Source organism: Rhinatrema bivittatum, chromosome 1 (assembly GCF_901001135.1).
Source record: "Rhinatrema bivittatum chromosome 1, aRhiBiv1.1, whole genome shotgun sequence".
NCBI lineage: Eukaryota > Metazoa > Chordata > Amphibia > Gymnophiona > Rhinatrematidae > Rhinatrema > Rhinatrema bivittatum.
This window is the reverse complement of record NC_042615.1, coordinates 828,237,700-828,309,788: the sequence shown is the minus strand read 5'-3', so window position 1 is coordinate 828,309,788 and position 72,089 is coordinate 828,237,700. Positions and strand designations below refer to the sequence as shown.

General features: G+C 45.2%; 1 long non-coding RNA gene across 1 annotated transcript; it reads left to right on the top strand.

The window, feature by feature from the left end:
• Positions 1-15,901: 15,901 nt before the first annotated feature.
• Positions 15,902-56,303, top strand: LOC115079311. The gene is made up of 5 exons (XR_003853252.1): positions 15,902-16,003; positions 36,221-36,306; positions 49,852-49,883; positions 55,053-55,083; positions 56,015-56,303. It is a non-coding gene; the product is annotated as an uncharacterized LOC115079311 (long non-coding RNA).
• The last annotated feature ends 15,786 nt before the right edge of the window (positions 56,304-72,089 follow it).

Sequence of the window (72,089 nt, the reverse complement as noted above, 5' to 3'; positions counted from 1 at the left end):
ACCCCAGGAACAAATCATGGGGTTCTCTTATCGGGAGCCCCCCGATTTCTGACGATTTTGAAAATATCGTCCAATATTTTCAATCGTCCAAAGCCCAATTCACATCCCTACCAGCTAGCTGACTTGGCAACAAGTTCCGTACGTGGCTGCAACTCCTACCTTCATGTTCCTGAGACTATGCTGCCTAGCCTTGCTCCTGGACCCTGTCTGGCACCCGCTCCTCGGGGGTCAGTGTGCACTCCTATGGGGACTCGCTCCCCTGTCCTACCCCGCTCCTAGGGCTGGTTCTGTGCCTCCTGGATCCTATCCTGCAAGACTGTCTATTGCATGGAATTCTCCCTGGAACACTGCTGCAACCTGTGAGTTCCACAACAGGGCTTCCCATTCCTCGGGGCTGCGCCTCTGTTCTACATTGGATTGTCTGCACCTCCCCGCTCCTCGGGGCCACACCTGCAAGTATTAAGAGGCTCTCAGAGCTTCCCTCGCTCCTCGGGGTGGTGATCTCAGCCCTGCTCCTCGGGGTTATGTCTACTCTAGACTGCTGTACCTCAGGCAGGGCACTAGGTCCCTGGTGGACTCCATGATTGAGTTCCGAACCTTGGCCTCGGAACTACACTGGGACCTGGATTGCCTTAGAGCCATCTTCCTTGAGGGGTTGAGCCTTCGTATCAAGTATGAGCTGGCGGCCCTTGAACTACCTTCATCCCTGGATTCCCTTATTGATCTCACCAGCCGGACTAATCGGAGAAAATTGTTTTTAACTCAATGCACAATAAAGCTCTGGAATTTGTTGCCAGAGGATATGGTTAGTGCAGTTAGTGTAGCTGGGTTCAAAAAAGGTTTGGATAAGTTCTTGGAGGAGAAGTCCATTAACTGCTATTAATCAAGTTTACTTAGGAAATAGCCACTTCTATTAATTGCATCAGTAGCATGAGATCTTCTTGGTGTTTGGGTAATTGACAGGAACTTGTAGCCTGGTTTGGCCTCTGTTGGAAACAAGATGCTGGGCTTGATGGACCCTTGGCTGACGCAGCATGGCAATTTCTTATGTTCTTATGTTACTGATAAGGGTAGTAACTGCCACTCCCTGCAGGTTATCCCAGATTCCTGATAAGCAAAGTAACTGCCACTTCCTGCAGGTTAACCCCATGTTACTGATAAGGATAATAACTACCACTTCCTGAGGTAATGATTGGAGAGAGAAAGCCGGAGCCAGTTTGTGAGTCATAAGATTTATGCTCATGTAATCAAAGTGGAAGAAAATCAGAGAAGTAAATATTGTAAGGAATACAAGCTTTTTAATCAGTAATTTCAATTAGTTGGTTTTATCTGCCATTTTTCAGTGAAATTGTCAACAGACAGGAGAGAAAGAAACAGAAATTTAAATCTCGGTCAAATTAATGCTCAGATACAGAAGATGTATTGGTGGCCTACCATCAAAAAGGATACCTATTCCTACGTGGCATCCTGTAACAATTATGCTAAGAATAAACCCGCTTCTGGACAACCATGGGGGTCAGATGCAACCACTGCCAGTTCCGGAACGACCCTGGTTGCACATCGCAACCGACTTTGTAGTCGATTTACCTACCTCCGGAGGAATGAATACCATCTGGGTGACAGTGGATAGATTCAGCAAGATGGCACAATTCGTGGTGCTCTCTGGCATACCTTCAGCCTTGAAGCTTGAAAAGCTCTTCATAAAGTACATATTCCACCTCCACGGACTACCTTCTCACATTGTATCCGACGTGGGTCCCAATTCACAGCATGATTCTGGAGGGCCTTGTGCAAATTATTTGACATCTCTCTAGACTACACCTCAGCCTATCATCTGCAGTCGAATGGCCAGCCGGAATGGATTTCGAACAATGAAGCAGTTTATTCACGCTTATGTCACATCACATTAACACATTAACACATTAACACCTTGCACTTAATTACATATATGTACTTGCTTATTCGTTATGTTGATTTAACAGTCATTATTTACATACTATATAACAGTACATTATTTACAAACTATATAACAGTACATTTGCAGATTATCTTCACTACTAAAGTTCCTTGTAAAAAGTTGTACACACACATTCCATTCCAAAACACTAATAATGTTAATTGCCATTTGCTAAATGTTATTTTTACCTTCAATGTTCCTTGTAATAATGTTTAATGGTTGATTGTTATTGTTCAATGTTTAATGTTCTATGTACAAAACCCCGGTCTAACCTCCCAGACCAGGGCAACCTTTTCGTTACTTGTAAACCGGAATGATTTGTATTGCATACAGGAATTCCGGTATATAAAAATTAAAAATAAATAAATAAATCACGACAGAATAACTGGGCTGAATTGCTTCTATGGGCTGAATTTGCCATCAACTCTCATCCAGCAACATCTACTGGATTGACACCATTTGAAATGGTTTTTGGACGTTCCCCAACACCGCCATTTCCACTGAAGCTCTTAGTGACGTTCCCAGCAGCTCAATCCACTGCTGATGATATCCATAATCTGTGGGTTCAGACAAAGGACATGCTAATCAAAGTGAGTGACCGTGCTAAGAAGTACTACAATGCGCACCATTCGCAAGCTCCAGTCTTCAAGCCAGGAGACAAGGTCTGATTGTCAAACAAGCACCTCAGACTTAAACTACCCTCCTCTCAGTTTGCTCCTTGCTACATGGGACCATTCCCAGTCCTTCAACGTATTGGCAAAGTCACCTATCGTCTGAAGCAACCACCTGGTCTCAACATCCATAATGCTTTCCACGTTTCACTTTTGAAACCACTCATACTCAGCGAATTTACTTCCAAAACTCATGACCCACCTGTCATCAATGCAGAAGACGACTTAGAATTCAAAGTCGAAGAGATTCTGGATGTTCGTAAAAGAGGCAATACTTTTGAATACCTTCTATCATGGGAAGATTTTGGCCCCGAAGAAAACTCTTGGGAGCCTCAGACCAATATCCTGGACAAAGAGGTGCTTTGTCAGTTCCACATAACGCATCCTTCAAAACCCAAACCTGGTACCCGAAGAGAAGCTCGCCCTTTGAAGGGCAGTACTGTTCCGACCGTTGCTGCCTGATGTCTCCACTCCACCCACCTTACCTCTTTGGTGACTCCCTCTTTGCTTGATGGAAATTTGGCTGCCGTGGCGTCATCTTGCTGACCTTCTCCGGCATCCCCGGACTGGCTCGATGCTGCCTTTCTGCCATGTTCTCCTGAGGGCTAAGGGCATGCGTGCTGCACGGCCCCGACTCAAGTACCAGCTGTGGTGTGAACCTCAGGGGCATCCCCCTGAGATGACGTCATCATTGCCAGATATTAAAGGTCTCTTGTTTTGCTAGCTATTCGAGTTAGCAAAGGGTTTACTACCTAGCTACCTCCAGGTATCGCGCGGATGGGATTTGCTCTCCGCTTACCTTGGTACTCTGCCTCCTCGGACTTTACCAGGGGTACCCGCTCCTCGGGGGCCTCGCTCTCTCTTTTGCTTTTCAGGTAGCAGTCTGGAACCAGTACTCGCTCCTCGAGGGCCCACATTCCCAGACCTGCTACTGAATATAACTTCTGCCAGGAAGTCACCGCTGCCTACAACACCAGTGAGTTATCATCTCTCTCTCTCAGAGCTTTCCCTGGAACCAGGTACTCACTCCATGAGGGCCTACTTCATTCCAGCTCCTGGACTGTTCTAAAAGGATATCATGTGAGTGTACCATCAAGGCTCTGTTCCTGAACTCTGCATACTCTGCCTACTCACTATCTCAGTTTCTCTACAGATCAGCCTTCCTGGGATCGCTGTTCCAGTGCCTGAGGGACTAGGGATGTGAATCGGGCTTCGGACGATTGAAAATATCGTCGATATTTTCAAAATTGTCCGAAATCGGGGGCTCCCCCAAAATGATAGGAAAACCCCACAATATTGTTCGTGGGGGTTCTCTTATCGTTTTGGGGGAGGGCAGGAAAAACCGCACACAAAAATAACCCTTAAACCCACCCCGACCCTTTAAAACTAATCCCTTTGCTTCCCCCACCCTCCCAACCCCCCCCCCCCAAACATTTAACAGGTACCTGGTGGTCCAGTGGGGGTCCCGGGAGTGATCTCCTGCTCACAGGCCGTCGGCTGCCACTTATCAAAATGGCGCCGATGGCCCTTTGCCCTTACCAAGTGACAGGGTATTCGTGCCATTGGCCGGCCCCTGTCACATGGTAGGAGCACTGGATGGCCCGTGCCATTTTTAAAGATGGCGCCGGCCATCCAGTGCTCCCTCTGTAGCGTAGGAACACAGAGATATTCTCACCAGGTTGATAGATGGAGATGGACTCGGTAGTGGTCTGCAGAGCAGGGTATGCCGTGAATCCACTCACAGATGGTAGGCAAGAGAGAGGTAGATCTGGTAGTGTCCCACAGAGCGGGGTACGCCGTGAATCCACACTGTAGATGGAAGGCCTGAGAGATATATATCCAGTAGTGGTTCGCAGAGCGGGGTATGCCATGAATCCATACTGTAGATGGTGAGAGAGAAACAGAGACAGGCTGGAGAACAAGGGTACTCACTCTGAAAATGATGGCGGTTGTACAGATGAACTGTTAATTCTAAAGAAATCACTGCAGTAATATGTAATATGAAGCTTTAATTAAACAAAGACAGAGACAAAGGGGATAGGGACAGGGACCGGAACAAAGCACGAGGAAATAGTTTGTTCCAGGGAGCAACAGGTCTATACAATTGTATAATTAATCACCCAGTCACCCGATGTTCCAGTAATATGCATAACCTTATATACCCTTCATACTGACCAATCAGAGCATATTCAGAGTGTTGTTTCTAGATAAGTGCAGTTCATCTGATTTGAGAATATACTAGACCAATCAGCTAATTGGTCTGGGGTGTTGGCTGGCTGCATTCCAGCACGTAGTCAAAGTCCTCTGCATTCTTTGTCTAACACTTGTATACAGGAATATAGCACAAAGAAGTGTCAGAAATACAGTGCATACATACGTCCCCCTCTTGAAGGGTTACACCTAGGTACCCTTCACATATGGGCAGGGCCATGGGTACCTGTCTTAAGTTGTCCCTTACATCCTAAGCTAACCTTAGGTGAAGAAATCTTACTCGTTTTTGGATAAGCCCACTGTTTATCCCTGCCCATCTGATTCATGGGGAAGCTCATGCATGTCCATCATTAAACGCTGACATATAGTAGTTACTTGATCTTGCACTGCAGATGAAGAGTTTACTATAATTTTCAGTTCGAGCATCCTGGGTATGGCTGCAGCGATGGAAGATCCAAATCATCAAAAGCAGAGGCATATGCATGGTAGGCAAGGCATAGCAAGAGTCCAATACATCATACTAGTCCTGTAGGGTATTGATGGCGCTATGCATTATTATGACAACAACACTTAGCAGTGAAAGCAATCGCTGTATGAATGCAATTCAACTGTTGCAATCACCGGTCCAAGAGGTGACCCAGCTGTGGATGAGAAGGCTTCTAAACAAATTTTGGTCAAGGGGTATATGCTGTTAAGGTAGATGAGGGCTAGTTGTACTGCTTCATCTTCGGGTGCTTCTGGGAAAGTGGGGCTAATACCCCTTTTAGATCAATTGTAAGACTGAGTGTAAGTGGGGATAATCATAGAAACAAGTGACAGCTGACTCTGTAAGAAAGTCTTTAGCATACTATGTGGTCTAAAACAAATTAATGTACTTTGCAGGGTTGCTATACCCTCAGTGTGAGACTTTGCACAAGAAAAGGAAGAAATGTAGAAAAAATAAAACAGAAATAAGGAAAAATAATATATTCCCCTCTGGAATCCCAAATGGAAACAAACTAGCTTATAGATAGAGACAGAAGAGCATTTCAAGAAATCACATAATAGAAATGTTTGGACTGGAGATTTCTACAAATGTAAAAATTGCATAAGCTCAAATTATATCAATGATTTAGGAAATCTAAATCATGGCACTTGCAAAAAGGCATAATAACTAGATACATATAACAATCAATTATCGCATGGAAGATCAAGGTACATTGATTCATGTGATCAAAAGAACTACATCAGGGTAACCAAACATAAAACAAAAAAGAAATCAGGCCAAATAAGTAGATAACTCAGGTCATATAATGATATAATATTGGGCTGGCTTACTAGGACGAGCTCTGAATTCTGACAATCAATGGAATATTCAGTAGGTTGTATTAATCTTTTGCTAATCAAGGCCTAAGTTAAATATGTGTGTTTTATGGAACATGTGTGTGTGGAATGAAGCAACAGAAATTCAAACTGATGCAGCAGAAGTCAAATGTAATAAACTGAACCACAGACAACTCAGGTACAGCAGACACTACATAGAGCATATATTTCACAAGACCAACACATATCCATTTATTTCACAAATATACATAGATGTCTTTATAACATCAAGACAGACAACAGTTAACATATTTTTTTTAGCTCAAAAATGAAAACAAAAGTAAAAGTAAACCAAAAAGGTGTTTTGAAAAATGCCTGGAAAATGCCAGAAAAACAAAAACCAGATTCTGTTTAAAAATGGGAAAAGAAAATAAAATTGAAAAAACGTAGAAAAATAAAAGATCAGCCTTAATACTTTCATGACAAGAAGGTCTTTGACCTGAAAAATAGAGGCTAGCATACAAAAAAGTAATAAAAAGAGAGATATCATGCATCCACTAGGAGGCGTTACCACAAGCCGCTTTGTGGAATAATACCAATTTTTAGAGTTCAACCTTGGAGAATAAAGTCAGTCAGCAGAACACTGAGATACAAAGATAGCTCTGCCAACATTGCTGGAGAACAAAAAAAACAATGTTAGGGCAAATCATATCCCATGTAATTAAATCAATTTGGATTTGCAAGAAAACAAACCTAGGGAGTGCTTTAAAAGTACTGGTGTGAGTACTGAACCTTTGAATGCCTGTACCAACCCCCACTAGTGATTGCATGCCAAAGAACCTTAACTATTTCAGTGTCTCTCTGTACATTCAAAACAATCTAATTAGCATAACCATACCAAACTACCAACTTTATACATACATGCAGGCCTTCAATAGGAATGTTCTGCTTGTTTAAACAAACGAAACCTAAATCTTACTTTTTTCTTTCTCTCCCTTTCACCTACACTGAAGGAAGCCCAAACATGGATTCAACCCCACCTTTGTCTTCCCCCCCCTTTTTTTTTTCTCAAAGAGCAGCACAATTAACCCCGTAACTACCAGTGTAATGAGAGTTTGAAAGCACTAATATCAGGAAATATTTGAACAAGAACTCCAAACCTAACAAGTCACACAAAGCAATGTCTGCGAATGGCCTTCCATCTCTGGAAACGTTCATTGAAAGCAAAATAGGGAAAAAGCATCAAAGAAGATTAAAAACGCCAGTGCAAGGTGATCACCTCAATTAAGATATGAGAAAAAGATAAGAAAAAAAATGGTACCCCAGAAGAGACAGAACAACAAATACTGGGTATTTTAAGAAACCTGGAATATCACGGAAAGAAGGGGGAAAGTTAAGGAGACTCTTACAGAATAACAAGCCATACAAAATATCAACAATGTAAGGTTACACAGCGGCTTGCCCAAGTACCACTGCTGACGGGGTTAATGCTGTAACAATGAATCATCAGGGTTAATGCAAAAGGCATTAAAGTTTGTAATAAAGTCATTTGATATCAGGGAGCCTTCCAGGGAATAGACTCTCATTAGTAGGATTATAGGGGGCTTAAAGTAAGCATACAGCCATACAACAGATTGAGGCTTTTATTATTGTCATTGTTATTGAAATAAACAGATCAATTTATTAAAATGGAGACTCTTTATTTCTCCTGCATTGCTTGGAAAAAATAATGCTTGCAAATGAAAGGTAAGAAATGTATTAAACCTAAACACAGCAAATGGCAAATCTGCAGTACCCAATAAATGTTCCCGGTAGATGATGCCCGTAAAGCCAGTTGTGCTTGGACCCCTGTAGAAAAACAGTGTCAGAAAACGTAGTTCAGTAATTAAGAGTCTAATAACAAAAACAACACTGTGACACAGAAAAGCAAAAAGTAGAGAGAAAAAAACAAAAAAGGATGTTAAACAGCTCAGAACACTGACTGCAAATGGAGCCCCCCGTCAAGGGACCCCCTGCTAATGGCAGCAGGCAGTACTTTTGTTTTGACTACCGCACAGGCACTGAAGCTGGAAACGTAAACACTGGGAGTAGCACCTAGGAAAAGCGAACCGTTCTCTGCTAATGAGAAAAGAAATCTAACAATTAAATGAAAGTAACTGTAAATAAACAAATTGTGAAAACAAGCAGGATGAAGAGCGGAGAACAGAATATGCCGCTAGATTTTCCCCGCTTTTCCCCGCGATCCGACTGGATGAACCCAGACGGTGTCAGCAATCCAGGCCTGCGCATCCGGCGCTGAAGCCCGTCGGAGTAAGGCCTTTTAATTTCGCCGCACTCACCTCCAAGGGCTCCAACGCTGGCCACGAGGCCACTCCTCTCTCTCTGCCCCTCCAGCAGGCAGCCTATCAGGCCAGGGCGCACTGAAGACATCAGCAGCTGCATCGGCCGGGGGATTTAAATTCCCAGCCACTCTACCCGGCGTCCTTTTCCCCGCGATCCGACCGGATGAACACAGACAGAGTCAGCAATCCAGGCCTGCGCATCCAGCGCTGAAGCCCGTCAGGGTAAGGCCTTTTAATTTCGCCGCACTCACCTTCGAGGGCTCCAACGCCGGCCACGGGGCCGCGCCTCTCTCTCCGCCCCTCCAGGAGGCAGCCTATCAGGCCAGGGCTCACAGAAGACATCAGCAGCTGCGTCGGGCGGGGAATTTAAATTCCCAGCCACTCTACCCACGTCGCGTGTCGAAGGTGTGCGACAAAGGAGCCTGCCCCTTTGTGTGGCTCCTTGGTGCGGATTCTGGTATCTTAAGTCCTTGTTTGCAAAATTGGCACCCACCCCTCCCTACTTTAGGCCAAATTCATCCCCTCCCTCTTCCTCCTGTCAGTTCAACTAGGTTCCCCCCCCCAATCCAGCATCCCTGCTAGTCCTTAAGATGTGCACCTTCTCAATCCCTATCATTAGCTACCACCATAGAAACCACTCATTCAACTCTACCCGTCCTATCGTGCAAAAAAAAAGATTGATTCCCATCATGATCTCACCGCTAAATCAACTTCTGGGCCTCACTCTCTTCTCATTAACCCTTCTTAACGCACAATCCCTCACAAAAAAACCTCACCTCCTCTATGATTATCTTCTTGAAGCCAAACCTGATCTGTGTGCTATCACCGAATCCTGGCTGAAACCAGAGGACACAGCACTAATCAACCAACTTCCGATACACACTTACGACGTCTTTTCAGTCCCCAGACTTAAAAGAAGAGATGGCGGTCTCTTACTACAGGCAAAAAAAGAGCTAAGATTATCCCTACAATTTACAAATTCAACTTCCAATCTTGAATTCTCAGTATTTAAATCTAATCTTCTTCAAATCGGCCTTACCTACACCCCTCCAGGGGTCCTTGAATCAGACCCGTCCCCCACTCATCGAGCTCATAGCTAAATATATCAACACAGATGTCCCCGCTATATTCTTGGGAGACTTCAACCTTCATGTTGACACGAATTTGCTCTCTTCCAACTGTGAAACATTTCTCTCCACACTTAGCTATATGGGATTCAAACAAATCATTAACGGCCCCACTCACAAAGCAGGACACACCTTGGACCTAATCTTCTTAAATGAAGGCCTCACTCCCGCCTCAACATCGACTTGCTCACCAATCCTGTGGTCTGATCACAGATTGATCTCCACAGTCCTGAATATAAATCAGTCCGCTCCTCAATCCTCATACAAAACCACGGTCCAATATAGGAAACTGTACAATACGGACAATCTCAGCCTCCACTTAACCATAGAATTAGAACATCTTGACCTTTCAGATGCAGAAACGGCTACCTCCTCCTGGTACAAGATCACTAATAAAGTAGCGGATCTAACTTGCCCATTAACTACTAAAGTCCTTCGCTCCAACTTAGACAACAGGAAGCCCTGGTATACCGAAGAACTGAAAACTCTCAAGCAAGAATTAAGAAGTGCAGAGCACATCTGGCGAAAAAATCTATCCTTAGAAAATCAGGCTGCATATAAATCCCTCATGCATTGCTACAGGATCTCTACCCTACGATATAAGAGAGACTTCTTCGCACAGAAAATCCACCATATCATCTTCAACTCTAAAGCATTGTTCTCATACATCTCAGCCCTCACCAAACCTACTCCCCCAACCATACCGGACGTCCAAGCAGCCAGCAAAGCCTCAGAGCTTGCCCTATACTTTGAGAAAAAAATCCTCAACCTTATATCACCGCTAACCTCCACCAACAACAGTCAGCCCCCCCCTCTCTATTCCACCTCTCTACAACTCAGCTCAAGCCTCGAAATATTTGAGACCACTTCTCCCCTAGAGATAGAACCCTTACTCAAGAAGCTCAAACCCTCAACCCACACAATGGACTCGATTCCTTCAAATCTTCTCATCTCCATACCTAAACTCATTGCCAAGCCTATTGCAGAAATCATTAACTGTTCCTTAACACAAGGCATAGTTCCCGACGCCCTTAAACTCGCCATTCTGAAACCTCTTTTGAAAAAACCCAACCTGTCACCGGCCGATCCGGCTAACTTCCGACCTATAGTGAACCTTCCATTGATCTCTAAACACCCAGAAAAAATCGTCAACAAACAACTTTCAGAATATCTGGACGAAAATAATATTCTCACTCAAGCGCAGTTCAGCTTCCGCAAGTCTCTAAGTACTGAAGCCCTTTTAACTTCCCTCTCAGACACCATTCTCCTGAATCTAGAGAAAAGACAACCTTGCCTCCTGGCTCTCCTCGACTTATCAGCCGCCTTCGACACGGTGAATCACTCAATCCTTGTGGAGTGGCTAGCTGACATAGGTATCAAGGGCACCGCACTCAGTTGGTTCAAGTTGTTCCTTTGCAACAGATTCTACAAGGTCAAAATCAACAACAAGGAATCCCAACCGGTCAGCTCAACCCTGGGATTCCCCCAAGGTTCCTCTCTCTCCCCAACCCTCTTTAACATCTACCTTCTCCCTCTCTGCCAACTCCTAATAAATCTTGTTAACTCACTATATATACGCCGACGATGTACAAATTCTCATCACGATTAAGGACTCACTCCACAACACCCTCTGCTTCTGGAACAACTGCCTTCAATCTATCAACCACCTTCTCACAAGCCTCAACTTAGTCCTTAACACCAATAAGACAGAACTCCTCATCATATCCCTGGAGGAATCCATAGCATCCTCCAACAATCAGCCCTCCTTGAAACCTATCTTCTCCTCCCATGTGAGAAACCTCGGAGTCATCATGGACAACCAACTGAACCTAAAAGAATTTGTCAATAACACCACAAAAGACTGTTTTTTCAAGATACAAGTCCTAAAATGACTGAGACCCCTTCTACACTTCCAAGACTACCACTCTGTTCTTCAAGCCATCATTTTTTCGAAAATAGATTACTGCAATTCTCTTCTTCTCAGGCTACCAGCAAACACCATCAAACCCTTGCAGATGCTGCAGAATGCTATGGCGAGGATTTTGACCAAGACCAGAAAAAGAGAGCACAATACACCCATCCTGCGTAACCTTCACTGGCTCCCAATCAAATTTAGAATCCAGTATAAAGTCCTAATGATTATACACAAAGCCTTACACAATCTCACCCCACCTGATCAAAATATCCCGCTTCGTCACCATAACCCCGCTAGACCTATCAGATCTGCTTATAGAGACACTCTCTACGCCCCCCCCTGTCAAATCCTCCTTAAGAAAATGAGCTCTTTCCACAGCTGGCCCTTCACAATGGAATGCTCTCCCGCCAGACCTCCGGCAAGAAATATGCCTGGCAACCTTTAAAAAAAAACTCAAAACCTGGCTCTTCTCTCAAGCTTTTCAGTAAATTCAGATGATCCATCCGTCTGCCATTCATTTTATAACTGGACTACTCTTTTAGTCAAGTTTTCCGAACTCTAAACAATGATTCTAAATCGCAGTCAGGTTTAGCATCTCACTTTTCACCCCAACCCACTAGCCACAATTTAACTTTGGATATGTTTCCTTCATGATATATCTTCTAAGTTCAGTTTTGCCACCCTGTTATTTACCAGGAAGAACATAGTATTTTTTTGTAAGTTGGATCCCAGTTCAAGTAACCCCTGTTCGATGTAACGCATTCGTTTTATGCTTCTATCGTTTCGCTGTAAACAGATATGATATGTACTTTTGCACATGAATGTCAGTATATAAAAGTTCCAAATAAATAAAAAAACAAATAAATAGATAAACTGCAGGAAAAGAAATGTTTGTTTGTTTCAAAACTATGGCATAAAGAGAAGAGCATGTAATGCTGCAGAAAGACTTTGCAGTACGAATGGGAAGGAGGGTGGTCTCCCCCTCTCATGCTTCTGCACTGCCGGACTGCCGGGTTGATGTGATGCCTATCATGAAACTCGGTATAACAAAAACAATAAATAAATAAATAAATAAATAAATAAAGAAAGACCAAGGGTGGGGGCTATGTGATGTCAACTTCCAGAGTACCAGCATAGGCAGGCACTGAGCTAAACAGAAAGGAATGCCGATGGGTGGGGGGGCGCACGCACACCAAGTGAAGACTCCAATTCCCATCAAGCAGCACGCTCAAACGAAACGGAAGGAGGGGGCCACTCCCCCTTACCCTCATCGCTGGATACAAAGAAATACCTAAGATGGGAGGGGGCAAAATGAAGACTACAAGGGCTCACAGAAACCACACATACATGGTAAGATTTTAAGATTCACACGGAAACCAAGTTTGAGATGTGCACCCTAACAAAAGACTGTGTAGCAACTGTAACAGCAGATCAGACAAATTGCAACTTCCAAACTCGCCCACAGGGGATATGCATACATTCAAACAGCTGTGAAAGAAACTAAGGAACGTGCACACTAGCTCCCTGCAGAGAACCATGTAACTGGAAACTGCCGGAGCTCACGCTGAGACAGCCGAAGCCAAAACAAATAAAACTAATTACAAAATAGTAAAAGAGAAGCATAGAAGCAAGCGTATGGTAAAAAGACACCCCCCCACAAAGGAGGGGGGCATAGACGAGTGGAAAATAGCAAACAGAACAGCAAGAAAATATGTAAAAACTAAGCAGAGAGAAAAACTACACCGAAAAATACAAATAGAAGAACAATAAAAATAAGGACCCCTCTTGCAACATTATCTGCAGAAGCACAAATGGCTGAGGTGGCCATAAACACTCTGTCAGTCTTTACTGCTGTATCAAGGGCGTCCTCTGAGTACACAAAATGTAGGGTACCCTCTGGGGAGATAAAGGAACAGCCATGAGCCACACACTCAATCAGTTCAGAGGTAAAAAAAAGGTGGGGACAGAAGGGGACGAGACTGGGGCTACGGGGCATCTGGGGGTTTGGGACTAGGGAGTGTGGGATCACGGGGAAGGTAAAGAAGTGAGGGGGTCTCCTCTAAAGGTGAATGCTTTGTACCCTGCCGAAAACACCGCCGAGAAAAATGTAGGTCACCCACAACAGTGAATGAGGGCGGTGACCGATTAGACACAATCAGCTTTTCTAAACATACGTGATTTATAGCAAACCAGAGGCAAACTAACTGCACATCTGGCTGATGCAAAGAGAGAACACATTCCAACAGACTTGTTGAATTAACCCCTACAGCAGGTTTCTGACCTCCCAATTTTTCTGACCAGAATTTAGACATAATAACAATTTACCAATGTGTAAATATATAAAAAAAATTGAAAAGTCTCCCTTATAAGAAGGAGAACTGTTACTTACCTTTACCAAATTCACACCAAGCCGTGCTCCTGGTGTTTCAAATCTGTTGCAGGGAACGGTTATTATAGGACTAAGACAGTCTGCATACACAAAAACAAAAAAACCAGTGAAAGCTAACCTCTGGCAGCTTATCTCCAGTAGAGGCCTCCTCCCCTTCGAGAGAACCAAACTGAAAGATTAACAATTATACTCGAGATGAAGTCCCAGCCGGACTGTCCATCAGAGTTTAGGCAGCTTCTCTCCAGACGAAGTCCATCAGACTTTCCAATCCGGATGCCCGCGATACCCAACCGGCCCGTGCATCTGCCCGAGTGTGAAGTGCCTTGAAGGGACCTATAATCTGGTCAGAGCAGCCAGGAGAATCAAATTACAGCTGCAAACGAAAACCCTGTCCCCTGCTACCAAAAATGTTAATTCTAAAGGAATCACTGCAGTAATATGTAATATGAAGCTTTAATTAAACAAAGACAGAGACAAAGGGGATAGAGACAGGGACCGGAACAAAGCACGAGGAAATAGTTTGTTCCAGGGAGCAACAGGTCTATACAATTGTATAATCACCCAGTCACCCGATGTTCCAGTAATATGCATAACCTTATATACCCTTCATACTGACCAATCAGAGCATATTCAGAGTGTTGTTTCTAGATAAGTGCAGTTCATCTGATTTGAGAATGTATTAGACCAATCAGCTAATGGGTCTGGGGTGTTGGCTGGCTGCATTCTTTGTCTAACACTGGTATACAGGAATACAGCACAAAGAGTGTCAGAAAGACAGTGCATACATACAGAACCTCCATGGAGCGGAGCTCCGGGATGAGACAAGGCCCCCAAGGAGCGGGTACCTTTAGGCGTCCTAGCTGGAGGCAAGCTGACCCTGAAGGGTAGGTTTGGAACATGGCAAGGCCACCAAGGAGCGGGTACCTGAGTCATCTGAAGTAGGAGCACAGAGTGGCGTGCATCTGTACGAGGCGAAATCAACAGGAAGGGAATCCTTGCTAACTCATAGAAGGATTTGTGAATGGAGTTTAAATACACGGAAGTAGTGATGTCATGCAGTGGGGACACCCCCGAGGTTCCCACCATGAGGCATGTAAAAGGTGGGCCAGCACGTGCGCGCATGCCCTAGGTAATCCCAGAAGTAAAATGGTGAACACATTCGCCCATGCTGATCTGGGGGCACCGGAGAGGTCGGCGTATAGACGCAGAGGCAGCCATCTTACCCAGTATTGCAGGATTATGCAGAAGAGAATTGAGCAACAGAGGGCGCAGCTGTCTGCAACCAATGGGCGCAACACCAGTCCTACTCCATTAGCTGTTAGAAAGGATTGATATTTGGTCTTTATGTTTAACTACTCCAGGGTAACTCATGCCTAGTTCCTTTTTCTAATCAGTTCCTGCTCGGCCTATAATAATCATCTGAGAATTTCCATGTATGTGTAACCCTTGGGCTGAGGTCCTCATTGTAGAGTGCATGGGACGCCCTCAGATATTCAAACTGCACTGCCTCCCCCAGATATTCAGTGAGTGCTCGTGTACACAGGCAGAGAGGGAGCCTGCTGACTCAGAGCCTCATTATAGCCACACTGTGGCTGGAAACTCCACAATATAAAGCCCACATTCCTTTTGAAGCTCAATGGCCCCAGAAGATACTGAGAACACTCAAGTAGGTCCAAGATTGGGGGTTCAAAACCTTGACACATTGGGGGTCATTCCTGTAAAGTTTCCAGTTATGTTCATCTGTCACCTGTTAAAACTCAGGGCAGAGAATTTCATGTGATTTATACACGTGTCCTTCCTTGGATTAAGAATGAGCAAGTGGCAGGTCAGTTAGGGATGTTGGCACATGTACAAGGCTTGAAGCTTGGACAGACTCCCAAAATGTCACAGATGACGGCACCAGGTGAGCTGTCACCTGAGATCCTGGGCGGAGTAAGAGGGACACTCAGTGTATAAATGAGCTCCTAGCACTGACTTCTCTACTCAGACTTCCTCTGTATATCGTGGCTCAAGACTCAATATACAGCCAACGCAGCCATGAAGATCGCAGTTGGTTTTCTGGTGGTGGCTCTGATCTGCTTCTGTCAGGGTACGTAACCCTTAAATTATTAAAGATTATTGAGCAGAAATCTCAATATTTATTGACACATGACCTTTTACACTACAGGAAGCAGAGAATTCCTGAGTGGACATTTGATATTCTCTTTTGCATGCAAATATCCAGAATGGTTTGAGTGTGGTGTCTGTTCACTGAGAGCAGGGTGCATGGGGCAGGCAGATGTGCTGGAAAGGTACTGGAAGTCAGTATCTGGCAGAATGCTTTCTGACTGGCACCCTTCCCCTCCCTTTCCTTCCCCCTCCTCCCATGGTCTGGCAAAAAACTTTACATAATAATAATAAAATAATAATAACAGTAAAGTAAAATTACAGGACAAATCTTAGGTTTTGGTGCTGCTCTGTATTATTTCCTTTCTGGCCTTGTGATAGGTAACCACTGATTTTTCTGCTCTTACTTCTGTTAGATAACCTATGGAGTCCATCAAGCTAGTAGAAATGTCATCTTTGAGAGACTTTTCTCACTCCAGTTGATGTCAAATCTTCACAGAGGTGTACTATGGTGTTCGCACATCTCACTCTGCATCTAAAACTGGCCCCTAAACCTAAACCACCACCAACACCTCTTCTCGAGCTATTAGCCAGCCCTTCTATAAAGATTTAAATAGTTGAATACTAGGAAGGCCTTATAAATTCTCTCTATTTCTCTCTCTTTAGTTTGGGTAATAATATGCATCTGATACTTTGCACAGCACAGGCCGAAATGCATTATTATTTCAGTTTCGCTCATCTTGCATTGCATACATCATCTGTCTTCTTGGGGTCTGCAGTTCAATTTTTGTCTGACTATATCGATTTCTAGTCTGTGATCATTTATTCTCTCTTGGCTATGGTCTGCTTGATTATTTATTTATAAAAAAAAAATTATTCTGCATATCATGAGATACACTGCTAAATGTATTTTAACATTTTAAACAGTAAACATAAAACAAAAAAACAATAAAATTAACAGTAAAATACAAATCAAATGGTAAAACATAATAATATAAAATAACTGCCCAGGAGGGAAGGGTTAGGTTGGCCGTCATAGTTGGTGATTTATTTATTAGGAATGTAGACAGCCAGGCGGCTGGTGGTCGTGAGGATCGCCTGGTAACATGCCTACCTGGTGCGAAGGTGGCGGACCTCACGCATCACCTAGATAGGATTTTAGACAGTGCTGGGGAGGAGCCGGCTGTCGTGGTACATGTGGGCACCAACTACATAGGAAAATGTGGGAGGGAAGTACTGGAAGGCAAATTTAGGCTCTTAGGTAAGAACATAAGAACATAAGAAAATGCCATACTGGGTCAGACCAAGGGTCCATCAAGCCCAGCATCCTGTTTCCAACAGTGGCCAATCCAGGCCATAAGAACCTGGCAAGTACCCAAAAACTAAGTCCATTCCATGTTACCATTGCTAATGGCAGTGGCTATTCTCTAAGTGAACTTAATAGCAGGTAATGGACTTCTCCTCCAAGAACTTATCCAATCCTTTTTTAAACACAGCTATACTAACTGCACTAACCACATTCGCTGGCAACAAATTCCAGAGTTTAATTGTGCGTTGAGTAAAAAAGAACTTTCTCCGATTAGTTTTAAATGTGCCCCATGCTAACTTCATGGAGTGTCCCCTAGTCTTTCTATTATCCGAAAGAGTAAATAACCGATTCACATCTACCCGTTCTAGACCTCTCATGATTTTAAACACCTCTATCATATCCCCCCTCAGTCGTCTCTTCTCCAAGCTGAAAGCTTAAATCCAGAACCTCCAGGGTAGCATTCTCTGAAATGCTCCCTGTTCCACGCGCAGGACCCCTGAGGCAGGCAGAGCTCCGGAGTCTCAATGCGTGGATGAGACGATGGTGCAGGGAAGAGGGATTCAGTTTTGTAAGGAACAGGGGAACCTTTTGGGGAATGGGGAGTCTCTTCCGAAGGGATGAGCCCACCTTCAGGGTGGAACCAGACTGCTGGCGGTAACCTTTAAAAAGGAGATAGAGCAGCTTTTAAACTAGAACAAATGGGAAAGCCGACAGACACTCAGTGCATGGTTCGGAGGGAGGTATCTTCAAAGGATATTAATGATGCATTAGAATTAGGGCATCTCAACAGTAAGGTTCCAATAATAAGAAAAGTAGTCCAAGTGCCTGTAACTAAAAACTCACCTGAGCTAAAAAAATTATAACTTAAATACAAACAAAAAACAAATTTTGAAATGTTTGTATGCTAATGCCAGAAGTCTAAGAAGTAAGATGGGAGAATTAGAATGTATAGCAGTGAATGATGACATAGACTTAATTGGCATCTCAGAGACATGGTGGAAAGAGGATAACCAATGGGACAGTGCTATACCGGGGTACAAATTATATCTCAATGACAGAGAGGAGCACCCGGGAGGCGGTGTGGCGCTTTATGTCCGGGATGGCATAGAGTCCAACAGGATAAACATCCTGCATGAGACTAAATACAAAATTGAATCTTTATGGGTAGAAATCCCTTGTGTGTCAGAGAACACTATAGAGATAGGAGTATACTACTGTCCACCTGGTCAAGATGGTGAGAAGGACAGTGAAATGCTAAGAGAAATTGGTAGTGCGCTAATAATGGGAGATTTCAATTACCTGTAATAGTTCATTGTATCAATTAAGTTTTTTTACTTTTGGTGAAAAGTGTGAATAATTTATCTTATCTTTATATGAATATATTGGACCATCATACTACCCATGGTTTTCAAGTATATAACTTGTAGGGATGTGCAGACAAAAAGATTATGTTCATAAGTCCATAAGTCGAAAGGGGGGGGGTCAATTTCGGTCAATATGGACATATGGAGAATTCCATAAGTTGAGTCTATGTCCATACGTGCACCGGTTCCCTAAATAAAAATTTAAACCCCTCACCCTCCTTAATCCCCCCCCCCCAACACTTACCAAAATTCCCTGGTGGTCCAGCGGGGAGTCAGGAAGCCATTCCTCTATTCCTTTGCGAGGAACTTTTGGCCAGCTTGGGGGGGCCTCCTGACACCCCCAAGCTGGCCAAAAGTTCCGTTTGTGTCCAATGAGGGGTCCGGGAGCGGAACCGCGTTGGACCATGTGACGGCCGCGTCACTCCGACGTGACGCGGACGTCACGTGCTCCTCGCAAAGGAATAGAGGAATGGCTTCCTGACTCCCCGCTGGACCACCAGGGAGTTTTGGTAAGTCTTGGGGGGGATTAAGGAGGGTGAGGGGTTTAAATTTTTATTTAGGATCAACGATCGCGATTTCCAACGTATTCAACATAGCTATGTTGAATAAGTTGGAAATCCGATCGTTTTCGCCTCATCACTTTTTTAAGTTAAAAAAAAAATAAGTTGCGTTTTACATATAAGTTCAAAACGAATGCACACCCCTAATAACTTGTAATTTTTACCGCTGTGGGTCTTTTTAATCATCAGTCCATATGAGTTTTTTATATTTTCAGAATTTTTCTTTGCTTTTAAATATTTTTTATATATAAAAATGTGGAAAAAGTACTTCCCTTAAATGGCGCTGTCGTGCTTCAAAATCCAAATTCCAGAGTTATAAAGATGCAAGTCCAACGTGTCCACATTTTGCGGGCTGCTGCTTCAGGGACTGCACTGCACAGTTCACGATGTAGAGTATTCTCCGGTTAGTACTTGTCAGAAGCGATCCGGGAAACTACAGACCCGTTAGCCTGAATTCAGTGCCAGGAAAAATAGTGGAAAGTGTTCTAAAGATCAAAATCACAGAACATATAGAAAGACATGGTTTAATGGAACAAAGTCAGCATAGCTTTACCCAAGGCAAGTCTTCACTTTTTTGAAGGGGTTAATAAACATGTGGATAAAGGTGAACCGGTAGATGTAGTGTATTTGGATTTTCAGAAGGTGTTTGACAAAGCTCCTCATGAGAGGCTTCTAGGAAAAGTAAAAAGTCATGGGATAGGTGGTGATATCCTTCCTTGGGCAGTGTTTTATGCAAATAGACAGTTTTTCACAATTTGCGCTAATACCTGTGGGCCGGATTTTAAAAGGGTTACGTGCATAAGGTACGCACGTGATCCTTTTAAAACACCCCTGCACGCGCCGAGCCTATTTTGCGTAGGCTCGGTGGCGCACGCAAGCCCCAGGACGCGCATAAGTCCCGGGGCTTGCAAAAAGGGGCAGTCGGGGCCATGGCCAGGGGGCCTGGTGTCGGCTCGGAGGCGTGGCTGAGTGCCCCGACACAGTGGCCTGTGTCGGGGCCTGCCGCGCAAGCAGACAGCCGGCACGCATGTTACTACTGCCCGGAGGCAGTAGTAACTTTTCGAATAAATGCAGAGGGTGGGTCTAGATAGGGCCGGGGGGGTGGGTTAGATAGGGGAAGGGAGGGAAATGTGCGGAGGAGGGAACGGGCAGCGTGTGCAGGGCTCAGCGCGTGCAAGGTACACAAATGTGCACCCCCCTTGCACGCGCCGACCCCGGATTTTATAAGATACGCGCGGCTACGCGCGTATCTTATAAAATCCAGCATACTTTTGTTTGTACCTGGTGCGTGAACAAAAGTACGCACGCGCGTAGATTTATAAAATCTACCCCTATGTGAAGAGCTAAGTTAGCACAAATTGTGATAACATTTTCATACTTTGTGATATGAGAGAGAGAGGGGGAGAGAGAGAGAGAGAGGTTAGGGGCCACTTTGACATTCAACGTGAGACATGTGAACAGAACAGTGCTCTCTTGTGAAGATTTGTTGACCTTCGGAGTGAGGAAACTCACTCAAAGATGAGATCTGTGCAATGTTCTCAGCACCTGGCTTGATGGGCTGTCATCAAATCTTCACAAGAGAGCACTGTTCTGTTCGTACGTCTCACGTTGAATGTCAAAGTGGCCCCTAACTCCCTACACTAATACCTAAACCTCACCTCCAGTTACTAGGTGGGCCTCCCATAGGGATACAAATACCTATCTAGGGAGAGGACATTATGGCTAGTCTCTCTCTCTCTCTCTCTCTCTCCCTCTCTCCCCTTCACATGTACTAAAACAGCTATCACACAGCTTAACACTACTGAAAAGCTAACCCCTAAATCCTCCTCTTTCTCAGATTTGCATCGCACCATACAATATGGTGCTATCGCATGCGTTAACATGGCTTTTTTCATGCGAAAACACCTTAGTACATTTTGATAAATGACCCCCTACTTTTGTATCTGAGGCAATGGAGGGTAAAGTAACTTGCCCATGGTCACAAGGAGCGACAGTGGACAATTTTCTCAGTGGAAAAGGGTAAACAGTGGAGTGCCTCAGGGATCTGTACTTGGACTGATGCTTTTCAATATATTTATAAATGATCGGGAAAGGAATACGAAGTGTGAGGTAATCAAATTTGCAGATGATACAAAATTGTTCAGAGTAGTTAAATCACAAGCGGATTGTGATACATTACAGGAAGACTTTGTGAGAAATGTAAAATTGGGCATCCAAATAGCAGATGAAGTTTAATGTAGATAAGTGCAAGATAATGCATATAGGGAAAAATAACCCATGCTATAGTTACACAATGTTGGGTTCCATATTAGGAGCTACCACCCAAGAAAGAGATCTAGGCGTCATAGTGGATAACTCATTGAAATCATCGGTTCAGTGACCTGCGGCAGTCAAAAAAGCAAACTAAATGTTGGGAATTATTAGAAAGGGAATGGTGAATAAAACAGAAAATGTCATAATGCCTCTGTATCGCTCCATGGTGAGACCGCACCTTGAATACTGTGTACAATTCTGGTCGCCGCATCTCAAAAAAGATATAATTGCGATGGAGAAGGTACAGAGAGGGGCTACCAAAATGATAAGGGGAATGGAACAACTCCCCTATGAGGAAAGACTAAAGAGGTTAGGACTTTTCAGCTTGGAGAAGAGACGGCTGAGTGGGGATATGATAGAGGTGTTTAAAATCATGAGAGGTCTAGAATAGGTAGATGTGAATCGGTTATTTAATCTTTCAGATAATAGAAGGACTAGGGGGCACTCCATGAAGTTATCATGTGGCACATTTAAGACTAATCGGAGAAAGTTCTTTATCACTCAACGCACAATTAAACTCTGGAATTTGTTGCCAGAGGATGTGGTTAGTGCAGTTAGTATAGCTGTGTTTAAAAAAGGATTGGATAAGTTCTTGGAGGAGAAGTCCATTACCTGCTATTAATTAAGTTCACTTAGAGAATAGCCACTGCCATTAGCAATGGTTACATGGAATAGACTTAGTTTTTGGGTACTTGCCAGGTTCTTATGGCCTGGATTGGCCTCTGTTGGAAACAGGATGCTGGGCTTGATGGACCCTTGGTCTGACCCAGCATGGCATGTTCTTATGTTCTTAAGAAAAAGAAACGTCTGTTGTTTTCCCAAAGAAGCATTTTGGAACAGAGGCAATGCTGCTAGCAGTGCACACAGCACTGTGAAGGTTAAAAGACTGTGGCGCAGGGGGCAGCCTAGAAGCCAAACAGTTTAAACATTTTTGTTTGATACAGAGAGCTGTGTCTTGGGGCCTGAAGAAAAACAAAAATAGCTTCAAAAGCAGTATTGCAATTAAGGAGAAAGTTCCGCCTGCCCAGAAAGGGTCTATAATGTGAGTCAGGGCTGCACAAGTAGAGTCTTTATGTCTTTTCTTCAGAGAAATAAACAAGGGAACCATTTGTGGACTTGGTGTTTGAACAGGATGTGGCCCTGTAGAAGCAGGCCAGCTATTCTGCACTACAGCTCAAGGAAGTCAGCCTTATCTATGGAAAAAATAACAGCAAGATTTCGAAGTTTGGCTACTAAACTATTTGGAAGGCCAGAAGCAACTGCAAGAGAAACTTGTAGAGCCCCAGACTGCCTGGACATCTGCTTTGAAAGAACAAGAAGCAAATTGGGGTCTCCTAATTGCCAGACTTCCAGAAGTAAAGCCAGGGAAGGGCCCATCGCAGCTGGAAGCAGAGGAAGCATAGCAGCCATTTGAAGCACCTGTAACATTTGGCCCCTCATGGGGAGGTGCTGCGGCTGGCTGCACTCACCTGGATGATCGCCAGGCTGCCCAAAGCGGTGAAGATGTTGTCAGCCGCAGTCTTCCTCACCTTGCCGGTGCCCTCTCTAGGCACATGTGTGCTCTGTGTGCTGGCCTTTAAAGCCCCATGGTGGGCAAGCCCAGCTGGGATGCCCACAGAGAGTTAGTGACTTGGCTTCTTAAGCGTCGGTTGCACTCCCCAGACTTGCCTCAGCAATGGGTCCTCCTGAATTAGCAGTGCATGATGCTCTCCTGAAACATTCCTGCTCCTGCCCTGCTTCCTCTAGCCTGCTTTGCCTTGTCCAGGCTGTCTTGTCTCTTCCAATCCACTTTGCCTTACTTTCAGACTTGCCCCATCCTAGTCCTTTGCTTAGCTTACCTGGTATTGACCTCTGCTAAGGAACCAGGCTACTCTCTTGCCTGCTGCATGCCATTGACTTCTTCTACGGATGCAGACTTTTCACTTTCCTGCTGCCTGTCTCTGACCTTTGCCACAGACCTTAACTAAGCATTGCTCACTGCCTGTCCTGACCCTTGGCTCGAATCTGGTAACTTACTACTTGCTGCTTGCCCTTACCTCAGCGCAGCCTCAGACTTCCTTGTTGCCTGAGTCCTGCAGGCCCCTGGAACCCAAAGTCTCACCCTGTGGGGAATGGGTTGGTATAGGTGAAGATCCAGATATGTCCTAGCCCATGGCTTGTAGGGATGTGCAGAGCAAAAGTTTATGTCCATATGTCCATATGTCCAAAGGGGGTCCCATTTGCGGTCAATATGGACATAAACAGAATTCAATGCATTGAGTATATGTCCATATGTGCAAATAAAAATTTAAACCCCTCACCCTCCTTAATCCCCCCCCCCCCCCCAAGACTTACCACAACTCCCTGGTGGTCCAGCAGTGTCAGGACGCCATTTCTGACCAAGTTTGCAAGGAGCACGTGACGTCGGCGTCACGTCGGAGTGACGCGGCGTCACGTGATTCCCCGCGGGGTCACTTCCGGGACGCTCGTTCGGCCCAAAAGGAACTTTTGGCCAGCTTGGGGGGGTCAGGAGGCCCCCCCAAGCTGGCCAAAAGTTCCGTTTGTTCAAAACGAGGGGTCCGGTGGGGGAACCGCGGTGGACCACGTGACGGCCGCGTCATCGATGTGACGCGGCTGTCACGTGCTCCTCGCAAAGGATTTCAGGAATGGCGTCCTCACTCCTCGCTGGATCACCAGGGAGTTGTGGTAAGTCTTTGGGGGGGGATTAAGGAAGGTGAGGGGTTTAAATTTTTATTTTGGATCAACAATCGCGATTTCCAACATATCCAACATAGCTATGTTGGATATGTTGGAAATCCGATCGTTTATGTCTCATCACTTTTTTAAGTTAAAAAAAAATATAAGTAGCATTTTACATATGCGGTCAATACGAATGCACACCCCTAATGGCTTGTCTGCCATCAGTCAACGTGGGCTAGGTGGGTTCACCTACTAGGCTGCATTAACCATGCCACAGCATAAGGATTCACTATTATTACAAGTTTGCTGAGGCTATGGACTCAGGGGACTTGTCCACGGTGCAAGCCATACCAGGAGTAGCTCAGCATATCCAGCAGCAACAAGAGATACTAAACCAAGTGACTGGCCTGCTCAAAGGGCTTGGGTACAGATGTACACAATGGAAGCCCAGCTTCAGGCACCAATCTCTATGGCTTCATCTCCACCCGAGCCTGTACGTTTCCCAGGACCCTTAGCATACCTTCCGCCACCTCACTTACCTTCGGGACCCCAAGGAATGCAGGGACTTTATAAATCAATGCAGGTGGCTCCCATCCCCTCAGACCACACAAAGGTGATTTCTTTGATGTAGATCTCCATCTTCACCTGGGCCTCTCTTTTGTGGGAGCGAGATGATCCATTGCTCCAGAGTTCAGATCATTTCCTACCACAGTTTCATCTGATGTTTGACAAACCATGTTGTGCAACATCTGCAGCTATGGAATTGCTGAGAGTCTGAAAGATCTCTTACCCAGGAAGACACTCCCTAGAGGTTGAGTGTATCAAGTATTAGCACCAGAGATGGAGGCTGTGTCCAGGTTGGAGGCTGTGTCCAGATTCTTGTGGCCTGGTTTTGCCTCTGTTGGAGACAGGATGCTTGGCTCCCTTGGTCTGACCCAGCGTGGCAATTTCTTATGTTCTTATGTTCTTAAATACATCTAAGAGAATTTGGAGAGATGATTCATCTGGCCCTTATCTTCACCTGCAGAAGCAGGCTTTTTCTTCATGGGAAAAAGGACAGCTCCTTCAGACCCTGCCTAGGCTACAGAGGTCTAAATGCAATCAGCTGGAAAAACTGTTATCCTCTGCCTCTCATCATCGAGCTATTCTATCACCTCCAAGGAACACAAATCTTTACTTGATTTCTGTTGGACCTATAATCTGATAAAGATAAGAGAGGGTAATGAATGGAAGATAGCCTTCAATACTAGAGGTAGCCATTATGAATATTTGGTTATGCTATTTGGCCTATGTAATGCCCCTGCTATCTTTCAACACATGGTGAATGAGATCTTCTGGGACCTCCTGTAGTCACTGGAAGTGGTATATTTAGATAATATTCTCATCTTCTTTTTTTTTAAATTATTTGATTATTAGTTTTCATTAATTACAGAAGAAACTTTAAATTATAAAAGTAATATGCAGTCTTGACATTTCCAAAATTATTAGTTATCCACAAAAGATATTTCTCAAGTTTCATCACATGTCATTTCCACGTTTACATAGACCATCAAACATAATTCAAATGATAACACACAAACACAGCAATGTATCAATATATCAACAAAACAATATAAGTGAGGCTAGAAATTTAAGGGCGATTTATCCATTAACAACAATTTTTTGAAAAGGCTTAACATAGAACTAACTGCACATTTAAATTCTAACTAGAAGTTGGAGACAAGGTGACTAGTTTCTTTTGTTCCACAAAGTTTTTCAATTGTTCAGGCATAAAACAGATATACATATCCTCCTGTTTTTTTTTTATCAGACACTTGCACTAAAAGCATGAAAGAAAAGAGAAACCCAATGTAATCACTTCTTGATGAAGGGCCAAAAACCCTTTTCTCCTGTTTTGCGTGGTTAAAGCAAGGTCTGGGAAGATCTTAATAGCTTTATCGTAAACGACAATAGGGTACTTACAGAACTATTTTATCATGACCTTATTTAGGTCTAAGGAATTAACAAATGTTACCAATAAAGCTGAATTTTCAAGAAATTTTGTAAGATCTCCCTGAAAAGGTAATTTAGCAGGCATAGAATTCCAGGGTGCGGGGCCGGCAATGGATAGGGTGCGTTCCTTGGTAGCATTGTAGTAGGTGCTACAATGTCACATGGTAGGAGCAATGGACGGCTGGCGCCATCAAATCCAATACTTGACGGATTTGAAAATATCGTACGATATTTTAATCCATCAGAAAAACGATTCGCATCCCTAGAAGAAAGGCAGCTTATAGAGCAAGTGGAAGAGAAGCTGCCACTGGAACATGCAAGTGGAGAATTGAGAATCCTGCTGGAGGAGGATTGAAACTCAGACGTGCAGATGGACTCATATAAAAGACTATGGGTTGACATTGGGTAAAGGTTGCAGTGGGTGGCTGTGGTAATTGAGGTTTGGCTAAGAGTATCCCCTGTAAGATGGGGAGAGCATAACTCTCTACACCCTACCTGGAGTTTAACTGGCAAGAGGCCAAAAAGAGGTATTTGGGGAGAAAAGTTTACTTCACGGGATAGGAAATAGCCATTACTATTAGTGGCATCAGAAGCATGGGATCTTCTTAGTGTTTGGGTACTTGTCAGATACTTGTAGCCTAGATTGGCCAAGGTTGGAAACATGATGCTGGGCTTGATGGACCCTTGGTTTGACCCAGTATGGCAATTTCTTTATTTATTTATTTATTTAAAAACATTTCTATACCGTCTTTCAAAAGCGAAATCGCTCACCAAAACGGTTTACAGAAATATGTTCTTCTTAAGTTTGGAGAAGAGACGGATGAGAGGGGATATAATAGAGGTCTATAAAATCATGAGAGATCTAGAATGGGTAAATGTGAATCAGTTATTTACTCTTTCGTATAATAGAAGGACTTGGGGGCATTCCATGAAGTTAGCAAGTAGTGCATTTAAAACAAATCAGAAAAAAATTCTTTTTCACTCAATGCACAATTAAGCTCTGGGATTTGTTGCCAGAGGATGTGGTTAGTGCAGTTAGTGTAACTGGATTTGAAAAAGGTTTGGATAAGTTCTTGGAGGAGAAGTCCATTAACTGCTATTAATCAAGTTGACTTAGAGAATTGCCACTGCTATTAATTGCATCAGCAGCTTGGGAACTTCTTGGTGTTTGGGTACTTGCCAGGTACTTGAAGCCTGGATTGTCCACTGTTGGAACCAGGATGCTGGGCTTGATGGACCCTTGATCTGACCCAGTATGGCAACATTTTATGTTATGTGTTTATGCATGTATGTTTTACCCTCTCATCCAGAGCAGTAAAGTAATTTCTGATAAGCTCTGAGTGGTATCAAGCAGTATCATTCATGCTAACATGGATGAACACAATGGGATGGTTGCCAGTAGACTTCTGCATGGCAATTTCTCTGTAATGTCTCAGATTTTGGTACAAGAGAGACAGCAAACTTCCTGGGACAATATGCCTAGTTGGCAGATGAATTCCTCCATGGCACCTCAGAAATGGATCACCAACAACCATTACCCTCTGTCTCCTTGGTGCAGTGGTTGTTGAGCCCCCAGCTCTGCAATTTGCTTGTTTCAGTTCCTCTTCATCCACGGTTTAATTCCACTTCTTCAGCTCAATGGAAATTGAAGTTGGGGTATACGGTGGCTGTAGTGATCTGGGTTCACCTGTTATCTTGTGGTCCATTTTCATGTTCTCCCTACTTGAGTTTTCCATCTTTGATACCTCAATAAATTATTAATTGATGTAGTCCTCATTCTCCAAGATGCTTCTCAGTTTTTTTTTTTGTTATTTTTTTTCCAAATGATGCAAACCAAATATCAGGTTTAATATGTATGTAAAGTTTTGCCATGCTAATTTATGTGTGCAAAATCTACTTTGAAAAATCCTACACATGACTGACACATAAATTATGCATGAGCAGATTGTGATAAATTGCAGGAAGACCTTGTGAGACTGGAAAATTGGGCATCCAAATGGCAGATGAAATTTAATGTGGATAAGTGCAAGGTGATGCATATAGGGAAAAATAACCCATGCTATAATTACACAATGTTGGGTTCCGTATTAGGTGCTACAACCCAAGAAAGAGATCTAGGTGTCATAGTGGATAACACATTGAAATCGTCGGTTCAGTGTGCTGCGGCAGTCAAAAAAGCAAACAGAATGTTGGGAATTATTAGAAAGGGAATGGTGAATAAAATGGAAAATGTCATAATGCCTCTGTATCGCTACATGGTGAGACCTCACCTTGAATACTGTGTACAATTCTGGTCGCCGCATCTCAAAAAAGATATAATTGCGATGGAGAAGGTACAGAGAAGGGCTACCAAAATGATAAGGGGAAAGGAACAGCTCCCCTATGAGGAAAGACTAAAGAGGTTAGGACTTTTCAGCTTGGAGAAGAGACGGCTGAGGGGGGATATGATAGAGGTGTTTAAAATCATGAGAGGTCTAGAACGGGTAGATGTGAATTGGTTATTTATGCTTTCAGATAGTAGAAAGACTAGGGGGCACTCCATGAAGTTAGCATGGGGCACATTTAAAACTAATCGGAGAAAGTTCTTTATCACTCAACGCACAATTAAACTCTGGAATTTGTTGCCAGAGGATGTGGTTAGTGCAGTTAGTATAGCTGTGTCCACAAAAGCATCGGATAAATTCTTGGAGGAGAAGTCCATTACCTGCTATTAATTAAGTTGAGTTAGAAAACAGCCACTGCTATTACTAGCAATGGTAACATGGAATAGACTTAGTTTTTGGGTACCTGCCAGGTTCTTATGGCCTGGATTGGCCACTGTTGGAAACAGGATGCTGGGCTTGATGGACCCTTGGTCTGACCCAGTATGGCATGTTTTTCTGTTCTTATGTTTGAAAATGACCCTCTTAATCTATTACAATGGCAACACATGTGTAACTTGGGCACATACAATAACAAGAGGGTCTGACACATCTAGACTCAGATTCAGTCTCTCATTTGTTTGGTGGGTTCAGAAAAATGGGGTCTTGCAGATGCTGAAGGGGAACCAGCTAAAGGTATTGGGGTAGGTTATTCTTCTTGTCTGCTCAGGGTGTTATATCCATTATCCTCCCTCCATGAACCCTGTCCCTCTCTACAATATTAGCTGCTGGCCACTCTTGAGATCCCACAAAATTTAATTCCACTCCTGGTCCAATCACTCAGCTTTTGTTTGCTTGAATGTCCAGCTGGCAGCTATGTAAAGGGTGTGTATCGGGTGCAAGGAACATACTGAATTATTCAGAGTTCATGGGTTACGTGACCAAGATAAACAATGGATTTATTTTATTTATTTATTTAAAAACAATTTTCTATACCGTCGTTTAGTAATATACCATCACAACAGTTTACATTTCGGCACGAAATAGGTTGGTTTGGTTTCTAAGTTATCATGGTGTGCCAATATTTTACGGTTACATAGTTCAGTAATATACTCTAAGGGGTAGATTTTCAAAAAACGCGAATAGGCGTACTTTTGCTGGCGCATCAAGCGCCAGCAAAAGTACGCTGGATTTTAGTAGATACGCGCGGAGCCGCGCGTATCCGCTAAAATCCTGGATCGGCGCGCGCAAGGCTATGAATTCTGTATAGCCGGTGCGCGCCGAGCCGCGCAGCCTACCCCCGTTCCCTCCGAGGCCACTCCGAAATCGGAGCGGCCTCGGAGGGAACTTCCTTTTGCCCTCCCCTCACCTTCCCCTCCCTTCCCCTACCTAACCCACCCACCCGGCCCTGTCTAAGCCCCCCCCTTACCTTTGTCGGGGGATTTACGCCTCCCTCCGTGAGGCGTAAATCCCAGCGCGCCAGCGGGCCACTAGCGCGCCGGGACGCGACCTTGGGGCGGGTCTGGAGGCCGCGGCCACGCCCCCGGGCCGCCCCGGGCCGTAAACACGCTCCCGGGCCCGCCCCCGAAACGCTCCTGGCACACCCCCTACACGCCGCGACGACCGGGCCCGCCCCCGACACGCCCCCCTCGGAGAACCCCGGGACTTACGTGAGCCCGGGGTCTGCGCGCGCCGGTGAGCCTATGTAAAATAGGCTCACCGGCGCGCAGGGCCCTGCTCGCCTAAATCCGCCCGGATTTGGGCGGATTTAGGCGAGCAGGGCTCTTAAAATCCGCCCCTAAATGAGAGATGGGTTGGGGTTACCCTTTATATGATTTTGGGATAATCATATATGTGTATACTGTTTCAATTTAATATTTAATAATGGGTAACAAATAATAAAATTGTCACTTTTCTGTTTGTTGGTGACTTTCAGCTGTTTGTATTGTTAGTCATCGCTCTCATTGTGAAATTCTTTTTTGAAAAGCCAAGTTTTTAGGCCTTTTTTGAAAAGTTTTAATTCTTTCATTAATCTCAGTTCAAGTGGTAATGTGTTCCACAATAAAGGTCCTGCCAAAAATTGTAATATTGTCATTCCCAAAGTATGGAATATCTTCTCTATCCTCCATTACACATTCTGTCTGAATCTAGAGCATACCTCATCACCTCCCAAAACATTTTTCTCCTTCCAAAGTAAACCATTTCTACACACTTTCACCAGGGGACATTTCAATCACCCTCATCACTTTCTCTTCCTTCTACACACTAAATTATCTGTGGGCTAGAGGGCTCACTTCCTTTACATCTTGGGGGCTACTAACTCCCTCCCCCGTCTTCTACTCATGACTCCTTGGGCACCTGGCACCTCTCCTGAATCCACTCCTTCAACAGATTGTGGGTCTCCCCAGTCTCCTCCATGTTCTGATCTCCATGGGGCACTCCTCACGTTAGAATCCCTCTTCTTCTTCTTCTAACTCCTGGCCATTTCCTCTGGGGGAGGATCTCCTCTTCCATTCCTTAGCTCCTGACCTCAGGCCTCTGTCTTTGAGGGTAAGAGCCCCTGCAGAGTCCACTCCATACTGGAGGGGTCCCAGGGTCCACCTGCCCACAGGCTGACCTCTTCAGGACTCCTACTGTTGTGTGCCGTGGACGGCCGCAGCCGCGACCCCGTACCTGACCTGCGGCGGCAGGGCTGCTGCAGCAGCATCGAGGAAGCCAGGGAACTCAGGCCCATCTTGCCCTCGCAGCGACGCGGGCCTCCGCGATGGCTGCCGGCAGGTTAAGCGTCCCTGCTTCTCACTTGTGGCATCGGGCCTCCTTCCTCTGCATCCGGGATCCAAGATGGCCACCATAGACGCGAGGCCACACCTCCTTACAGAATTTAAAGGGGCCTCGTCCTTCAAATTGACTTCACCTGTGCCTGATGGGCCAGGCACAGGGAAGTATATAAGGAGACTGTCCACAGCCATTCCTTGACTTGCCAACTTCGTTGTACGAGTCTGCTTGCTTAGGTGAGTCTTCCAGATCCTCGAGTTCCTGATTCCTGGTTCCTGCTTCTTCTCGGTGATTCCTTGGTGTGTGACGTCGGACTGGTAAGCGGTGATCCTTTGGTGAGTGACTTCGGACTGGCAAGTGGCAATCCCCTGGTACTCAACCTCGGACTTCTCTTGGACCATCCTCCTTCAAGGGCCCACCTAAGTCCCAGCGGCCTGGGTCCCTATGGGCTCCTCCTGGGGAGACTGCGGACTTCCATTGGCAAAGCTCCAGTTGGCCCTTGCACCATCCTCATGCCTCTTTGACCTCTCAAAGTTCCACCTAAGTCCCAGCGATCCAGGACCCTACGGGCTCCTTCTGGGGGGACCGCGAGTCTCCAGTGGTGAAAATCCAACTGCCCCTTGCTCCGACTTCATGCCTCAGCGTCCTCTCAGCATCCATCTGAGTCTCTTACAGCGAGGATCCAGCCAGCCCCAGCTTCTGTTCCGCCTCACCACCCGACGGGGGAACCTGTGGAGCCATCTCCCAAGGTAGTACCAACCTCCCCTTCGGCCCAAGGGTTCACGAATCATGAATGAAATCTTCCGAGACCTGTTATATTGTTGTGTGGTCATGTACCTCGATGACATCTTGATCTTCTCTGATTCCCTCGACGCTCACTGTTAGCATGTCATCCAGGTACTTCAATGACTAAGAAAAAACAAGCTTTATGCCAAGCTCGAAAAATGACTCTTTGAGCGGGAGTCTCTTCCTTTCTTGGGGTATATCGTCTCCAGTGAAGGATTCTGCATTGACCCCCAGAAACTAAAAGCCATTCGGGAATGGCCGCAAACATACGGACTGAAACCACTCCAACAGTTTTTGGGTTTCGCCAATTACTACCGCTCATTTATCTCCCATTACACGTCCATTGTCGCACCCCTGATGGCCTTAACCCGATAAGGCGCTGACCCCGAGAACTGGCCTCCTTGAGCAGTAGCTGCCTTCCTCCACCTCAAAGAAGCATTCCTTTGCCAGCCATGCCTTCACCATCCTGAACTGCAACGGCCATTTATCATTGAGGTGGATGCATCCTCTAAAGGCATAGGAGCCATCCTGAGCCAGACTTCGGACCAGCACAAGCTTCACCCATGTGCCTTCCTCTCTCGCCAGTTCTCCAAGGCAGAACGAAACTACGCCATTGGCGATAAAAACAACTCCTGGCCATCAAAATGGCCCTGGAGGAATGGCGCCCTTGGTTGGAGGGAGCTCAACATCAGTTCACGGTCTACACAGACTACAAAAATCTTGCGTATCTGCATCAGGCACACGCCTCAACCCCCGACAGGCACGATGGGCATTATTCTTCACCCGATTTAATTTTGTTCTACGTTACAGGCCGGCTATCAAGAACCTTAAGGCCGACACCTTGTCCCAAGTCTTTGAGACTGCGGATACCCCAAACACTCCGCAATTTATCATTGAGCCATCCTGAGTCTTGCTATCCGCTACCACGACTATCCCTCCCGGGAAGCCTTTGGTCCACCGCACCTTCGGAAACAAGTTTGGCATGGGCCCATGACTCTCGTTGCTCAGGCCATCCAGGACAGCAGCGGACCTTGCAGACCCTCCGCTGCTATTATTGGTGGCCCAAGGTTAATAAGGATGTCCAATCCTATGTAAAGTCCTGCCACTCGTGTGCCCGGCATAAGAGAATTCCAGGCTCATCCCCAGGCTTGCTCCAGCCTCTGCCAGTGCCCACCGAACCATGGACCCATATCTCGATGGACTTCATGGTCGATCTACCTTCATCCAGTAGAAACACTATAATTTGGGTCGTTATTGATCGATTCAGCAAAATGGCACCCTTCGTTCCACTCCCAGGGTTGCCGTCCGCACCACAGTTGGTACAGCTATTCGTCCAGCACATTTTCATGCTACATGGATTACCTAAAAGTATCCTCTCAGACCGAGGTCCCCAGTTCACCGCAAGATTCTGGAGGGCCCTCTGCCAGAAGTTTGACGCCACCCTGGATTACACCTTGACATACCATCCACAAACCAATGGCCTAGCAGAAAGGACGAATCAAACCCTCAAACAGTCCCTTCGCCTCTATGTAAATGATAAGCAGGATGACTGGGCAAGTCTACTTCCGTGGGCAACTCGCATCACTCCACTGCATCGGATCCTCACCCTTCCAGTTGGACTATGGGAAACAACCACGTCCGCTGCTGCCTGTTCCCGTTACCATCACGTCTTCAATGGCCCAACTCTTGGCAGATGAGCTACATCGTCTCTGGACCTCAACACGGTATGCACTGCTCAAGGCCAGTCAGATGGCAAAAAAATATGCGGATCGCCGATGGAGACCATTCCCACCGCTGAGACCCGGTCAGAAGGTATGGCTGAGTATGCAATTTATCCGGCTGAAATTACCTTCCGCACGACTGGCCCAGCGATTCATCGAACCTTTTCCCATCCTCTGTCGGATTAGTGCGGTATCCTATCAGCTTCAACTACCACCGTCACTTAAAATCCATAACACCTTCCACGCCTCTCTTCTGAAGCCTTTGGTGCTGTCCTGGCCTTCCAGCACAACTCCAGCACCTCAAACCATCGCCTCTGAAGACGACATCACCTACCAGATCCAAGAAGCACTGGACATCTGAAAACATAGGAAGAGATGGGAGTACCTATTAGCCTGGGAGGGGTTTGGCCCTGAAGAAAATACATGGGAACCACTAGCTAACATTCTAGATCAGGACCTTCTGGCCCAGTTCTATCGGGACCATCCATCTAAACCCAGGCCTCCGGAGAGGCGCCCTAAAGGGAGGGATACTGTTGTGTTCCACGGCCAAGGACGGCCACAGCTGTGACCCTCTACTTGACCTGCAGCGGCCCCACCTGACCCGCGGCGACCCCAACATCGAGGAAGCTGGGGAACTCAGGCCCATCTTGCCCTCACAATGACGTGGGCCTCCGCGGTGGCTGCCAGCAGGGGAAGCATCCCTGCTTCTCCCTTGCAGCGTCGGGCTGCCTTCCACCGCGTCTGGGATACAATATGGCCACCATAGCCGTGAGGCCACGCCTCCTTACAGAATTTAAAGGGGCCTCATCCTTCAAATTGATTTCACCTGTGCCTGATGGGCCAGGCACAGGGAAGTATATAAGGAGAATGCCCCCAGCCATTCCTCGACTTGGCAACTTCGTTGTTCGAGTCTGCTTGCTTCGGTGAGTCTTCTGGATCCTCGAGTTCCTGATTCCTGGTTCCTGCTTCTTCTCGGTGATTCCTCGGTGTGTGACTTCGGACTGGCAAGCGGTGATTCCTCGGTGTATGACTTTGGACTGGCAAGCGGTGATCCTTCGGTGTGTGACTTCGGACTGGCAAGCGGCAATCCTCTGGTATTCGACCTCGGACTTCTCTTGGACCATCCTCCTTCAAGGGCCCACCTAAGTTCCAGCGGCCCCTGACCCTACGGGCTCCTCTCGGGGGGACCGCGGGCTTCCAGTGGCGAAGTTCCAGTTGGCCCTTGCACCTCACTCCTCTTTGACCTCTCAAAGTTCCACCTAAGTCCCAGCGACCCGGGTCCCTACGGGCTCCTCCTGGGGGGACCGCGGGTCTCCAGTGGTGAAGATCCAACTGCCCCTTGCTCTGACTTCACGCCTCGGTGTCCTCTCAGCATCCATCTGAATCTCCTACAACGAGGATCCAGCCAGCCCCAGCTTCTGTTCCGCCTCACCACCCGATGGAGGAACCTGCGGAGCCATCTCCCAAGGTAGTACCAACCTCCCCATCGGCCCAAGGGTTCACGAATCTCCTGATCATAACACCTACATCTTGGAGGTCCCTATCTTCTTCCCAAAACGTAATAAATATTGCCATTCCTGCCAGATTGACCTACATTTTATACCCTTCTAGGCCATTTCTCTAACAATCAGATCCCATAACCTATTTAAAGGGAAATCCAGATCAACAACAAAAAAAAATCCCTAACAACATTCAAGTTAAAACATCTTAGTTCAACCCATTGCTCAACACTACACCACCTGCCCTCCAGGGGTCACTTAGCGGTACTGCTAGCACAAAATACTTTTCTCTGTAACACTCACACCAAGGATTCCCCAGGGCACAGGAGGCAAACTCTGGTCCTCGAGGGACACAAATAGGCCAGTTTTTCAGGATATCCAGAATGAATATAAATGAGATAGATCTGCATGCTCTGCCTCCAATGTATGCAAAACTATCTCCTGCATATTCATTATGGTTATTCTGGCCCTTGAGGACTGGAGTTCGCCACCCCTGCCGCAGGGTCTCCCACCCCTGCCCCAGGGTCTCCCACCCAAATCTCCTTATACAACAAAGTGTAGATAGCAATTCAACTAGTGAACTCTCTTCCAAAACACACACACAGTAAAACTGTCGTGCCAGCAAAGTTCTGAGTATGAGACGTCGATTACTGTGAAATGTTGCATCTCCATTCTAAAAATAAGTTTCTTTCTCACTGATGATTCATCTTATCCATACTTTCTGTAGCTAAATTATTTCAGTGACAAAAAATGTAAGAAGTGTCTGTGAAAGTGCAATTTTCATTTACACAACTTGTTTTCTCTTTCTCATCTGCATGCGACTGCCATCCTCGACACTGTAGGAGCTACTGCTGCTGCTCTTACCTCTGCTACTACTGCTCCTGTCGATATAAATGGAGAACCTTATGACAGTGTGACCATCGATTCGGTAAGTGTGCATGAGAAGCAGTAAAACAGAGCAGGTAAAGAAACGCGTGGTTTTAAGTTCCCTTTTTTCTTGCCATTATTATTACAAACAAAGCTCAGGCTGTAAAAGTTTAACAAGGGGAGCTCCCATCCCCAAGGCATCGATCCACACTCCCTACCACCATGGCCTCGATTCACCACTGAACCCCTCGAACCCCTACCTCTACCTCCTCCGGGCCGCCTCTTCTTCTCACCCCCAATGCTCCTCTGTCACTTGTTCCCTGCTCATGGTGCTCTCTAAGGAGGGCCCTGTGCCTGCAATCCAAAGGTGCCTGCCTCCTCCCTGCCCTGCACAGGGAGGTCATCATTTCCCAATGTATCCTTTATATTGCAGAGACATATATCCCTGCTGCTGCGACAAAAGCTCACCCAAATTAGATAGAGATACAATTTCAGAGGATACTTGGAAATAGTTCATTCCAGAATGTTCCAAAATGAGTCCAAGGTGACTACTGGAGACTTTAGCAGGCAGAGACCGTCCTCTCAAGCTACTGAGGAAGTAGGCTGTCTCATCACAAGAGAGGACAACTGGTGAACTTTCAAACTTGAGTCCTGAGCTGCAGATCTTCCTTCTGTCATCAAATTTTATCATTCAGCTCTCTTCCTGGGTGCCCCAGAGTCCGTTGCTGTAATACACGTTTCTCCCTCCAATCCCATGAGTTGTAAATCATGCACTTCTCTGCAAAGTAGTTCCCAAACCACTAAGCTGATTCCAAAGCATTCCATTATTGTCAGCTCTACCACCAAAATACAGAATTCCTCTTAGCCTGGTACTGGGGTGGAGGGAGATATCAAACTGCGGGGGAGGGAAAGACAAGAGGACCTAAAGATACTTCATGCTCAAGCTGGTAGGCTGCTCCCTCACTCATCTTGGCAACCGAGCTCACATCCCTTTAACTCAGTCAGCATCGCACCACACAATCCCATCCAGTTTAGACAGTAGCATTGCTGGAGAGACCTAATCTGTTGAGTAGGTTTTAGTCTTCCCCTCATACTTTTCATAAAAAGAGGAAAAGAATAAGTAAAATCTCCAAATTTGGGTCAGTATCTCAGCGCATAGTTAAGCTCTGGAATTCATTACCAGAGAATGTGGTTACAGTGGTTTGTGTAACTGGGTTTAAAAAAGGTTTGGAATCGTTCCTAGAGGATATATCCATAAACTGCTATGATAGTAATTAATAAGCAATAGTAGCTTGTGATTTATCTAGTGTTTGGATACTTGCCAGGTACTTGTGACTTGGATTGGCCACTGCTGGAAACAGGATACTGGGCCTGGTGAACCCTTGCTCTGACCCAGTATGGCAGTTCTTATGTTCTTTTGTTGGGACCTCTGCCAGCTTTATAGAGAAGGCATCAAAACATCCTGATGTTCTCATTCTAGAAATGCTGGGATTGAAAGGGGAAGAGTTTAGCAGAATTATTGTGGACTCTCTCTCCAGATCTTCTTTGGCTCATCTCCCCAGCTCCACAGCTCCACACAAGGAAAATCTTCAGTGCAGTTCATTCTGTGGCTCAAAATTACTGGCATAACAACCTGGGAACTTTCTTTCAACTCTCCCTCCAGATTTTCTCTCATACAAAATTATCTTTCAGAAATTCTCACCTCACCCCATCAGCCTCCAGCCCTCCCTCTTACACAGCTGCAGCTGCTGCCTTCCTGCTAGGATTGCCAGCTGGCTAGTATTTGGCTGGTGTTACAACTGTCGCTGCCCGACGTCTCCACTCCGCCCTCCTTACCTCTTTGGTGACTCCTCCCGCGGTTGATGGATGTCTGGCTGCCGCGGCATCTGCCTGCCGTCCCCTCCAACGTCCCCAGTCCGGCTTGGGCGCTGCATCCTGCCATATTGTTCAGCTACCATAGGGCGTGCGCTCCGCGTGGCCCTGCTTCTTATGCTTCCTTTGGCACGAACCTCAGGGGTGTCCCCCTGTGATGACGTCACGCATCCCGGATACAAAAGCATACTCAGTTTGCTAGCTTATAGAGTTAGCAAGGGAACTCCTTACGGATGGGATTCGCTCTCCGTACCTAGCTACTCTGCCTCTCCTTAATTGGACTTACTCTATTGAGTACCCGCTCCTCGGGGGCCTCTCTCTTTTCTTTCAGGTCATTGTCTGGAACCGATACTTGCTCCTCGAGGACCCATGTTCCCAGACTCGCTGCCTGAACTCCACTTTTGCTTGGAGGATACCGCTGCCTACTAGAGGTGTGCATTCGTTTTCGATGTATTGTGAATCCGCAACGTATATGCCATATTCATTGTAATCGAGGGGGTTCCAAAACGTATGGTGAACCCCCACGAATACAACGGATCACCAACAAATAGGCTCCCCACTCTCATGACCCCCTCAAGATTTGCCAAAAGTACCTGGTGGGAGTTCCAGGAGCGATCTTCTGCACTCGGGCTATGGGGCTGCCGGTATTCAAAATGGCGCCGATAGCCCCTGTGACATAGTAAGGGCAAAGGCTATCGGCGCCATTTTGAATACTGGCAGCTGATGACCCGAGTGCAGGAGATCGCTCCCGGGACCCCTGCTGGACCACCAGGGACTTTTGGCAAGTCTTGGGGGGGGGGTCAATTCACCATTAAAATAATCACTTTCAGGGATAAATCCTTTAGAGTTATCCTCCACAATGACTTGAGCAAAGCCTCACATAACACCCTCGTCACCAAATTAAGATTCCATAAGGGACACACCTTCCACACTGGGTCTACAAGTGTTTTGCTCCTTAAAGAAAATGAATCACAGCCAGATGTGAGGCCAGAAAACACTCCCCATCCACCTTACCCTGAAGACAGCCTAAAACCGTCACCTGTACCTGAAGGAAATTATAGGCTGTACCCCTCACTAGACCTTTTCGTAACAACTAGAACTGTAAAAACTAGAACTGTAAAAACTAGAACTGTGGTGACCTTCGGTCACCACAGTTCTAGTTTTTATGTATATAATGCACCCCTGTTTTATGTAAACCAGCAAGATATGTTTTCATGATTGCCGGTATATAAAAATTCTAAATAAATAAATAAAATAAAATAAAATATGAAAAATTTAAGCCTGAGTAAGCTACATGCCCTTTTCAACACACCAAGCCTCAAAATCCTCCACACCCTAACATAAACAAAAGATGTGGACAGCTATCTGACCTGTAGTTAGGCAGCAATGACGTCTTCAGAATACTCCTTCAAGTGGTTCCTCTCGAAAAGAAAGCCATGAGACAGAAGTAAGCCGCCTGATCCATAAATATGGAACCCTGGCACAACCATCTCAGAAAGTGACTGAACCTTAATGGACTGTCCACCGCCAAGTTTACTAGGTCCGTGAACCTTTGCTGACAAGGCCATTCCAGAGCTATGAGAATCACTTTGCCCAGATGTCACTCTATGTTCCATAGTACCCTACCCAGCAATGGCCATGGGGGAAATACTTAAAGAAGAATCCCTGGTGGTCATGGTAGCACCAGAGCATTGATTTCTTATGCTCCATGTTCTCATCTGCGACTGTATAGCATGCCATCTTGGCATTTGGTTTTGATGCCTTTTACATGCCAAATCAGAGTCTTCACTCTTATGCACTGAAACAGAGCCAGCACTTCCGAGCTACCTTAAGAACATAAGAAAGAACATAAGAAATTGCCATGCTGGGTCAGAACAAGGGTCCATTAAGCAAAGCATCCTGTTAACAAACAGAGGCCAAACCAGGCCAGAAGAAACTGGCAAGTACCCAAACAACAAGAATAAGAAGATCCCAAGCTAATGATGCCAGTAATGGCAGAGACCATTCCCTAAGTCAACATGATTAATAACAGTTAATGGACGTCTCCAAGAACATATCAAACCATTTTTTAATCCAGCTACACTAACTGCATTAACCACATCCTCTGGCAACAAATTCCAGAGCTTAATTGTGCGTTGAGTGAAAAAGAATTTTCTACGATTAGTCTTAAATGTGTTACTTGCTAACTTCATGGAATGCCCCCTAGTCCTTCTATTATTTGAAAGTGTAAATAACCGATTCACATCTACTCGTTCAAGACCTCTCATGATCTTAAAGACCTCTATCATATCCCCCCTTAGCCATCTCTTCTCCAAGCTGAACAGCCCTAACCTCTTCAGCCTTTCCTCATAGAGGAGCTGTTCCATCCCCTTTATCATTTTGGTCGCCCTTCTCTGTACCTTCTCCATCGCAATTATATATTTTTTGAGATGTGGTGACCAGAATTGTACATAGTATTCAAGGTGCGATCTCACCATGGAGCGATAAAGAGGCATTATGACATTTTCTGTTTATTAACCATTCCCTTCCTAATAATTCCTAACATTCTATTTGCTTTTTTGACTGCTGCAGCATACTGAGCCGACAATTTTTTTTTCAAAACAATTTTTATTGACGGAAGGTGATACACTGTTGCAGGGATGCAATATTTATTATTTTTATATACCGACATTTGATCTCAATTGAGATATCACACCAGTTTACATTGAGGTACTGTAGGTACTTTTCTATCCCCAGAGGGCTTACAATCTAAATTTGTACCTGAGGCAATGGAGGGTAAAGTGACTCGCCCAAGGTCACAAGGAGCAACAGCAGGACTCAAACCCTGCTCTCCTGATTCATAGTCCACTACTCTAACCACTAGGCTATTCAATATGCCAAACAATATGCCAGGAACCTCAGTTAAGACCAAGTAGGTTTATAACCATAATATAACAGAACTCAATTAAGAAACCATGCACATTGCAAACAATATGCCAAAGTAACAATACAACAACTGATCCTACCAGTTATCGCATTCCCTGGTTTTAATTTTTTACCCTGACTCCCTCCCCCCTTGAGCCTTACCATTCAGCTTACCACTCCAATACCCTCCTCATACATAACTCCAAGAACACCTCATACATACCGCAATCAGTACCTCAAACAAAACACCCACCCACCATAGCCTTTCCCCATCAAGGAACCTCAGTTAAGACCAAGTAGGTTTATAACCATTATTGCTAAGTTCATTCTGTAAGGCTGGAGGAAACTGGGCATAACAGGCTTTATCCACTATGTCACATGGTAGGAGCACTGGATGGCCGGCGCCATCTGGCGCCGGCCATCCAGTGCTCCTACCATGTGACAGGGGCCGGCCAATGGCACGGATACCCTGTCACATGGTAAGGGCAAAGGGGCATCGGCGCCATTTTTTTTTTTTAGAACAGCTGATGCCTGGGAACAGGAAATCTCTCTGCGAGGCCCCCCTGGATCTCTCCTCTCCCCGAGGCCAACCTGGATCTCTCCCTGAGGCCCCCCGAGGCCCCCCTGGACCACCAGGTAATTTTAAAAGGTTTTTTTGGGGGGGGTTGATTTAAAGGGTCGGGTGGGGGGGGGGTTTTTTAGCGGCGCTGGCCTCCCTAAAAAAAAAATTAGCGATGTGAATTGGAATCGGAAACGATTCCAATTCACATATCTTAACGATCAGATTCCCCCCCCCCCCCACCAGCCAAATCTGATCGTTAAGACGATCTGGCACACGATTCACATCTCTAATACTTACCAATCCTCTTTAACCACCGCTAAATTAATCTTCACTCAGTTAATAGAAGGGTTTGAGATTATCGCTGTGTTAGGCGCGCGCTTCTGATCCTCCTCTACTACAAAGGGTACGGGGTCTCTGGAAGCTGGGGCTGTGGAATTCAATCCATGGATCGCTTGCGGTGACCTCTGGACTTCTCTCCCGGGGGATGCTGGGATCAGTATACAGATGAGCCTTCCGGTCCTCCTCTACTGCAAAGGGTGTGGGGCCACAATTAAACTCTTGAATTTGTTGCCAGAGGATGTGGTTAGTGCAGTTAGTATAGCTGTGTTTAAAAAAGGATTGGATAAGTTCTTGGAGGAGAAGTCCATTACCTGCTATTAAGTTGACTTAGAGAATAGCCACTGCCATTAGCAATGGTAAGAACATAAGAACATAAGAAAATGCCATACTGGGTCAGACCAAGGGTCCATCAAGCCCAGCATCCTGTTTCCAACAGTGGCCAATCCAGGCCATAAGAACCTGGCAAGTACCCAAAAACTAAGTCCATTCCATGTAACCATTGCTAATGGGAGTGGCTATTCTCTAAGTGAACTTAATAGCAGGTAATGGACTTCTCCTCCAAGAACTTATCCAATCCTTTTTTAAACACAGCTATACTAACTGCACGAACCACATTCTCTGGCAACAAATTCCAGAGTTTAATTGTGCGTTGAGTAAAAAAGAACTTTCTTCCGATTAGTTTTAAATGTGCCCCATGCTAACTTCATGGAGTGTCCCCTAGTCTTTCTACTATCCGAAGAGTAAATAACCGATTCACATCTACCCGTTCTAGACCTCTCATGATTTTAAACACCTCTATCATATCCCCCCTCAGTCGTCTCTTCTCCAAGCTGAAAAGTCCTAACCTCTTTAGTCTTTCCTCATAGGGGAGTTGTTCCATTCCCCTTATCATTTTGGTAGCCCTTCTCTGTACCTTCTCCATCGCAATTATATCTTTTTTGAGATGCGGCGACCAGAATTGTACACAGTATTCAAGGTGCGGTCTCACCATGGAGCGATACAGAGGCATTATGACATTTTCCGTTTTATTCATCATTCCTTTTCTAATAATTCCCAACATTCTGTTTGCTTTTTTGACTGCCGCAGCACACTGAACCGACGAGTAACATCGAATAGACTTAGTTTTTGGGTACTTGCCAGGTTCTTATATCCTGGATTGGCCACTATTAGAAACAGGATTCTGGGCTTGATGGACCCTTGGTTGACCCAGTATGGCATTTTCTTATGTTCTTATGACAGACCAGTGGGTCCTCGAGGTAATAGAGGTTACACATTAGAGTTTGCTTGGGACCTGCCAGATCTGTACATAGTCTCCCCTTGAGGACACTGGAAGCAGGCGACTGTCTATCAGATTCTCGCCAGGCTCCAGGGACTGGGAGCCATAGTTCTAGTCCTAGTGGAGGAACAAGGCACCGGCCAGTATTCTATCTACTTCATTGTGCCCAAAAAGGACAGTTCCTTCCGTCCAATTTTGGAACCCAAGAGAGTCAACCGAGCCCTCCGGATACCCCATTTTTGAATGGAAACCCTAAGAGTGGTGATAGCGGTAGTTCGCTTGGGTGAATATCTAGCCTCCCTCGACTTGACGGAGGCTTACCTACACATCCCTATCTGACGCGAGCATCAGAAGTATCTTCGCTTCAACATTGTGGGCCAACACTTCCAGTTCTAAGCGCTACCCTTTGGCCTCACCACCACGCTGCGCACCTTTACAAAGTTCATGGTGGTGGTGGTGACTGCTCTTCGTCGAGAAGCAGTCCTAGTCCTTGGCTCATGCGGGCCAAGTCGGAGGCTCTCTGAAGGATAGCAGTCAACCGGTTCATTGCTCTCCTCACCTCCCTTGGATGGGTAGTCAATTTTTCCAAGAGCAATCTTCAGCCCTCTCAGGTCCTGGAATTTCTGGGGGTGCGCTTCGATACCCGGGTCGGCAAGGTGTTCCTGCTGGATGCTCAAGTGCTAAAACGTATGGACCAAGTGCGCAACTTTCTCTCGCTCCCCTTTCCCACGGCATGGGACTACCTTCAGGTCCTGGGGACCATGGCTTTTACTATCGACCTGGTTCCCTGGGCTTTTGCGCATATGTGACCATTACAGAAAGCTTTGCTATCCTGCTGGAAGCCAGAGTTGGAACAGATTCAGATGACTCTCCCACTCTCTGACTCTACCATCGCCGACATACAATGGTGGCTATCGGTAGTGCACCTTCTGAAAGGAATTTCCTTACAGATCCCACAGTGGATCGTAGTCACGACAGATGCCAGTCTCTCCGGGTGGGGAGCAATCTGTCAGTCCCAGGCTACACAAGGAAACTGGTCCGCAGTCCAATCCCACTGGCACATCAATTGGCTGGAGGCCCGAGCGGTTCACCTGGCTCTCAAGGTTTTTCTTCCCCTGATCCGCCACAAAGCGGTGCGAGTGCTCTTGGACAACTCCACCATGGTGGCCTATATCAATCTTCAGAGGGACACCAGGAGTCATCTGGTGGCCCTAGAAGCCAGCAAGCTTCTAGGGCACCTAGATCACTGCTTAGACACCAGAAGTCATCTGGTGGCCACTTAGAAGCCAACAAGCTTCTAAGCGGCACCTAGATCGCTTAGCAGCTTCCCACATAGTGGGCAAGGAGAACGTACAAGCCGATTTCCTGAGCCGTCAGTGTCTCAATCCCAACGAAAGGGAGTTATCAGAAGGAGTGATGGATCTGATCATCCGCAGGTGGGGTCCGCCTCACCTGGACCAGATTCTTCAGTCGCTAGAGGGAACACTGCTCGGAAGGAGTGGATGCACTGGTCCTTCCCTGGCGTCACGATGTCCTCCTGTATGTGTTTCCTCTTTGGCCCCTAGTGGGAAAGGTTCTCAAAAAAATAGAACATCACAGGGGTCCGGTCATTCTCGAGGTGCCAGAGTGGCCCCGCAGACCGTGGTTTGCGGATCTGGTAAACCTGGCAGCGGACGGTCCTCTCCACCTTGGCCATCTTCCACGCCTGCTCCGGCAGGGTCCTGCATTTTTCGACCAGGCAGATCGCTTCTGTCTAGTGGCCTGGCTTTTGAACGGCAGAGACTAAGAAAAAAGGGATACAAAGAAGAAGTTATATCCACTCTACTGCGAGCCTGTAAGCCATCTACCTCGCTCGCCTGTCCGTGTTTGGAAAGTTTTTGACAATGTCTGTGCAGAATTGGTTGTTGTGGTGTGGTCAGCTCCTGTATCCCTGGTTCTTTCTTTCCTTCAGGAGGTCTCTCCAAGGGCCTGTCTTTCAGTTCGTTGCAGGTGTCCGCTCTCAGCTCCCTCTTAGGCAATATTGATGGTTACGCGGCTGCTTCGCATCCGGATGTTGTCCGTTTCCTTAAGGGCGCCAAGCATTTGAATACACCTATCCATACCACTTGTCCTTCATGGAGCCTTAACTTGGTCCTTCGGGTCCTCTGCGAGACACTTTTTGAACCTCTCCACCTGTCTACTTTTAAGGACCTGACATTCAAGATGTTTTTTCTGGTTTCTATCTGTTCCGCCACAAGGTGTCGGAGATTCAAGCGTTGTCCTGTAGAGAGCCTTTCCTCCAGTTTTCTGATTTGGGGGTTTCCCTTAAGACTGTGACTTCTTTCTTGCCTAAGGTTGTCTCTTCCTTTCATGTCAATCAGACGGTGGAACTCTCCGTGTTCTCTCCTGATGAGTTAGCGAGTATGGTTGGGGTCATTCTTCGTCACCTTGCTGTGAAGCGCACCTTAATGCATTATCTTCAGGTTACAAATGACTTCATGGTCTCGGATCATCTTTGTCCTCTGGAGTGGCCCAAATAAGGGCAAAAAGGCTTCTAAGGCTACGATCGCTCGGGGGTTGAAGGAGGTGATTTCTTCGGCCTATATCTATCAAAGCCGAGCGGTCCCGGAGGGCCTAAAGGCTCACTACTTGCATTCTCAGGCTACTTCTTGGGCGGAGAGTAAATCATTCTCTCCACAGGAAATATGCAGGGCTACTATGTGGAAATTCCTGCATACTTTTGCTTGGCATTAATGCCTTGGTGTTCAGGCGCCAGTGTTTGGTTCCTTCGGTCGGCAGGTGCTTCGAGCGGGACTGTCTCGGTCCCACCCTCTGTAGGGAAGCTTTGGTACATCCCACGGTCTGGACTGATCTGGGTACATACAGGGAAAGGAAAATTGGTTCTTACCTGTTAATTTTCGTTCCTGTAGTACCACAGATCAGTTCAGACACCCTTCCCTGTACTTTTCTGCCAGCCACTCGAAGTCTCTTTCTCTTTTTGCAGGATGCTGATTGTTGCTATCATCTGTGTTTATAGTTAGAGGCATTGGAAGCATCTCTCTGATGACAATGGATATCTATGCAAGAGTGATCATATAATTTTTTTTTTTTCAATTGTTCAGCTTTTCTGAGTTCCATTGTTATTTGCTTGATCTCTTTACTGGTTATCTTTATACATATCTGCTTTGGCAATGGTTATACTGAAGGGCTGCAGGGTAGGCTCTGTCCTCATATAGGATACCCTTTCAGTTTTGGTCTGTCTCCATCTGCTGGACAGGAGGTTCAACCCATGTTCTGGACTGATCCATGGTACTACAGGAATGAACATTAACAGGTAAGAACCAATTTTCCTATAGCAAACAAACACTGGGAACACAACCCTGACAGAATAGAAGCAAATGAAAAAGATGTGATCTCCTGGCACATTCCTTTCCCACCAACAGGAAAATCGATGCACAAAAAACAGATATTGTGGTGAAGGAAACAAATACAAAAACAACATTGCCGCAGAAGTGTCAGAACCCAGCGATTATTCTGTGGATCATATGGAGAAAGCAAAGGTCCTTAAGAATTAAGTTGCAATCAGAACCAAGAAAATGCAGCAGAAGGATACTGAAATTACATTGGGTGCCACTGGCCTGATTAAGAAGAATTTCCAAGTATACCTTGTCTGTGAAAATTGCATCCTACGAACTTCAGGACAAAGCTCTACTTGGAACAATGCAAGTACTAAGAAAGGCATTAGCAGTAAATGTGAGAGATTGAGGTAATTCCCACCATGCCGTGACTTATGAATGAGGTTCATTCCTGCCTAGGTATGCGGAAAACAAACCCACTTGGAGAACCTGCCCCCCCCCCCCCCTTTCCAGGAGCTGAGAACTAAAGAGAACAAAGAAATTGTGATCACCTGGGATATTCCAATTGCAACTGATAAGATCATCAGTGCTAGAAAACTGGAGAAGGTGGTGAAGGAGAAAACCCAAGGATAGCACTGCTGAGGGAGGCTATCCTCAGCGCCCGGCAGTTATGCTGAAAGAGGAGGTCCTCAAGTACCAAGCTATGAAATGGGAGAAGGAGACAGAATTAGTCCCAAGTATACTGGGGACCACTGGCCTGGTTAAGAAGAATTTCCAAGTGCACCTTAATGTGTTGCCTGTAAAGGTTACACCCCATGAACTCCAGAAGAAGGAAAAGAGAAAAAGACCTTGAATTTGATATCGTCATATTCTCAACCAGTGCTATCTTTTCCTCTTTTTGAAAAAAGTAATGTATAATAAAAATTAATATAATCTAAAAAATATCAGCTGAGAAAATTGAAGATATAAGTCATTATCTGCTTGTGAGGTTATTATTAAAAAATCTTTGGAGACCTATATGTATAATTGATGGTTTATATGCACTAGTTATTTTTGTTATTGTTGATCAGACACTAGTGTTTCTCTAATATTGTGGATACAATAGTGGCCAATCCAGGCCATAAGAACCTGGCAAGTACCCAAAAACTAAGTCTATTCCATGTTACCATTGCTAATGGCAGTGGCTATTCTCTAAGGGGCGGATTTTCAGAGCCCTGCTCGCCGGTAAGCCTATTTTACATAGGCCTACCGGCGCGCGCAGAGCCCCGGGACTCGCGTAAGTCCCGGGGTTTTCGGAGGGGGCGTGTCGGGGGGGCGTGTCGGGGGCGGGCCCGAACCGCGCGGCATTTTCGGGGTGTGTCGGCAGCGTTTTGGGGGCGGGTACGGGGGCGTAGCTACGGCCCGGGGCGGTCCGGGGGCGTGGTCGCGCCCTCCGTACCCGCCCCCAGGTCGCGGCCCGGCGCGCAGGAGGCCCGCTGGCGCGCGGGGATTTACGCCTCCCAGAGGGACGCGTAAATCCCCCGACAAAGGTAAGGGGGGGGTTTAGACAGGGCCGGGCGGGTGGGTTAGGTAGGGGAAGGGAGGGGAAGGTGAGGGGAGGGCAAAGGAAAGTTCCCTCCAAGGCCGCTCCGATTTCGGAGCGGCCTTGGAGGGAACGGGGGTAGGCTGCGCGGCTCGGCGCGCGCCGGCTATACAAAATCCATAGCCTTGCGCGCGCCGATCCAGGTTTTTAGCAGATACGCGCGGCTCCGCGCGTATCTACTAAAATCCAGCGTACTTTTGTTTGCGCCTGGAGCGCAAACAAAAGTAGGCTATTCGCGCTCCTTTTAAAATCCGCCCCTAAGTGAACTTAATAGCAGGTAATGGACTTCTCCTCCGAGAACTTATCCAATCCTTTTTTAAACACAGCTATACTAACTGCACGAACCACATTCTCTGGCAACAAATTCCAGAGTTTAATTGTGTGTTGAGTAAAAAAGAACTTTCTCCGATTAGTTTTAAATGTGCCCCATGCTAACTTCATGGAGTGTCCCCTAGTCTTTCTACTATAAGAAAGAGTAAATAACCGATTCACATCTACCCGTTCTAGACCTCTCATGATCTTAAACACCTCTATCATATCCCCCCTAAGCCGTCTCTTCTCCAAGCTGAAAAGTCCTAACCTCTTTAGTCTTTCCTCATAGGGGAGCTGTTCCATTCCCCTTATCATTTTGGTTGCCCTTCTCTGTACCTTCTCCATCGCTATTATATCTTTTTTGAGATGCGGCGACCAGAATTGTACACAGTATTCAAGGTGTGGTCTCACCATGGAGCGATACAGAGGCATTATGACATTTTCCGTTCTATTAACCATTCCCTTCCTAATAATTCCTATCATTCTGTTTGCTTTCTTGACTGCCCCCCTTCAGCTCTGGTGAAGCTCTCCCCCCCGGTGGGCTTCCCCCCCCCCCCCCAGTTACTCACCCGTGATTTAGAGATGGTAAAGTTTGTGTTATTTAGGATATTCGTTTTGTATTTTTACCACTATGTCATGGTTTATAGATGATAACGTTTGTGTAGTTTTTGGATTTATCTCGCTGTCAATAGAGCTGTCAACAGAGGAACCCTCAAAGTACCATCTCTTAAAAAAGCCCACCTCTCCTACACAGGGGATCGCGCAATCTCCGTTGCAGGTCCTAGGCAATGGAACTCCCTCCCTACACTGCTCAGACTTGAACCTTGCTCCTCTAAATTTAGAAAGAAACTAAAGACTTGGCTCTTTCGACGAGCCTACCCAGACTAGGCCCTACCCTTTTCACCCTCCCATTCTCTCTCGATACTCGCTTACACACAACCCCGATACAAGTTAACGGCTACCTGGCGCCCTTACCTACCCTTTTACACGTCCCGTGTATATAAGTTTCTACCAACCCTCTTGTTCCATCACATCGTATTACTTGTCATTTTAATCGTGAGTTACGCTTTACTTCCTCCTGCTCTGCATTTCCTAGTTACAACTACATGTTTTTCCCCTCCCCTGGTCATTGAACCTTTTTCCAGCTGTCAGTTACAATGTAAACCGGTATGATGTTTGCACACTAATGTCGCTATCTAAAAGCCTCAAATAAATAAATAAACAAATAAAATCCCGTCCCAGACGACTCACGAAGCAGAAGATCAGACCCAAGGATGGCTTCATATGTACATTTTTATCATTTCTTTTTCTATTTCTTTCAGGATGGCAATATTATTTATATCAAATATGGACCGTAAGAACAGTTTAATCTATTTATGTATTTATTTATTTATTTTTATCATTTCTTTTTCTATTTCTTTCAGAAAGGCAATATTATTTATATCAAATATGGACCGTAAGAACAGTTTAATCTATTTATTTATTTATTTATTTATTTATTTAACGTTTTTTATATACCGATAACCGTTTGCACATCGTATCGGTGTACATTTAACTCAAAACATGGTAGGCGTGTTTAATATGTTTAATATTATATGATAATAGTTGCACAAATTGTTTTGTAATTTAAAACACAAACACATAACCAATTTGTTTGTGCATAGTACATGTGTGTGTGTGTGTGTGGGGGTGGGTATTGATTGATCTCTAGTTAGGATCATTCTAGATATACCGAAATATTGAGGGGAATTTAATAACAATCAGCAGAGCAGTAAAGGTCTGAGAGTAGATTGTACATGTAGACTTTACTAAGTAATTTCAAAGTGAATTTACACGGGAGATCTCTTGTTCAGTTCCTTCTATCTCCTTGGGTTATTACATAGAAACATAGAAATGACGGCAGAAAAAGATCAAATGGCCCATTTAGCCTCCCAGTAAGCTCCATCACTTATGTTCCCATACTTATCGGATTCACCGACCAACAAGCTCAGGACCCTTGTTCGTAATTGTTTGATTCAAATTTCCTGCCACCCCATGCAGGTTGATGCAGAGGATGGCAGGAAATTCTGAGTATTGACTGAGTACTTGCATGCGTCATATTGCACAAAGCTACTCCTGAGACAAGTGCTTACATTTACACAAACTGAGCCCAGGCTATTTTAGTACAGACATTTACACACATAAAACCAGGTTACATGCATACATTTACACAAACTGAGCCCCAGGCTATTTTAGTACAGACATTTACACACATAAAACCAGGTTACATGCATACATTTACACAAACAGAGCCCCAGGCTATTTTAGTACAGACATTTACACACATAAAACCAGGTTACATGCATACATTTACACAAACTGAGCCCCAGACTATTTTAGTACAGACATTTACACACATAAAACAAGGTTACATGCATACATTTACACAAACTGAGCACCAGACTATTTTAGTACAGACATTTACACACATAAAACCAGGTTACAAGCAGACATTTACACACACTGAGCCCCAGGCTATTTTAGTACAGACATTTACACACATAAAACCAGGTTACATGCACACATTTACACAAACTGAGCACCAGACTATTTTAGTACAGACATTTACACACATAAAACCAGGTTATATGCATACATTTACACACACTGAGCCCCAGGCTATTTTAGTACAGACATTTACACACATAAAACCAGGTTACATGCACACATTTACACAAACTGAGCCCCAGGCTATTTTAGTACAGACATTTACACACATAAAACCAGGTTATATGCATACATTTACACACACTGAGCCCCAGGCTATTTTAGTACAGACATTTACACATATAAAAACAGGTTACATGCATACATTTACACACACTGAGCCCCAGGCTATTTTAGTACGGACATTTACACACATAAAACCAGGTTACATGCTACATTTACACAAACTGAGACCCAGGCTATTTTAGTACAGACATTTACACACATAAAACCAGGTTACATGCATATATTTACACAAACTGAGCCCCAGGCTTTTTAGTACAGACATTTACACTCATAAAACCAGGTTACATGCATACATTTACACAAGTGAGCCCCAGGCTATTTTAGTAGAGACATTTACACATATAAAACCAGGTTATATGCATACATTTACACAAACTGAGCCCCAGGCTATTTTAGTACAGACATTTACACATATAAAACCAGGTTACATGCATACATTTATACAAACTGAGCCCCAGGCTATTTTAGTACAGAGATTTACACACATAAAACCAGGTTACCTGCATACATTTATACAAACTGAGCCTCAGGCTATTTTAGTACAGGCATTTACACATATAAAACCAGGTTATATGCATACATTTACACAAACTGAGCCCCAGGCTATTTTAGTACAGACATTTACACATATAAAACCAGGTTATATGCATACATTTACACAAACTGAGCCCCAGGCTATTTTAGTACAGAGATTTACACACATAAAACCAGGTTACCTGCATACATTTATACAAACTGAGCCTCAGGCTATTTTAGTACAGGCATTTACACATATAAAACCAGGTTATATGCATACATTTACACAAACTGAGCCCCAGGCTATTTTAGTACAGACATTTACACATATAAAACCAGGTTATATGCATACATTTACACAAACTGAGCCCCAGGCTATTTTAGTACAGACATTTACACATATAAAACCAGGTTATATGCATACATTTACACAAACTGAGCCCCAGGATATTTTAGTACAGACATTTACACACATAAAACCAGGTTACATGCATACATATACACAAAGGGGCGGATTTTCAGAGCCCTGCTCGCCTAAATCCGCCCAAAACTGGGCGGATTTAGGCGGGCGGATTTAGGCGGGCAGATTTAGGCGGGCAGGGCCCTGCGCGCCGGTGAGCCTATTTTACATAGGCCTACTGGCGCACGCAGAGCCACGGGACTCGCGTAAGTCCCGGGGTTCTCCAAGGGGGGCGTGTCGGGGGCGTGTCAGGGGCGGGCCCGGTCGTCGTGGCGTTTAGGGGGCGTGTCGGCAGCAATTTGGGGGCGTGGCTACGGCCCGGGGCGGTTCAGGGGCGTGGCCGCGCCCTCCGTACCCGCCCCCAGGTCGCGTCCCGGCACGCAACAGGCCCGCTGGCGCGCGGGGATTTACTTCTCCCTCCGGGAGGCGTAAATTCCCGGAGAAAGGTAAGGGGGCGTGTAGACACGGCCGGGCGGGTGGGTTAGGTAGAGGAAGGGAGGGGAAGGTGAGGGGAGGGCGTTAGAGGATTCCCTCCATGGCCGCTCCGATTTCGAAGCGGCCTTGGAGGGAACGGGGGTAGGCTGCGCGGCTCGGCGCGCACCGGATATACAGAATTCATAGCCTTGCGCGCGCCGATCCGGGATTTTAGTGGATACGCGCGGCTCCACGCGTATCTACTAAAATCCAGCGTACTTTTGCTTGCGCCTGATGCGCCAGCAAAAGTACGCCTATTCGCATTTTTTGAAAATCTACCCCAAACTGAGCCCCAGGCTATTTTGTAGGGATGTGAATCAGGCTTCGGACGATTGAAAATATCGGACGATATTTTCAAAATCATCAGAAATCGGGAGCTCCCCCAAAACGATAGGAAAACCCCACGATATTGATCGTGGGGGTTCTTTTATCGTTTTGGATGAGGGCGGGAAAAAGGCACACAAAAATAACCCCTAAAACCCACCCCAACCCTTTAAAACTAATCCCTTAGCTTCCCCACCCTCCCGACTCCCCAAAAAAAACATTTTACAGGTACCTGGTGGTCCAGTGGGGGTCCCGGGAGCGATCTCCCACTCCCGGGCCATCAGCTGTCACTAATCAAAATGGCGCCGATGGCCCTCTGCCCTTACCATGTGACAGGGTATCCGTGCCATTGGCCGTCCCCTGTCACATGGTAGGAGCACTGGGTACTAGGGGTGTGCATTCGTTTTCACCGCATATGTAAAACGCAACTTATATTTTTTTTTTAACTTAAAAAAGTGATGAGGCGAAAACGATCGGATTTCCAACTTATTCAACATAGCTATGTTGAATACGTTGGAAATCGCGATCGTTGATCCTAAATAAAAATTTAAACACCTCACCCTCCTTAATCCCCCCCAAGACTTACCAAAACTCCCTGGTGGTCCAGCGGGGAGTCAGGAAGCCATTCCTCTATTCCTTTGCGAGGAGCACGTGACGTCCGCGTCACATCGGAGTGATGCGGACGTCACGTGGTCCACCGCGGTTCCGCTCCCGGACCCCTCGTTGGACCCAAACGGAACTTTTGGCCAGCTTGGGGGGTCAGGAGGGGGGTCAGCTTGGGGGGGCCTCCTGACCCCCCAAGCTGGCCAAAAGTTCCGTTTGGGTCCAACGAGGGGTCCGGGAGCGGAACCGCGGTGGACCACGTGACGGCCACGTCACTCCGACGTGACGCGGACGTCACGTGCTGCTCGCAAAGGAATAGAGGAATGGCTTCCTGACTCCCCGCTGGACCACCAGGGAGTTTTGGTAAGTCTTGGGGGGGGATTAAGGAGGGTGAGGGGTTTAAATTTTTATTTAGGGAACCGGTGCACGTATGGACATAGACTCAACTTATGGAATTCTCCATATGTCCATATTGACCGAAATTGACCCCCCCTTTCGACTTATGGACTTATCAACATAAACTTTTTGTCTGCACATCCCTACTGGGTACCCCGCGCCATTTTTAAAGATCCCTTGTCCACATTAAATTTCATCAGAGTTAAAGAGTGAAAAAGAATGATAAACAGGAAATCAGTGTAAGCTTATGGATAAACTGCTGAGCACTTTGGGAGCCATCGTTTCTGCTGAGGTTACACTCTTTGGAAAGCATCCCCACATTTTAAGAGTTTCAGTCGAGGGCCCTGTATCATGGGTTAAGCAATCATTATTGGGGCAATTTGAAAAACCTTGTGGATAGACAATGTCCCCAGGTTCCTCTATTTGCAAACATTGCTAATATTTTATATCCTACATCAGAACTGAGCAAAACTCTCATCCAGAGGATGGGCTGGGGGGTGGGGGGTGCTTGTGTCTCCCCTGGAGCTTGACAAGCGGGGGGTAGGGGGAGGGTGGGGTCTGCTCATTGGAGTTTCTTTATTTCTTTTTAAAATCCCTTTAACTTTGAAATAAAGATACGCAAACGTACAATAAATACATTCCAGAAATATTCTATGAAAGCAGCAGCAGCGGTGAATTGTACACCCCGAAGCTTTGAGACATGCACAAAAAAAAGCAGCAACAAATCCACAAGACACCATCGTAGCAGCAAAGCAACGAAAGTGAGAAATGTTTTAGTCGGGCAAAGGAGAGTGCCACGGGAGAAGAGCGGCAGCACCAGACTTCCTCCCTCTGGGGGCTGAAAACACATTAATAATCAAAGACATGGCATTCAATAACACTGGTATCTCCCCTATAAAGCGACCTTCCCAGACGGTCTTCTTCCCTATTCTCTCATTTTTTCCTTTACAATGATCTATATGACACTGTACATCTTCTGGTAAGCCTAAACATTAGCTGCTGATAATTGTTCAGTTGAATTGTTGTGTAATTGTCCCAGAAACTTCTCTTTGTGACCTCTGTTTCTGTTCTTTCCTGTAGGATTCATCCTGCTCACCCTAACTAACTGCTGGTAAAACCCAACTTCCTCTTTTGAATAATATTAGGAGTTTGTACGAATGCTCGTTTCCTGAAATAGTAAATGGCTGCAGATAAAGACCAATTGCGCCCCAGCTGAGATTCTTCCTCTCTGGTGCTCTCCCTCTTTCCATAGATGAGCATAAAACTTCCACTCACAAACCAACACCTGCTCCCCATCTCCCCTCCTTCCCCTCACCCACATTGTCTTTACTGATCTCTCACCCCTCTCCCCATCGCTGGCCTCTGAAATAATCTTCACCTGAATTTTACCACAACATTGGCAGAATGTGGCAATTCTGCTTCCATGAACCCCAATTCAATCTCCTCCCCCCAATATTATGCAGCTTTAGGGGAGTCCTGGGGTTCAGTGCCATCACCATGGGCATTAAACTGGAGGTTCTGGGAGGAGACCCGATCCTGCTCTAAGACAGCCTGGTTCTGTGATTGCTGTGGAGGGGGTGAGAGCTGTTTCCTGTGGGGAAAGATTGGGGAGGGGAGCAAACGTGACTCTTACTCCAGCAAATAGCTGCAGCCTCCTTCCTTACACCTGGAATCCTCTAGGATTTCTGTTTTATTAATCAGAGAGCAGGAATGGGACCGGTCTTCATTAGAGAAATATTATATAGATGAAATCGAGCATGGAAATATAGAAAGCAATGAAAGTTAATAAGCAGGTACAGTCAATGCCAATAAGCAGCCAATCAGAAAGCTTCTATAGTGCAGTCAGAGCCAATAAGTAATCAGGACTCTCCCATAGAGCAACCAGAGGAAACGAGCAGCGAGTTGGCTTCTCCCCATGGTGCCCTTGGATCATCCCCCTCATTAATAGAGATCCACTCTCACTGATCCCTTCAGAAGATTTTGTATTTTTCTGTCTCAGGCTGACCCTGCTCTGTATTTATTGCTCTTATTCTCTCTCTCAGGGAGTCCTGGTCCATACCTGAATATCAGCCGATGGATCTGCAAAGTGATGGCTGTTGGCTGAATCCTCTCTGCTCCTTCCTGCTCAGTACAAGGGATCTTCTTCCATTTCTGCTGACACACGAAGCATCTTCTCCTCCAGAGACTTCTCATGATTCTGCTCTCACTTGTATCGCTTCTTCAATAAATCAAAAGCATTGACATTCTTCTAATTTGTTGCTCTTTTCCCAGCAAGGTTATTCTTCGTCATGTTTAGGAACTGGAATACAGAAGTAAATTCAGTGAATATTTGCAAGATGGTTGTCTCTTTTATCGAGTTGTGAGCATTTTTGGAAGATATCAGCAAAGAAATTTCATGCTACACATTTTCAGTTCCCTGAAACAGAAGTTAAAATCTTGAAATGCTGCACTGTGCACTTTTTGTGAACCTGTTGTCAATATATTTTGAGGTATGAGTGGGAGATGCTAATCAATTCCCAACTTTAATTCACAGAAGTCACCAGGTGGGTTAAAGGGGCTCTTAGGGAAAATAATGCCATTGCAGAAAGTCTAAAAGAATTCTTTGCTTCTGTGCTTACTATTGAGGATGTGGGGGAGATACCAGTTCCGGAGATGGTTTTCAAGGGTGATGAGTCAGACGAACTGAACCAAATCACTGTGAACCGGGAAGATGTAGTAGGCCAGATTGACAAACTGAAGAGTAGCAAAATCACCTGGACCGGATGGTATGTGTCCTAGGGTACTGAAGGAACTCAAAAATGAAATTTCTGATCTATTAGTTAAAATTTGTAACCTATCATTAAAATCATTCATTGTACCTGAAGACTGGAAGGTGGCCAATGTAACCCCAATATTTTAAAAGGGCTCCAGGGGCGATTTGGGAAACTATAGACCAGTGAGACTAACTTCAGTGCCAGCATAAATAATAGAAACTATTCTAAAGATCAAAATCACACAGCATATAGAAAGACAACATAGATTTATCCAAGGGATGTCTTGCCTAACAGTTCTGATTCATTTTTTTGAATGGATTAATAAATACATGGATAAAGATGAACTGGTAGATGTAGTGTATTTGGATTTCCAGAAGGCATTTGACAAAGCCCTTGATGAGAGGCCTCTAAAAAAACTAAAAATTCATAGGACAGTATGAGATGTCCATTCATGGATTACAAACTGGTTAAAAGACAGGAAACAGAGAGTAGGATTAAATGGCCAATTTTCTCAGTTGAAAAGGGTAAACAGTGGAGTGCCTCAGGGATCTGTACTTGGACCGGTGCTTTTCAAAATATTTATAAATGATCTGGAAAGGAATACAACGTGAGGTTATCAGATTTGCAGATTATACAAAATTATTCAGAGTAGTTAAATCAGAAACAGATTGTGACAAATTGCAGGAGGATCTTATGAGACTGGAATATTTGGGATCCAAATGTCAGATGAAATTTAATGTGGACAAATGCAAGGTGATGCATATAGAAAAAATAACCCTTGCTGTAATTACACGATGTTAGCTTCCATATTATGATCTACCACCCAGGAAAAAGATCTAAGCATCACAGTGGATAATACTTTGAAATCGTCAGCTCAGGGTGCTGCAGCAGTCAAAAAAGCAAACAGAATGTTAGGAATTATTAGGAAGGGAATGGTTAATAGAACGGATAATGTCATAATGCCTCTGTATCGCTCCATGGTGAGACCGCACCTTGAATACTGTGTACAATTCTGGTCTCTGCATCTCAAAAAAGATATAGTTGTGATGGAGAAGGTACAGAGAAGGGTAACCAAAATGATAAAGGGGATGGAACAGCTCCCCTATGAGGAAAGGCTGAAGAGGTTTGAATTGTTAAGCTTGGAGAAGAGACGGCTGAGGAGGGATATGATAGAGGTGTTTAAATTCATGAGATATCTAGAATGGGTAAATGTGAATCAGTTATTTACTCTTTTGGATAATAGAATGACTAGGGGGCACTCCATGAAGTTAGCAAGTAACACATTTAAGACTAATCAGAGAAAACTCTTTTCCACTCAATGCACAATAAAGCTCTGGAATTTGTTGCCAGAGAATGTGGTTAGAGCAGTTAGTGTAGCTGGGTTTAAAAAAGGTTTGATAAGTTCTTGGAGGTGAAGTCCATTAACTGCTATTAATCAAGTTCACTTAGAGAATAGCCACTGCCATTAGCAATGGTTACATGGAATAGACTTAGTGTTTGGGTACTTGCCAGGTTCTTATGGCCTGGATTGTCCACTGTTGGAAACAGGATGCTGGGCTTGATGGACCCTTGGTCTGAGCCAGCATGGCAATTTCTTATGTTCTTATGTTCTCCGAGTCTTCCTGTTTTGCCTCCTGATAGTGATCGTAGCTATAGGTCATTTAGAACATAAGATATGTCATAGTGGGAAAGAGCAAGTGTCCATCAAGCCCAGTATTCTGTTTCCAACAGTGGGTAAACCAACGCAGAAGTACCTGGCAAGTACCCAAATATTAGATAAATCACAAGCCTACGTGCGCAAGTTATAAAATCGGACATACATGTATGCTTTCAGGGTAGCGCGCACAAATGTACGCCCGCATGCACCCTTTTAAAATCTACCCCTTTCCTCATAGGGCAGTCATTCCATGCCCTTATTATTTTGGTCGCCAATCTCTGCACTTTCTGCAGTGCAGTTATATCCTTTTTTGAGATGTGGTGACCAGAATAGTACATAGTATTCAAGGTACACTCTCACCATGGACAAAACAGAGGCATTATGACATCTTCCTTTTATTTTCCATTCCCTTCTTAAAATTCCTAACATTCTGTATTTTTTTTTTCACCACAGCACACTGGGCTCACGATTTCAATGTAATATCCACTATGATGCCTAGATCTCTTTCCTCGGTGGTAAGTCCTAAGAGAGTACCTAACTAACATCGTGTAACTACAGCAAGGGTTATTTTTCCCTATGTGCATCACCTTGCACTTGTCCACATTAAATTTCATCTGCCATTCGGAAGCCCAATTTTCCAGTCTTGCAAGATCCTCCTGCAATTCATTACAATCTGCTTCAGATTTAACTACTCTGTATAATTTTGTGTCATCTGCAAATTTGATCACTTCACTCATTGTTCCCATTTCCAGATCATTTATAAGCATATTATAAAGCCCTGGTCCAACGCATTCCACTGTTTCCCTTTTTGCAATGTAAAAACAGACCATTTAATCCTACTCTCTGTTTCCTGTCTTTTAACCAACTTCTAGCCCACAAAAGGACATCACCTCCTATCCCATGAATTTTTAGTTTTCTTAGAAGCCTCTCATGTGGGACTTTGTTGAACGTCGTCTGAAAATCCAAATATACTGCATCTACCTGTTCACCTTTGTCCATATGTATATTCACCCCTTGAAAAAAATGTAGGATATATGAAAGGCAAGGCTTCCGTTGGGTAAATTAATCCATGCTGTTTGTGTCCCATCAATCCATGTCTATCTGAATGTTTTGTGATTTTATTCTTTATAACAATTTCCACAATTTTTCCTAGCACTGAGGTGAGGCTCACCATTCTATAGTTTCCTGGATCACTCCTGGATCCCTTTTTAAATATCGGGGTTACATTGGTCATCTTCCAATCTTCAGGTACAATGGATGATTTTAATGATAGTTTACAAATTTGTACTAATAGGTCTGAAATTTCATTTTTTAGTTCTTTCAGAACCATGGGGTATTACCATCCGGTCCAGTAGATTTACTACTCTTCAGTTTGTTTATCAGTGTTGTAATTAGTGAGGTTTGGGTGGACCCTTGGACACCGTGGTGGCTGACCACGCCCACGGGGGGAAGTCCTGAGAGGGACCACATGTCAGGCTCAGCTTTGGACACACAAACACAGATTTATCTTTATTTAGACAGTTTTTAAGAAGCCATCAGAGGTGGCAGTAGTGAGTAGAAGATGTAACCCAGCTGGGCTAGTATTCCCCAGGGCGCTGGAACGGCGGTTCCTCCGGTAGCAGTGCTGTAGTGGAGAGAACTGAGAAAATGAGGACAATAGAATATTCACAGAGTCCCAAGTCTGGAAGAGCCCCGAGATAGGGAGAGCTGGACCTCAAAGGGCGAGTATCAGATCCCTGGGAGCAGAGACTCGTTGGCAAAGTACTCACACAGCGGTTCCATGTCGGAGACGGTACTGGCACTGGAATGGAGGCAGGCCCTCGAGGAGCGAGTACCTGGCTCCAGAGAGACAGCTCTGAGGAATAGATGACAGTAGTACTCACTGATGATGTCTGTAGCGAATTCTTCCCAGTAGAAGAGGAGATGAACGCAGGCAGCGAGTCAGGGAACATGGGCCCTCGAAGAGTGAGTATCGGTTACCTGGTAGCGCCCTGAAAGAAGCAAATTAGGCTCCCAAGGTGCAGGTACCCCGTTAGTAGATAGAGTCCAATGGAAGTTGGAGGCAGAGTAGCTGGGTACGGAGAGCGAATCCCATCAGTAAGGAATTTCCCTTGCTAACTCAATGGCTAGCAATCAGTAGGCTTAAATATCTGGGCAGCATGATGTTATCTAAGGGGGACGCCCCTGAGGATCGCGCCAATGAGGAAATAAGAATGCGGGCTGCGCAGTGCGTGCACCCTTAGGTACCTGGAGAACATGGTGGGAGGCAGCGCCCAAGCCAATCCGGGGACACTGGAGAGGATGGCAGGCAGATGCTGCAGCAGCCAGGCATCCATGAGGAGCAGGAGGAGTCGCAAGAAAGGAAAGGTAGGCAGAGTGAAGCCGTCGGGCAGCGATGGTCGCAACAATCAGGCCAACCACATCTTCCAGGTTCACCATGATTTGGTTCAGATGAACTGAATCCTCACCCATGAAAACCTTGTCCAGAACAGGTATCTCTGCAATATCCTCTGACGTAAAGACATGTTATCTACTTATTTATTACTATAGGATTCAGTCTTTCGATTCTTATAGCCTCCAACTCTGCTCTACTGCTCCAACTCAGAAATAGGACCACAGCCTTAATCTAATACTGTTCCTCAGACTATTTTAACTAAATTCCTCCCCTCTCAGACCTTTATCTGATAACATTCAGACTAAAGCACGCCACCTTCAGCCTTGTCCGGTCACCACCAACACCTTCAGGAATCCCCTAGCTGTCAATCCTTGTATTCTTGTCTCTCTGATCCTTCACTACATAACTTGGGCATGCCATAGGTTCTTGGAATCCCACCCCAACCGCTTAGCTACTTCATCACCAACAATGATGGAATACAGTTTCCATAATGCTCTTTATTGAGTGGATAAAAATGGCTACAGCCATACAATAGTGAACTTAAACATAACATACAGTAAAATACTTTGTGCAAACTTAAAATTAACTTTTTATAAGAGACTGATCTATACCCCCACTGGCAAAGACTTTATGCTGTTATCTCCGGCATGCTCCAGCTATTCCTGTGAAGTGGCAGCCATCCAACCTTCCACTCTGTGATGGTGGTACCCACTGGTATCCTGCTCCATGAATGCCTCCATTGCTACTATTACTATGTGCAGTGTGCTGCCACCTCACCAACCCTCTGGCTATCCTTGCAAGACACACACATATATTTATGGCAGGCCTCTATTTGGCTACCCCCAGACTGGCCACCATCTTGGTCTGTGTCATCCATTTCAAAGGTCCATCTAGAGATATGCTTCGGCTGAACCTTTCGGTTCAGCCTTTGGTATCGGCCCGCTGTAGGAAGTTTCAGTTTCCCGCAGTTTTGGCCTTTTTTTTTTGCCTGCCCCGAATTTCGGGTTAGTGTGCACTAACCCTGAAAAAAGAATTTTCCCAAAATTTCAGGAAAATTTGCTTCGTTTTTCGGGGTTGCTGAAACAGGACAAATTAGATAATTTCATTGAAATTGACTAATTCATCCCAGACGAATGCACATGTCTAGGTCCATCACCCCCGCCTAGAGTGACCAATAGCACCCAGCTTCATGTGTCCCCACATGCTTCTCCCATGAGTAACCTTTGGCACTTGGAATCTTCCCCCTCCCAAAAACATCAAATCATCCCCCTATGTGAAGGTGAGGTCCCTGCCATAGAAGGGACCAGTAATTCTTTACTTGGTCCCTACCCCCCACCTAACCCCACTAGTGCTTCTATGGTCCTTTGCAAGGAGAGGATAAAGATATCTGTGCCATCCTCAGATAGGTGAACCCCATGTGGCCTGTACAAGCCAGCGGATATATCCTCATGTATGATAACGTCCCCCTATGACCCAAGATCCTACTTCTTTGTTCAATTTTTGCCTGCTCTTTTTCATGTCTTTGCAGGATTTTGTTCCTCTCCACACCAAATGAGGGATAATGTGGGATCAAACCAATACCACCGACATCCAGAATGCCGTGATGAACATAGGTCCTTTTTGATGTTAATGATAAGGTCAATGTTTTTGACCAAGACTAGATCATTACTGCATAAATGAAAGATGATAACGACTGGTCTTGAAAGCTCTGTGGCTTATTGAAGGATGGACAATATTACTTGGCCCCACTTCATTGTCTCTATTGTCTAGCCACTCTATTGTCTAGCCAAAAATTATTGGCTTTGTTCCACAGTATTCCCATCTGTTCCCCGGCGCTCTTTGCCTTGATTCCAATGTGTGCCCAATAAATGTATGAGAGACCCAGGATCTACAGCACTTTAGCAATAGTGAAAGAAGAGTCTACATTAAATAACAAAACCAATGTTAGGATGAGCAAAGTTAGAAAATGTCCCAGCAATCCTATGCCAATTCTAAGGATGACTGTTTTATTGGTCAAATGTAGGATTTGTATCTGCCCGAGTGTCAGCGCCCTAGGGCTTTGATCTGTATGCTCACTTAGCTCATTGCTGCTTGCAAATGATGCCACACCAGTTCTGAAGGTGTGAGTGTAATATTCATTAGGGATGTGCAGCAGGGACGGATACATCCCATTCGGTATTCGTATTCGTCGGGATCCAAATCCATTGCATCCATTCTCGGGGGACCCCGATCCGTTCTTTAGTTACATATGTATTTGTTTCCCAAAAAAAGCCCCCATCCCAGCCCTTTAAATTTAATGAACTACAACCCCCCCCCCACCCCCACCCTCCTGACCTCCGGTGCCATCTTATGCTCCTACCATGTGACAGGGGCCGACTAATGGCACTGATAGTAAGGGCAAAGGCTATCGGCACCATTTTGAATACCGGCAGCCAACAGCCCGAGTGCAGGAGATTGCACCAGGACCGTCCGCTGGGCCACCAGGGACTTTTGAAAATTCTATATAGTAGTCCCTCAGCCTGACTTTATTTGAACAATTCTTTCTTGTTTTTTCTCTTTGCAAAGGTGCATTCGTCAAGAATGTCCTCTCTCTCCACTTCTTTTTAATATGGCATTAGCACCTTTGGCTATTGCAATCCACCAGTACTCTTCCATTTTGGGCATGCCCTTTGACGCCAAAGAAGTGAATTTTAAAAGCTTGGAGTGCCTAAACTGGAAGATACATGAGTATCAAGGGTGTGCATTCGTTTGCAACGTATTGGCAATCCGCAACGTATAGGGCCATATTCATTGTATTGTATCACGATTTCCCATGAATACAACAAATCACCAAATTATTCAGCCATCTAAAGGAGCGAATTTAAACAAACTCCCCTCCCCCTCCTGCCCCCCCCCCCCCCAAGACTTGCCAAAACTCCCTGGTGGTCCAGCGGGGGTCCGGAGCCATCTCCTGCACTCACGCCGTCGGCTGCTGGTATTCAAAATGGCACTGATAGCCTTTGTCCTTGCTATGTCACAGGGGCTACCAGTGCAATTGGTCGGCCCCTATCACATGGTAGGAGCAATGGATGGCCGGCGCCATCTTGTGCTCCTACCATGTAGCAGGGGCCGACCAATTGCACCAGTAGCCCCTGTGACATAGTAAGGGCAAAGGCTATCGGCGCCATTTTGATTACTGGCAGTCGACGGCCCGAGGGCAGGAGATGGCTCCAGGACCCCTGCTGGACAACCAGGGAGTTTTGGAAAGTCTTGGGGAGGTCAGAAGGGTGGGGCGTTGTAGTTAATTAAATTTCAGCCGGGAAACAAATAAGAATAGAATGCATGAACGGATCGGGGGCCCCTCTTGCAGAATGAAACATAACTCCCCCCGACAATACGAATACCGAATGTAATGTATGCGGTCCCTCTGCATGTCCCTATTGAGTATGTCCAGCTGGTGCATGCCACACAGATTTTAAAAAGCATGCACATACGTGCATATCTCCCGGTACACGTATAAACATTTTTTCCAAAAAAATGGGCAGGGAATGGGCATGGGCAGGGCTTGGGCATTCCTTAACGTCACATTGTAATATATGTGTAAGTACTTACACGCACAAGCCAGCACTGGGGTCCAATACTGCCTGATGATACTTCTACTATGGATGGTGTGTAAGGAGTAAAATATAAAAATCTTGGCTAGTTAGTGGGGTTTTAAAGGTCGAGGATCACAGGGTAAGGAGGCTCTCTCTTCCTTCCTATCAGATAGAACATTCCAGGTCAGACAGGGCAATCACATATCGGACACCTTCACAATTTATACAGGTGTCCCCCAGGGTTCAGCACTCTCAGAAACACTGCACAACATTTATCTGCTGCCTCTATGTACAGTACCAGCGGAACTAGGAATCAACTTCTTATATGCAGATGACATAAAATTCTACATCCAGCCTGGAGTGAGATCCCCCTAAAGGGAAGGCAATGCTGGAGAACACGAACCTTCCTCTATGTCAGTAGCAGTGACAGCAGTGAGATGCTGAAATAAAAATATATAAACCTGTGCAAATTAACATAATGTGACAGAAGCTACCATCTAATAGGATTAAAACAGATGCAATGTTTCTAATCTTCTTGAACCAAAGCACTGTTGATACAAAAGACTGAGACAACAGCAAGGCAGGATGTATCCTCCATGAGTGAGAGATAAAATCCAACTGCAATCTGAAACAGTCAAGGATTGCAATACAAAGCATGGAAAGTTCAGTGATTTGCTTATTTAGAAAATTGCGTCCTTCTGATATGTTCCCTTGCATTGACAGTCTGGTTTCCTTGACAACAGATCCTGGTTCTCCTCTGACCTCACACATGAGTCATAGGCATGAGGGCTGGTTGCTATGGAAACTCCCACATGACCTGCCCAGCCACAGAGTCTATTGTTTTAATGCAGCCCATGCTTTCCAATGGGGAAACATAAACAAATGAAATGAATGACATAAGCTTCATTCATGGGACTTGCTCATATGTTTTGGGGAGGAAATAAATCAAACAAATCTGGAATATTCATCCCAGATAAGCCATTCATTTTAAATGAAGGAAAATCCCTAGTGCTTTTGTGGATTGCAAACTGATTAAAAGGCGGGAAACAGAGTAGGATTAAATGGTCAGTTTTCTCTGTGGAAAAAAACAGTGGAGTGTCTCAGGGATCTGTACTTGGACCTGTGCTTTTTAATCTACTAGATAAGGGAGCCCTGACTGACGTGCCGCAAATGCGCAGTAGAGAGCAGCTCTACCACGCATGCGCAGGCGAGCACGTCGGCCAGAGTTTGCCTATTTACAAAAATGGCGCTGGGAGGACCCGTAGTGGCAGCGAGGACCCGGACCCGTAGTGGCAGCGAGGACCCGGACCTGTAGTGGCGGCGAGGACCCGGACCCGTAGCGGCAGCGAGGACCTGGACCCGCAGTGGCGGCGGCGGCGAGGACCAGGACCCGTAGCGGCGGCGAGGACCAGGACCCGTAGCGGTGGTGGCGAGGACCAGGACCCGTAGCGGCAGCGAGGACCCGGACCCATAGCGGCAATGGCGGCGGCGGCGAGGACCAGGACCCGTAGTGGCGGCGGCGCGCGCACGCGCCATCCGAAGGGGTTGTGAATGAGCTGGGAGAGGAGGGGAGTGACTGAGGGGAGGGGGAGGGAGGAGAGAGTGAGGTGAGAAGGAGTGGGAGGGAGAATAGAGGTGGGAGGGAGAATGGGGGAGGGGACAGGGGAGGAGGGAGGGAGAAGGGAGAATGAGGGGGAGATGGAGGTGGAAGGGAGAGGAGGGGGAGGGAGAATGAGGGGGGAGGTGGAAGGGAGAATGAGAGGGAGGGGAAGGTGGAAGGGAGAATGAGGGGGAGGTGGAAGGGAGAAAGAGGGAGGGGAAGGGGGAAGGGAGAATGAGAGGGAGGGGAAGGGGAAAGGGGGAAGGGAGAATGAGGGGACGGGGAAAAGGAGAATGAGGGGGAGGTGGAAGTGGAAGTGGGAGGAAGAATGAGGTGGAAGGGAGAATGAGGGGGGAGGTGGGAGGTGGGAGGGAGAATGAGGGGGAAGGAAATGGACCGAAATTTTTTTTTAATGTAGCCCGTTGTTACAGGCTTAACGCCTAGTATAATTATAAATGATCTAGAAGGGGTATGATGAAATTTGCAGATGAGACAAATTTATTCAGAGTAGTTAAATTATAAGCGGATTGTGATAAATTGCAGGAAGACCTTGTGAATGGAAGATTCAGTGCCCAAATGACAGATATAATTTAATGTGGACACATGCAAGGTGAAGCATACAGAGGAAAATAACTCTTGCTGTATTTACATGATGCTAAGTTTCATACCAGGAGCTATCACACAGGAAAGAGATGTAGGCATCAAGATGCACAATACATTGAAATCATCAGCTCAGTATGTGGTACAGGTCAAAAAAGCAAACAGAATGTTGGGAATTATTAGGAAGGGAATGGTTATTAAAACGGAAAATGTCATAATGCCTCTGTATCGCTCCATGGTGAGACCGCACCTTGAATACTGTGTACAATTCTGGTCGCCGCATCTCAAAAAAGATATAATTGCAATGGAGAAGGTACAGAGAAGGGCTACCAAAATGATAAAGGGGATGGAACAGCTCCCCTATGAGGAAAGGCTGAAGATGTTAGGGCTGTTCAGCTTGGAGAAGAGATGGCTGAGGGGGGATATGATAGAGGTCTTTAAGATCATGAGAGGTCTTGAACAAGTAGATGTGACTCGGTTATTTACACTTTCGAATAATAGACGGACTAGGGGGCACTCCATGAAGTTAGCAAGTAGCACATTTAAGACTAATCGGAGAAAATTCTTTTTCACTCAACGCACAATAAAGCTCTGGAAAAAGTAAAGAGAAAGGCAAACAAAATGATAAAGGACATGGAAAGGCAAAATAAGGCCTAGATTTTCTAAGATCGCAAATGTTTGTGAATCACGCGGTAATGGGTGGTGGAGGGGGGGGGGCGAAGCGGGAGGGGCGGGCCTGAGAAAGCCGGCAGCGATCACACCACCGCGGTGTTATTGCTGCCAGCTTTCGCACCCAATAGCGCCACTGTGAAAGGTGGCGCTATTTGGCGCGCTACTGGCGGCAATAACATGGCCTACCTTATCGCCACCAGCAAAGACGTTGCAGAATCCACCCGACGCCGCCCCGACTCCTCCCCTTCCAGTGCAGACTCCGCCCCCGACTCCGCTCCGATTTAGCTATCGCATGCGAAAAGTCCCTTTTTGCGTGCGATACCATTGGAAAATGACCCCCTATGTTAGGAGAAGAGACAGCTGAGAGGGGATATAATAGAGGTCTACAAAATCATGAAAGGTCTTGAATGGGTAGATGTGAATTGGTTATTTACTCTATCAGGTAATAGAAAGACTAGGGGACACTCCATGTAGTTAGCAAGTAGCACATTTAAAACAAATCATAGAAATGTTTTTTCACTCGATGTACAATTAAGCTCTGGGATTCAATGCCAGAGAATGTGCTTAAGGCAGTTGGTGTAGTTTGGTTTAAAAAAGTTTTGGGTAAGTTCCTGGAGAAGAAGTCCCTAACTGATCTTTTTTTTAAATTATTTTTCTTTATTTATCAAGTTTTTGATTTACAATACAAGTGTAATACTTGCAACTGAAATTGCAGATTTATGTAGCCATAAAAAAGGAATATTGTAATATTTCAATCAGTTTTCCTATTACATATTCTGTATTATTTTTACAAGAAAAAAAAGAGAAGTATATCTATTTAGAACATTTAAAAAAAAACAAACTTAATATGAATTTATGAAAGTTAATTCCCCAATTCCATTTATTTGCCATTCTTTTCAACCCCCAAAAGTGCTCTAAGGTGGTCAGTGTATTGATATCTCTGCCCATTCAGTTTTATTGCACACTTGCAAGGATACCGGAGTATAAATTGACCACCTTTTCCAAGCACATCTTTTCTTAAAGCAAGGAATTCCTTCCTCCTAAGCTGGGTGGTTTTCACAAGATCCATACCTTGTAGCCATAAAATGTTTTTGACGTATTTAAAAAAAAAAATATTTCAATATATTATCCCTCTCTGATACAAATGCTAGTGTAACCAACATATTACCCCTTTTCTCTGTTACCAACTCATCCTGGGATTTTTCAAGAAGGTCTGTCAGGTTCACTGATAGCTCAGCATCTATTTTCTGAGCTTCCGATTCCTTATTTTGTATTTCAAGCTTTGCTTGTTCTTTCAATTTTGTAGAGGTATTAATATAAAAAGCTTTAACTATAGTAGGCATAAGTTGTTCCGGCATTTTTAATATTTGAGTAATATAAGATCTAAATAATTCTAACAAATTCATTTCCCTATAATAGGGAAATTAATAATCCTCAGATTTAATATACGGGAATAATTCTCAATGTTCTCAATTTTCCTCTGTATCTCAATCTCACTTTTTATCTGTTGTACTTGTATTTTTTCTACCTTCAATAAATGATGTTCTACATCCTTAATTTGCTTTTGCTGAGCTATCAATAGATCCGAATTACCTTTAAATACTACATTGGTTTCTTTTCTGCCTCAGTTAGTTTCTTAATAGAGAAGTCCAGTTTTGTCAGAAAATTTCATAAGGTTTCCAAGGTTTGGTTACTGGTCTCACAATTACTTCCTGAGTGATCTTTTCAATTCCTTGATAATTATTCTGAGCAGAGGAAGAAATATCTTCTCGCTCAGGAACTTGTTTTGATATCCCAACTAAAGAAATCTTGTCCTTTAGTGATACTTCCACTCCTTCAATAACTCCACTGATTCCTTCCACACTCTCTGAGTCACCCTGGCTGGTAACTGGTAAGCTATGGGATATCATCCCTTCTTTACCAGGTGGTGTTGGTATATCTGGTGCTCCTGGACTCAATGAGATATCCTTGACCAATAGGGAAAGATTTCGCTCTAAATCTGTCCCTATAGCGGCCCCCCTCTACAGGAGTCATCTGGGGAGAGTTCAACCAATCTGCAACAGTCCTTTGTCCTAGCTCCACAGTCGGAGTACTGGAGGAAGGCCTAACCTTGGCCTTTCTCTTAGTATGAGGCATCTTTATTTCAGTGAATTTAGGAAAAATGGAGAGCTATAACCTGGAGAGGCAGAGGTGACCTTACAATATTCAAATATACTTTTCTCATGAAGGAGTAGGAGATAAGGAATATAAATAATCTTAGCCTACCTTCACTTCCGGTGAAATCGTGACTTTTCAGATATTCCAGAGACTCCCAGACAAATCCAGCCAAAGCCACACACCCCTTAGACGCGCGGCTTCGATGGCGCGGCTATGACGGCGTGCCTTGGCTGCTGCGCGCCGTAGGAGGGCCGTTTATACTCCCTTCCGGCCCCTCCTAATGACGTAGAATGGTATTGATTGGCTTCCCTCAAAGTCGTCAGGGCAGGCTCCTGTCTACCCCTCCCGAGCAGTATTCAGGAAATGAAATGCCGATTAAGGCAGGAAATGAGTTCAGCTGGATTAAAAGAAAAGTCCTCCTGCCTCGGGGGTTCAGGTAAAGCTCTCCTCTCCTCCCCATAAACTGATCTTAATCAATAACGAATAGCCACCTCTTGTTTCCAACATTATTAACTCGGGATCTATTTAATACGTGGGTATTTTCAGGTACTTGTGACTTGGGTTAGCCACTGTTGGAAATAAGATACCTGGCTTGATGGCATATCTTATGCTCTTATGTTCTCTAAGTTCCCTTAATATGCTTGAATGTAACCCATCCTGCCCCATTGCCTTAACCACTTTACATTTAGTTAGTTCCCCATGAACACATTTTTCTGAAAATAAATGTTTATCTCTCTTCTAATCTTATTTGTGTTTGTTTTATGTTCACCTGCTCCAGGTTTTTTCCACAGAGAACACTGAACAGAAATATTTGTTAAGCAACTTTTATTTTTCCTCATCAGCCTCTACATATTCCTCCCCTTCAGCTCTGAATCTCACAATCAATGCCACTTTGGCACTTCCTTGTGGACTCCTGAGCTGTATCTACGACAGCTTCCTCCGCTGGTGCCCCCTGGCTCCAACCCCTGGAGCCATCCTCTCCAGCTCTCTCTCTCTCTGTCTACATACGCTCTCTCTCTAGTCACTGTCGTGCTATGCATTTCACAGCTGAGACCTCGCCTCCCGATGCGGAGGCTCGCGGGGCTCCCCCCATGGGCGGTGCCATCTCTCACCTCAGCCCAGGGGCCCACACATGCACAAATCCTAACACAGCCTGTCTTATCAGTGTCGTACATTTAACTTGCGGGTGCTTATGCTTTATCCTAGCGCTCTATTTGCTTTCTTGGCTGCTGCTGCACACAATGCTCATTGTATGGTTTCTCTATGGAGTGATACAGAGACATTATGATATTCTCTGTTTTATTCTCCATTCCTTTCCTAATAATCCCCAGCACTCTATTTGCTTTCTTGGCTGCTGCTGCTGCACACATTGCTCATTGTATGGTGTCTCTATGGAGTGATACAGAGACATTATGATATTCTCTGTTTTATTCTCCATTCCTTTCCTAGTAATCCCCAGCATTCTATTTGCTTTCTTGGCTGCTGCTGCACACTGAGAATAAGATTTCAATGTGTTTGCAACAAATACACCTAGAACCTTTTCCTGAATTGTGATTCCTAATATAGATCCTTGCATTGTGTAGCCATAATTTGGGTTACTCTTTCTTAAGTGCATCACTCTGCGCTTGTCCATAATACATTTTGTTTGCCATTTGCATGCCCAGTTTTCAAGTTTTGCAAGGTCTTCCTGCAATTTCTCACTATCCTCTTGTGATTCAACAACTTTGAATAATTTTGTGTCATCTGCAAATTTGATCATCTCACTTGTTGTGCCTATTTCCAGGATATTTATAGATACATTATAAAGCAGTGGTCCCTGAACAGAACCCCTGGGGCACTCCACTCACTATTCACCTTTTTCCATTGGAAAACTTTACCATTTAGCCCTACTCTGTTTTCTATCTTTTAACCAATTGGTAATCTACAACAGCGCGCTTCCCTCATCCCATGACTTTTTAATTTCCTAAGAAGTCTCTCATGAGGAACCTTGTCAAATGCTTTCTGGAAATTCAGATACACTACATCAACTGGCTCAGCTTTATCCACAGGTTTATTTACATCCTCAAAAAAATGTAGCATATTAGTGAGGCAAGACTTCCCTTGGCTAAATCCAGGTTGGCTTTGTCCCACTAAGCTATGTTTAGCTATATGCTCAGCAATTTTTTTCTTTATGATAGTTTCAAACATTTTGCCATGCACAGATGTCAGACTCATTGGTCTGTAATTTCCTGGCTCACTCCTAGATCCATTTTATTTTAAATTGGCATTTTATTGGCAACCTTCCAATCCACAGTTTGATAGTTTACAGTTTACAAATTACCTATTGCAGGTCCATAATTTAATTTCTCAGTTCTTTCATTACTCTGGGATGTATACCATCTGATCCAGGTGATTTGCTACTCTTTAGTTTGTCAATTTGCCCTAGTACATCTTCCAGGTTCACTGAGATTTTGTTTTTGAATCATGACCTTTGAACATCATTTCTGGCATGGGTATCTCTCATGCATCTTCCTCAGTGAATACCCGAGCAAAGATTAATTTAGTCTTTCTGCTATGGCTTTGTCATCCTTAAGAGACTCTTTTACTCCTTTATTATCTAATGGTCCAATTGACTCCCTCACAGGATTTTTACTTCAAATCAACCTGAAACACTTTTTGTTATGAGTTCTTGCTTCCACGGCAAGCTTCTTTTCAAATTCTCTCTTTGA